We start from the raw sequence: 72,089 nt of genomic DNA, 5'->3' as shown, positions 1-72,089 counted from the left end.
TCATCGTGTCTGCAGCCAGCCGATCCGCTGTCTCCGTGCTTCTACAGCGTTCCTGCCTGTGTCAACTCGCCTGTCTGCATCGGATCAACGCTCTGCTGCTTTCATCTCAGCTAGACCGCCTCAACTCTCCCGTGTTCTCCAGGTGTCCAGTTCTATATACTACTGCTTCCTGAGTATTGTCTACATCCGTGCTGGTCTACCTACCGTGCCCTGCACCTACTTGGTTACCGCTTCCACCCTCCTGGCACTTCGCATCCTGCCGGCCTCCAGCCATTCAGGTATCCCTGCACCTCTCTCTGACAGCCTGCTCTCCTGAACCACGGTATGCATACTTCTCATTGACTGTGCTGGTGTATTGCATATCTTGCTGGACTGAGTTGTTCTCCTCCGGAGTTTCCTATCCACTGGGACTATTGCTATCATTTGACTGTGTTACCTCTTAGCCTGATAGTTCTAGTGACTTTGTATATTTGTGCAGTGCTGCTCAGTTATTGTTATTGTGTGCATATCATTGTGGGATCAAGTTCAGTGTGCCCGTGTATACTCTGCATTGCATTTATCTCCCCGTGCTCCTCCTCACTTATATATTTCAGTGGTACAACTTGCTAGAGGCAGACCACTGTTCCCTGTTTTCTGAGTCACCAGTTTCCAGTATCCTTTCACATAGCAGTGGTACAACTTGCTAACGCAGACCACTGACTCCCCGGATACCTTCACCTGGATTCCATTCCCTAACCCAGACAGCGGTACAACTTGCTATACGCAGACCGCTGACTCTCATCACCTCCTCGTTACTCCTGGACATTCCTCCTCACTATAGCAGTGGTACAACTTGCTATACGCAGACCACTGACTACCCTCACGTTTCCTTGTCCATCCAGTTCCTCGTGTACAGTTATCTACCTATTACCAGTGCTGCTAGTCATAGACTTTCCTCGAGCATTCTCTTATCACCTGCTGTCTCCTGTTCCGTGATCATCCCGCTACCAGAGTACCATATTACCAACTATACTGCTCTGGTAAGCCTATCATCTGGTGATACCTGGGTAAAGACTCCTAGTGCCCGTGACACTCCTAATGAAAGAAGTGACTCTGCAATTCCTGGTTACCAGTAAAGGCTCATTAGCTGTTTTCTGATAATACTCCTTTGAAGTGCTACTATTGTAAGGTACTTGTGTTGTACCATTATGTTTTATTCTGGTGGTTTTACTGTAATTTGTAAATGTTACGTAAAATAAAGTTGTAAGTTATATTTTTGTTGTTCGCTTAAGTGCATCAGAACCCGGAGAAATAGCATCCAGGATATTGCTGCCACTTCTGAGCTGGCATAATGGTGGTCCATATGTACACTTAGAGCTCTCCCCCTGAGAAAGATAGAGTGGAAAAATCCCATACCCCAGGTTATCATGACACTCACTTTCACACTTCAATTCTGCATGCTGAAAATGACAGCTATGGAGCACGGAATATGGTGAAAGAATATTATATAAATTGACCAGATATGATCCAGATAATGCAGAAAATGGTACAAACCGGGTATTGCAGACACTGAACAAGGATTTCTGAGAGAGGCTAAAAGCAGGTAAACAAGGAATACGGCTGGTGCAGGTGAACAGGCTGAGTAGAGAGAAACCAGGTACAAAGATGTCGGCAAGCAGGTAGTAGTAGTCCCAGGGAACAGGAGAAACAAGTCAGCACAACAATGTCAGGTACAGCAACAGGAACAATGACCAAAGGTAACTGAACTGGGAGAGGCAGGTATTAATAAGGAGACAAAAGGTTCAGATGATTAGCTAGTGCAGCAGATTAACTCCCAGTAGTGAGAAGAGACAGCAAGGCACAATAGCAGCACCTCTGGTGGATTAGAGGTACTGCAGGATAATTACAATAACCTAAAGTCCAATATAATCCCAGAGACAGGAGCTGCCAATGCAAAGCAGCATGCTGATGCAATGCTGCAGAGGAAACAAAGGCAGATCTTGATACATAATGCCCCCCTAACATCATGAGGACAATGGAAACTGGGCAATGTATTCCTCCACACCATAGTCTCTTCACTAAGAGGAAAACCTCAGAAAGGCGATTGTCACTAGTGAGAATAACCATCTACCCATGCATAAGACCTCACTATTATTGTCATTGTTTCTCTAGAAAGTTTGCAAATAACCATCTACCCATGCATAAGGCCTCACTATTATTGTCATTGTTTCTCTAGAAAGTTTGCAAATTATAGCCCTTCTCACCAAGTAGGTGTTATTGGAAATCAAGCGTGATGGTGATTTGTTGTTTTTTCATGAGCTAGAACTTGCCTCCACACCAGATTCTGAGGTCAGTGCTGCCAGAGACTCCTCCAGACATCCACAGTGATGTTGTGATGAGTGCATCTTCTACATGTTAGTGGACTGATTTTCACATGCTCAGATAAGAACAACTGTATAATTCTAAAGTAGGTGAAAGAAAAATAATTTTACTCCCCATCTGCCAACCACTTTAGTCCTGTCAAGAATCTCTGCACTGTATGTAAGGATCTGTTCTCTGTGGTTCTCCCTTCTTCATCAAACTGATGTTTATAGTTAAACGGATAAAAAACCCTGAGAAATGGAATTGATAAATCACCTTACCAGGTAATACTTTCTTCAATAATAATTATTAATATTCAGGTTTAACTATACAAGTATTTTTATTCTTATTTTCAGGTAGTAGTTATTACTTATAATTTCAAGTGACTGATAACAGATAAAGCAATAATCTTATGATATCAAAAATGTGCAATGTACATGCATCAGTTTATCATAACACGCATGCCATAGAATCAGAAATAAGTTCATTGTCCACAAAATCCATCACAAACTTTAAATATATAAATGAATAACATTGCACTTTTTTCCAAACTAAACTAAAAGGACTGCAAAACTTTATTTAAATGTTTGCTTTCATTCATTGAACCTTGAACTGTAAAGCACTTTAATATTCAAATAGTGGCTAAAAGCCATGAGGGCATTTTACAAATCTTGTACTTCAATATCTTTTTGAAGTACACAGGAATTTAATTTACAAAATGTTATTTAGTTTAAACACTTTGAGCCTGATTCATTAAGGAAAATGAGTTTTCTCCTGGACAAAACCATGAAACATGCAAGCAGTGCAAATTAGTTTATTATTTTGCTTATAAGTTAATTACTGGCTTTTTTTTTCATATTGCACAAATACATTATTTGTATACACACAATATGAGGTGATGTGGCGCTCCACTAAGTATGCAGCCCGTCACATGTGATAGAGAGTCCACCTCCCTCTAAATAAAATGTAATACTTAAATATAAAACACACGTACGTTTGGCGCAAAACTTCCCACACATGAACGATGTTCAATAAGTAAATAGGCTCCTATTATCCACGGATAATATATGAGATGCCTAATACCATATATACTTCTGTAAGCATAATACCTTTGGGGGAGATTGCGGTGTAAATCACACAGAGTGTTTACGATGTTATTTCCAAGTCTTATGCACAAAGTGGAGGAAAATAAAGAGTTTGTCTTCGCGACCTTTTTGGACTATCCTTATATGAACTTTTAACATATTGCACTATTATTGTCCCTGTATTTTGTGTTTCTATGAGTCTACTTTAGATCATCTAAACCTGTTTGCAAAGAAGGACTAGGTTTTTTACCTAGTGGGAGGAGCCTATTTACTTATTGAACATCGTTCATGTGTGGAAAGTTTTGCGCCAAACGTACAAATAAATTATTTGTACACTGAAATTTAAAGTTGATCTAGAACATTCCCCACCTCCACTATAAATCTGACCCCACAGTTTAAACTTAGCTCCCCCCTCCAATGCAACATGGTTTTGCCAAGGTGCAAAGTTACTTTTTTTTTTTGCTTTATTTTCCTTAATGAATTAAGCCAATTATATAAAGTAGAATATAACATTCAAAACAGAACATACAGTCTATATCACTTTGTTGGAAAACACATTTGCTATCTGCAAGTTAAAGAGCTTACAACAGATTAGATTTAATTGTTAGATTTTAAATTTTAATGTCACATAATGAAACCCACAGGGGCATTGATGGAGCAACACAGTAAATAGCTACAGTACACAAATTTGGGTGGTCCCCCTATCTCTACTTAATGCCCAGTCACTGAGCTATATTCTATATTTACTGTATAATATTGCTTTTATGTGGTTGCAGAATGCTTCAGTGATTCATTGTAATATCTCTGTAGTACCTAATAACCAATAATAATAAATAAATTCCATATTAAATGTATAGACAATGTGTATAAGTCTCTGCAACATTTATTTAAAATGTCCTGTGTCAGAACTCACTGATTATAAACATATTCTGCATGTTAACCCATACTTGCCTACATTTGGCAAGTCGTATCCAGGAGAGGGGTGTGTCTAGAGGGCGGGAAAGGGCGGAGTGTGACCAATCGCGTCATTTTGGCCCTGCCCCTTGCGACAAATATGCCAAATGACGCGATTTGCCGCAAATCGCGCCATTTTAGACCCGCGATTGCGGGATGTGGGAGATTTGCCGACCCAAATTTTGGGAGTCTCCCGGACATTCCGGGAGAGTTGGCAAGTATGTGTTAACCCCTTTACTAAACTGAGATGGAAACACTCAGATGACTTTTGAATTAACAGAATATGTATAAAAGAACAAAATGACAGCAACTGTAACCTTACTGTCAGTTTTTCGCCCTTTACCAAAGAGCACACATTGCTTAAAGAAATATTATCTGTTACACAGATAGAGGAAAATCATTTCATATTCACAAACAGTATTTATGATCTACAATACAATGTACATAAGCAGATTTAAGCAAATGATGGGTTTGGATGCAGGTGATATCGTTGGACCATGTCTGTATGAAATTTACATCTGTATTGTGTGTTGAAGTCGTATAATTGGATGAACGAAAGTATATTGGTTTAATATTGGTTTGCCGTGCGTATTTCGAAGCGTACGCCATGTGTTACGTGGCGTGGTGCGTTCGCACGGTAAAATACGCACGCACACACTCGCATTACAACAGTTAGTTATTTATATAATTTCATATTGGTTCTGTTACACTGTAATTCAGGAGCAGATAGTATTCGGTTTATTGTTAGTCTATATATATATATATATATATATATATATATATATATATATATATAGTGATTATATGTACATTGTAGTGTTATTAAAGGTTTAGGTAATAGGAAAGGTGTCATGCCTGATATCATATTGAAGCCCTAATCATCAGCAGCTGTCCAGTGCAGTCGGCGAAGAGATCGCACATTGCATACTTTAGTTATTGATATTAGAGAGTAAACCTTTGTATGATACTGGCTATGAAAAGGAGCAGACCCCCTGGACAGAAGACCCCCACCTTTGGATTCCTTAGATTGAATCAACCTATTACCTGTCTGGCCTGGACCCACCCAACGTCTAGACCTATAGAAACAATCTACGTCATCTCTATTGTTCACAATGAAACATTGACTGTATATATTAGCTGCATCCCCCACCAGGGTCTCAGTCTACTCTGACCAGTTATCTAACAGATACACTGTTCCATTGGGACCCATGGAAGCGCAGCGATTGCAGCGGTATGTATGTATGTAACTTTTGGTATTGGCTGTGCTGTACTGTATCATAATATAATAATGTATTGAATTGTTGACTATTTACATCTGCTAAAATAAACCACCATGTGCTTTGGACACACATACAATTGATTGGGCAATGCTTATTTTAAAACGATAGAATTACTTTAATAATTTGGGGGCTCTTGAGTTAGGAGTTACGTTACCGGCAGGTATGCAATGCTTACGATATTCGGTTCCTCAACAAAGGGTGGATTGACGGACGCGTCGCATAAAGCAGGAAAGAACGTAATGCGTCTAATACCTGTGGTTCACTGTGTGTTGCGAAACCGAATGTCCGTTGTTGCATAGACTGAAGGAACGCTAATTAGAATCTAGGGACAAGAAAGAAAAAAATGTTTCTTTTTATTGTCGTTTTAATGGTTTAAAGTGTATTGCATTGCTGTGCGTATGTGTACTTCCTGCTGTGCGTACGCAAACTTCCGGTAGATTTGCCACGTGGTTGAACAATTGTTTTGATAGTTATTATATGCATAGTATAATTACTTGTAAAAGCCTCTGAGACATTATTACGGTTGTTGGGAACTTTCAATTTTCTGCGCAGAAAAGGTGTATAGTGTGCGATTTTGTAACGTAGATACACTGTTTATTGTTGAGGTGCTCAGTTGCTGTCTGACGAGGCGGATTGCCCAACTGAAGGACGGTATACAGGGCAGGTATACCGAATGCGAAAACCGGGTTTTCGCAAAGCGCTACCAATAGATCGCAAGGTTTGCTAATAATTAGTATTGGTAGGCAGTGCGATCCGATCGCACCGTTAGTGCGAATTGGTGAAGCAGCTAGGAGGAATTATACTGGAAAGGCAGGTTGATTGTATTAACTTGCGCTCCCAGCGATAATAAACTCAGCAGATTTTTGTGGTTGAGCCAGGGTATCGAGGAGCTGATAGCCCTTGGGGCCCACAGTGATATTTCTGTATTAGGGAACCTCGCCAGGGGCGAGAAAAGCGAGTGAGCGCGGCTAAAGGAAATACGTTCACCGAGCATAATAGATCTCTAGCGGTGAGTATAGCAACAGAGTTGAAATTATTTAGTGGAAAGAACAGAGCATTGCGGTGTGTCTGTGTTTCACATTTGGCCGGAAGGAACAGAGCATTGCGGTGTGTCTGTGTTCCGGGTAGAAAGTATATTGTGCAACATGGGTGCTAGGCATACGCTAGAGATTGCCAATTTACTGCCTAAGGAAGGTCTTATTGAGTCAGCGAGATTTCTCATGTGTGCAAAATATGGTGCATACGCAACTGTGTATTGTGACACGTGGGTCGAAATGACCAAAGATTGTGATAGGCCTTTCCCAACAACAGGGAGTTTTAATGCAGAGGTGCTAAATACCGTAAAAGATAAAGTACGGTTGATTAAGTCAACGAAAGTGAGAAATGCACATAATCATTGTTTAAAATCGTGGCAAATGGAAGGTAACACGTGGCAGAGCAGCGAACGCACAGCGGAAGTGAGTGTAAGGAAAAACACGTGTTCAGCGGAAGTAAGCATACCGGAAACAAGCATTCCGGAAGTGTGCGTTGCAAAGCGTGGCGAACTGAGCGCAAACACGCCCCCGATAAATTCGGTTGGGGCGGGAAGTACAGCCAATACCAAAAATGTAAAAACTGTAACTAGTAAGTTGTATGTTGTTTTAAGTAACGTTAAAAGTAATGTTTCAGGACAAAGAAGAGGAACGGTCCCACCAGCAGGGGCAGCTGCTGAAAGTGGTGAGAATAATGAAAAGGTTAACACAGGGGGAGACATCCATTGTACTGCAGCAGCGATTTCAGCAACTAGTTTCAGTGATTTGGTAGACTTACATCCTGTCTGCACAGCAGCAGTTCCCAATGGGAAAGCAGACAGGAATAGTGATGTTCCCTTAAAACATGTAGCAAAGCATGATCCATGCACTAGGTCTGAAACATTTTCAATTTTGTCTGATTTCCCTGATCCTAGGAAAGATTTGACCAAATGTCAGCAGTTTATTAGATATTATGGTAATGTGTATGAGCCAACTAATAACGATTGGCGAGTATTATTGAAGACCTGTCTTCCTCAATACTGACATACAAAAGTTCATTAAGGATTGTATGTTGGAGGAGGATGAATCCTTAACCGAGGATGATAATCAGGACAATATTAGACATATAATCACACAGTTGGCCACATATTTCCCAGTGATAGTGGACTGGAGTAAAATTTTTAGTATCCAGCAAAAAGATAGTGAAAATGCAGCAGACTATTTTTGCAGAGCTTTGATAGCAATGGGCAAATATACTGGGGTACCAGACATAAAAGATAATCTATATTACAGAGAGGTTGCTGTTAAAGTTCTAATGGATGGCCTCAGGGAAAACTTGAAAAGAAGGGTGCAAACTTCATTACCATACTGGAAAGGAACCACTGTAAGTGCTCTCAGGGAGTCAGCTATAGAACATGATAAAAGTATAAACAAACAGAAAGAGACACTAAGTGATAGGGTAATGATGATAAGTATCCCAGCACTAGAGGGACTGCACACACGACCACCAGAATACAACCCACATAACAGGAAACCCAGAATAGTGAGATGTTACAATTGCAGAGAAGAAGGACACATTAGGAAATATTGTAAAAAGGAAGAGAAACAACACGAGTTGAGGAAGTGTTTTCAAGGCAATAAAATAGGACACCTAGCAAAACATTGTGCAGACATGACAGGGACGTGCTTCTACTGCCATAAGAAGGGACACATGAGTAGGAACTGTGTAGAGAGAAGAATGAATACCTGGGTTGGAAATCACATAGACATCCACAAAGGAGGCGTACACTTCTCTCAGAGGTTCCCCTTTAATTGATTGCACACTCTGTAACAACTAATATTCTGGGGGAGAAATATAGCCGACTCTAGAGTTAATCTGTGGTGAGCATTAAGGTGCAAAATGTAGAAAGAAACTTATTTTTTTTAAAAGTAATCTTTGTTGATTTTGTTTGTTCGTTTTATGTTGTCACATGTTTGTTTTCCTAAATCACTAGCCGACGGCAAAGAATAGAAATGTTTGTTTTGTTTGCTGTTTTAAGATAACTATCTTGTTTTTCTTTTCACAGACAAAGGGGACACAAAAGAAGTATAGACAAGTGTTTAAAAGGGGTGAGATAGAGAAATAGAAGAATTACTCTTGAAATACTAATTAACAATAGACAATTGGAACACTCTTTTGTTTTAGGCTGCAGTGACTCATGATAATTTGTTTGGCTGAGAATCATTATCCAACCATGAAGTATGTACATACTTTGCTCCAAAATATCGTTTTATGTATTTCAGAGAAAATATGAGTCACTAAGAGTACATTTTTACATTTCTCTATTATAAGTTAGAAAAGTCCGTTGAAAAGGTATGTAGTCAATGAGATACCGAGTTCTTAATGAACAAATGACGGACGACACTGGATTGCACTGTTAAGAACCCCTAGTCAAGTATGGGGAGGGGTCATAGTTAGCAAATAGCTAAGGGGAACAGTGGAATGAATACAGCCATTTCCCCATAGAGTCAGAGTCCAATCCAGCTGTCATTTTGTTGTAAAAATCTCCCTTTCTACATGTATGTTTGTATTCAAACCTTTGTATTCCCATCATTCATTGCTTTCCTATTTCTCATTCTTTACACAAACGCTAGTCTCTCTCTCTCTCTCTCTCTCTCTCCCTCTCTCTCTCTCTCTACTTCTCTCTCTCTCTCCCGCTCCCTCTCTCTCTCTCCCTCTCTCTCTCCCCCTCTCTCTCTCTCTACCTCTCTCTCTCCCGCTCCCTCTCTCTCTCTCCACCTCTCTCTCTCTCTCCACCTCTCTCTCTCCCGCCCCCTCTCTCTCTCTCTCTCTACCTCTCTCTCTTTCCCTCTCTCTCTCTCTCTCTCTCTCTCTGCTCTGGTAGAGATAAAATCAGACACAGTCTCAACAATGGGGCTAAAACATATTTTTATGTTTTTACATAAGACAAATTCAGAGATACACACACTAGATTGACATAAGTTACAGAAACAGTCAGGGGTTTTGTTTTCATGTGTATAGAAACTGCTGATTTTTTTAAGCAGAAAGGTTCTGTTGTGGAAATACGATTCATGTTTTATAGATTGCATATCTGTTTTGTTTTTTGTTTTTTTGTTTTGGTTCGTGCCTCCTGTACAAAAATGTGCCTTTTTATGGATGCACAAAGGGTGGAGACAGGAGATTGCTAGAGGATAGGCATACAGATATGCATCTCTGTGTAGAACATTGGAGTAGGATTTTTACCACAAGATACAACATAATGTGAAACCCTAGAAAATGTAGAATTTTCATGTTTATAATTTTCACTGTTAGACAGGCATGTACTGGATACTGTTATATTTGAAGAAAGTGTTATAGTAAGAGACCCCTTTGCCTTTTCCCACTTAGTCAAGTAGATGAATATGAGGTACTGAGAATGACATGTGAGTTGGCAGAGGGAAAATCGATTGATATACATTGGTCTTTAGCATTTTTCTAGTCGAGAGGGCGATGTTGAGGTGACTGAGAAATCGTTTTATAGCAATACCAGCACATGATTAGGACACTACATAGAGGACTTTATACAGGGACACAGTTACCAACGGAAGTAGCTGCTAGTAAGGTCCACACTTACACGCACAACCATACATGGCTGTCACACCAGGGAGAACATAGCTGTCAAATAGACAGCAGGGTTTTATGTGACAGCTAACAAATCTATGTTTTGTTTTGTTTTTCGTTGTATTGTTTTAGTTTTAAAAAGGTGAACACACACACACATGCACGCATACACATATTGGTTAATATAGGAAGATTTGTGTTACCCGAGGGATAAACTGTCTGGAAGGTGAAGAGATGTGGTGAGGAGTCTGGTGGACTCTGGAGAGATGGACAAGGTAGACCAATAGAGCCATCCCATATCCCTCCTGCTGATGGGTTTTCCTCCAGATAAAACAAATACACGTCATCCAATTACCACCATGCAGGATCCTCAAGTATACACAGGTGTACCAATGAAAAATGTCTGGGTAGAGGTGTATTGAAATGTGTCTAATTTATTACTGTATCATACTCAAAGCTTTTGTTATTCAATGTGATAGTCCTAGAGTTATAATAGATGATAGGGTATTCATGTTATTGATAATAGATGTATAATGTATGAGTAGTGGTAACAAATCACATACTTTCAATTAGCCATAAACCAGTGTGAACATAAAGTAGTGGTACTCGGTAGAATGAATTGAATAGAATAAGAGTTGGAACTTGATTGAAGTGCCACTAGTCCTTTCCCGCTACCAAGAGATCACCCCTGGGCAAACTCCTAACCTGTCAGTTTTTGAAATGTTCTTGACCCCTCGTGAGATGAGATTGTAACTGGGAGGCTAGGTTAGACCTTGAGAGAAGGTAAATAGCGAGACAGTAACCAAGAACGTCCAAAACACTGTTTCCTGAAAGGTCACACTAACTGTCAGGATGTTGGATCGGGAGAGTAAGTTGTGGAGCAGAAATTTCTTAAGCTTAGGTTATTTGCCAGACAGGTACCAGGTGTAGGCTACCAGCCTCACGGCTTTAAGGGTAGCAGAGACACACTGGTGCCCATACCACCCACTGCAGAGGGGCCAACACTCAGAGAAGGGTCCAAGTGCACTCATGAGTCTGTACTGGAAGGCCTCGAATGCAGTTAGTAGCACCTGAGCCAAAGGCTAAGACTGTTGTCTAGCATGAAGTTGTAGTTTTTCCTGTTTTGTGTTCTCTCATTTCATTTTCTTCTCATTGCGGTTAATTCTTTCGATTATTAGCAGGTGACAGAGACTGGTTCAGGTAGTGATAAGGAGGTATTGGGGAGGAGGAAGTTAGTAGCATAATCAGTCCAGTCAATTACTCTATTCAATTCAGGGGTAAAGGAAAATTTAGAACCCTTGGAGCTTGGAGAAAGTGCGAGGGGCTATTGTCTGAGTAGCATTACGTCCGTAAGTACGGCGACCCCATAGTTAAAAAAAGAGATACACCCAGCGATGCCAGTCCAGTAATATCCGGACTCGAGCAGGCATCCTTGAGAATGATTATCATTCTTGGGAGGGTAAGGTTTTAGACCAAACAAAGTGCTGGGCGTGCTCACTCGTGCCTCAGTGATTATATCAAGTAGAATTAGTTCTCTTTCCACTAAATATTCTTGAGGTACCCGAACTATGGGTGGGAGGTCACTAGGGGAAAAAGTAGGACACCTAGGTCCCTCAGACTGAAGTCTCCCAATGCTTTACAAGCCGATCACTGTTAAATCTGAGTATTGGGAGACTGGGAAGAACGAACAGACAATAGCCCGCCCACAAGTGTTGATGAAAAGAACTGGTGACATTATTAGATGTGTGTATATTAACGCAAGCTGAAGGAGATTGCATATGACATTATTGATAGACATAGGATGATGCTATTGATGAACATGAAGTGTTTAAATGTATTCTGAGCTTAAAGACATGCGTTGGACAGAAGAACCTGTTAAACTTGAAGAACTGTAGTAGAGAATTCTGTATAGCTGATACACGTTCTACTGTACCATATACCTTTCCAAATAATGTATTAAGTGTTTTATTGCACCCTTGAAGGGCATACAAAAAGTTATCTCCAAGCTCCAGAAGTGTACGGTTTATAGTAAAAGAAGAAGTCGTTTAGAGGATTAAGACTCTCTCTTATGATAACTTGTTTAGATCTACAAACAGTGTGGACATACACCAAAGGGGATTTGTATTACATAACAATGAAACGTGGTACTGAGATCCTGCTTATAACATCTTTAAGGTGATAGTTTATTGTACTATCAAAGGGTGGACTGTTGAAGTCGTATAATTGGATGAACGAAAGTATATTGGTTTAATATTGGTTTGCCGTGCGTATTTCGAAGCGTACGCCATGTGTTACGTGGCGTGGTGCGTTCGCACGGTAAAATACGCACGCACACACTCGCATTACAACAGTTAGTTATTTATATAATTTCATATTGGTTCTGTTACACTGTAATTCAGGAGCAGATAGTATTCGGTTTATTGTTAGTCTATATATATATATATATATATATATATATATATATATATATATATATATATATATATAGTGATTATATGTACATTGTAGTGTTATTAAAGGTTTAGGTAATAGGAAAGGTGTCATGCCTGATATCATATTGAAGCCCTAATCATCAGCAGCTGTCCAGTGCAGTCGGCGAAGAGATCGCACATTGCATACTTTAGTTATTGATATTAGAGAGTAAACCTTTGTATGATACTGGCTATGAAATGGAGCAGACCCCCTGGACAGAAGACCCCCACCTTTGGATTCCTTAGATTGAATCAACCTATTACCTGTCTGGCCTGGACCCACCCAACGTCTAGACCTATAGAAACAATCTACGTCATCTCTATTGTTCACAATGAAACATTGACTGTATATATTAGCTGCATCCCCCACCAGGGTCTCAGTCTACTCTGACCAGTTATCTAACAGATACACTGTTCCATTGGGACCCATGGAAGCGCAGCGATTGCAGCGGTATGTATGTATGTAACTTTTGGTATTGGCTGTGCTGTACTGTATCATAATATAATAATGTATTGAATTGTTGACTATTTACATCTGCTAAAATAAACCACCATGTGCTTTGGACACACATACAATTGATTGGGCAATGCTTATTTTAAAACGATAGAATTACTTTAATATGTGTTACATACCAGTTATATTTCTGCTGTTGTCTTTGCTGGTGATTCACCTATGTTATATGCATGCTAGAATCAGTGCTCCTCTCTATGCGTCCTCTTTTTAAGCTCTTGTGCCTGCTTGTGCAATACATGTGTACGTAAGTCAACTATCACAATGTGCATACATTTGTTAAATATTGCAGCTTTGTCTGAGATGTGATTTAAATATTTTTGTGAACTACCGTATTAAAGCATGTTTTAAAATCTAATGCCATTTTAATTGCTCAACTTCATATTTGTAATAAACAATTCAAGGAAGAAAAAAAAGAGACTTACATCTCTAAAAAGACATAAGTACAGTCATATTTTCTGTGGTTTTCTGCTATATTACGTACACTATCCTGTCAATAATTAATCACAAACAGAAACCTTCATTGTTCTATCAGAAAAACAGGGGTTACATATCAGTGACACATAGCATAGATGTTATTACTTGCCCAGCAAGCATTTAATAAATTGCAATAAGACCACTCCACAGAGCAAAAGCAGCCTTTAGTAGATATCCTTGATTGTTTCTAGATTTTCAGTGGGGTACTTAGATTTATGTAGCAGCAGATAGGTTTATACTTACAGAGGAACATTGGCAGGCAATGTCATAAAATGCTTCACACACAATAATTGCCATATAAAATAAGACAGTCATCACATTCTCATTATTAATTTAAGCTATAAATTAAGCTAAATCAAGTCTTTTTTTAGGAGAAAGATTATGTGATTGAAAGAGGTTGTATTTATTATTATCATTAATAATTTTTATTTATAGGGCGCCACAAGGTGTCCGTAGCGCCGTACAGGGACAAACAATATCACAGTACAAGGTGAGACAGCACGGTACAATTAACAATAAGCACAGTAACTCAGGAATCTCAAAGCACAGCTAGAGAGAGAGGCAGGGAGGGGGAAGTTAATCTGCATATGCTGGTAACCTGAGCCCAAGAGGGATGGCTCGGATGACAGGTTAAGAGCCACAGAGGGGCGCAGAGAAAAGCAAGAGGGGTCGAAATGCAGAAGGTCCTCGAGGAGGAGGACTGAGCAGCTGGAGAGCAGAGTTAGAAGTGGTGGAAACAGGAGGAGAGATGACTCTGCTCAAAGGAGAGTACAATCTAAGGGGAGAGGTGGAGAGACAGAGAGACACAAAGGTGAGAGGGAGAGAAAGGGGGTAACGGAGCCTGAATCAAGGAAGGGGGAAGAAGGGGGGAGAGGTAAACGACAAGGTGGGTAGTTAAGTGGGAAACTGGAAGGCTTTTAAGAAAAGGTGGGTTTTTAAAGCCAAGGGAGAAGTGTTGGATACGCACATGAGAAGAGGTAATCAGAGGGGAAGAGAGGAGATGGTCGTTGGCCGATCGCATAGGGTGGGATGGAGCGTGAATAGAGATTAGGTTGGAGATGTAGGGAGCAGTGGAGTTGGCGAGGGCCTTGTATGTGAGTGTGAGAAGCTTGAACAGGATTCTGTAGGGGAAGGGGAGCCAGTGAAGAGCTTGGTAGAGGGGGGAGACAGAAGAGGAGAGGCGAGAAAGAAAGATGAGCCTAGCGGCTGCGTTAAGTATAGACCGAAGGGGAGCGAGATGAGAGTGGGGGAGGCCAGTAAGGAGAAGGTTGCAGTAGTCCAAGCGGGAGATAATCAGAGAGTGGATAAGAAATTTGGTGGGATCTTGGGAGAGGAAGGGTCGAATGCGTGGATTTTGCGTAGCTGGAAGTGGCAGGATTTGGCAAGAGAGAGAATGTAAGGGGCAAAGTAGAGAGAGGAGTCGAAGATGACACCGAGGCAGCGAAGTTGGGGAACAGGGGAGAGGCGTTGTCAACAGTAATAGAGAGGTCCGAAGGGGAGGAGGTTTGAGAAGGAGGAAAGACAATGAGTTCGGCTTTAGCAAGATTGATTTTTAAGAAATCAAGAGGACATCCAGGAGGAGATGGCAGAGGCACAGGTGGACACCCTAGAGAGTAGGGAGTGAGAGAGATCAGGAGATAAGTAGAGTTGAGTGTCATCATCATGAAGGTGGTACTTGAGGCCGGAGGAGTTAATGAGTTCACCCAGGGAAGAGGTGTATAGTGAAAAGAGTAAGGGTCCAAGAACAGAGCCCTGTGGGACCCCAACTGGAAGTGTGGAAGGGGGGGACCCATAGGTGGTTACAGAGAAGGAATGGTTGGCAAGGTAAGAGGTGAACCAGGACAGGACGGAGCCGGAGAGGCCAATGGACTGGAGGGTGTGGAGCAGGGGGGGTGGCCAACGGTGTCAAAGGCTGCTGAGAGATCCAGGAGAATGAGAAGGGAGAAATGGGCCCTGGCTTTAGCAGAGGGGAGGTCGTTGATAACTTTAGACAGGGCAGTTGCAGTGGGGTAGAAGGGGGGAATGAAATGAGAGAGTGGACTTCTTCACTCGTGGTGGGGCAGAAGGAGTATAGGGGTTGGTGCCTAGGGAGACAGGAGGGTTGAGTGGGGGGGACAAGTGAGTGGAGGAGGAGATTTCAAGTTGGATGGCCTTGATTTTAGAGGAGAAAAAGGAGGCAAAGTCTGTGGCAGTTAATGAGGTAGGGAGGGGTATTTATAGGGTAGGTTTACACTTTCACTTTTCTAAATACTTTTCCATATCTCCACATATCAAGGAGCGCTTTAGCTTTGCGGAGGTGGCTTCAGAGAGCGGAGAATGGGTGTGGACCTTGAAGTGCACTGGGTGGAGTTTCAAGATGTAAAGATGCAAAAGCAAGGTGTTTTGTGGTGCACATTGGGTGCACTTGGTAAATTGCCTCATATGTATGCTACTTCACTGTACTTACGCAGAACAATCTTATAGCAATTCTTACTCATATGAAAATGTAAGCAGTAGCAATATGAACAAACAGATGATAATTATTGACAGATGTGTGATCCTTTTACATTTCAGATGACTACACCATTGTCACATATTATGTATATGTTGCATTGACTTACACTAGAAAACACTTTTATAATTTTCCCCTCCCTTTAGGCTGTAAGCTCTCACGAGAAGGGCCTTCCTCCCTCCCATCTCCCTACATATTCTTCGGCTCCATCCTCAATGTGTAATTTATGTTGGGAGATCTGACTTTGTTTATTGTATCCGACCTGCAGTTCCTCTGGCTTACCAGAAGTGCTGCTATTGTACTATTGCCTTTTTCCCTCTCTGGCAGGAGTTAACCTTCTTTTGTTAATTACTGCACCTGTGTCTGACTATATATGCCTGTTCCTCACAATGCTCCTTGCTGGTCATTGTTGTCTCCCTTGGATTTACTGCATACTGCTATCTGTTTCTGTGCATCCCAGTACCTGACTATTCACCTTTGCTCAGCTAAGTTCACCTGTACCTGCTGATTGTATTCACCTCTGTTTACCTGTTTCCAGCCACACCCGGATATCTGTTACTTATGCTTAGCTTACCAGGTCTGTGCCTTCCCTGCATATCTGGATTGAGCTATTGCTTTAATAAAACAGTTTATTTTCACCATACTCATGGCTCCATAGCTGTCATTCCAGTTATTAGGACATAAATATGAGATATAGATATAATTTTTTTCTTTCAAATTTAATTATTAAACACTGGACATGGAACATTACTCCACCATTGCCCAATTACAAACACCTCTACACTGCTTGCATATGAACTTGACCTTGGAGGTTTATTAAAAATGACATAGCCTAAAGTGAATGTAATCACCTATGTAACGATTATACTGACACATCACTATTACATAGCAGGTCTTGTATTTTGTACTTTGAAGGGTATTACAAGCAACATTACTATCTAGATTGACTTGATAGCTACATAGTCCACATGAAACTATAATCATATATATTTATATGTAATTATGAACTTATCCCTGAGTTGCCTGTAGAGTTAACTCCAGTGACATTGAAGCTGAGCAAAAGAGCGCTGCAAATACTGCTTTGCAGACTTATAGGCTGCATTACAAATGTACTGTGTGGCTGGATCCAAGAAATCATCCAAAAGTTTGGTCAGGACCTTCAGTTCCATCCTGGAGAAGCTAGCAGACTGCACTTTTGTAAGTGAATGAGGCTTTTCAACATTCTCTTCACTGAATGGCTCGATATATGTAGCAAAATAAGTCGCAGTTCCCTTTAAGTCATATCTAAAATAACGGATATACTTTAATTTATTACTGGAGTACGGATAAACTGAATGATGGGACATTAGAATGCCAGGACATATGATTCTGTAGGCACTATATAAAGAGGTGGACTGTGCCTTGTCATTTTGTTGTTTTCAGCATCCATTTTGGTCATTTGCTAGGTTTAGTTTTGTGACAATTTGAATTATGTCCCATTCTGAGGAAGAGACGTCTGATACCATTTAAGCATCTGCTAAGGATGGTCAACCAAACTTCAGCTGCAAAGAGGTTGAGGTGCTGGTGGAGCGAATGATGGAGAGGCTGCATCACACTAATCCCAAGCTATCTGCCCCTGCAAAGCACCACATTTGGGAGCATATGAAGGAGCAGGTCAATGCTATGGCTGCCATTTGAGGATCTGTCACTGAGGTCAAAATGGTATAACTGAACTGCAATGTTTTGCAGTATTTTCAAAATAGCCACCTTCTTTCAATATTGTCGAACACACAATTGTTGTAAAAGGCATGTGAATAACAAACCAAAACGCACAAAATACAAAAATTTGTATAATTCCATTGTAACGTTTTTTTCGATTTGTTTATGGGCAGTCTGTAATTATTGAGTGATCTTAAGGCCAAAAATAAATACATTTATATCTATATGTATGTCTGCACCAGTATTTAGCAAATATTTGTCACTATACATAGCAACATCCTTAACTTTGACATTTCACACAGGTGGCAAGACTTTAAACACTGGATTAAAGACAAATTTAAATATGCCAGGGGTACAGGTGGTGGACCTCAGCCCGCTGGAGTGCACAGATAGATACTGGCGAGAGAGTCCTCACCAAGCCCCACATCAATCCCCTTCAGGTAAATATATCATAATACCTGCTTTAACTATACAGTTTAGTTAAATGTGACTAAATAATTGGTAACACCCACAACAACAATATATATGTTGTTGTGGGTTGAAAAATCATCTCCACTTGCGTTTTTAAAAGGATCTGGACAAATTTTCAACACCATTCCACTAAAGCCTAACCTATGTATGTGATCCTTTTGGAAAATAACTAACTTTAATAGATGTACATGTTAAATTGTCATCAAGCCAGAGAAACCCCATATGTGCACATGGGAAAAACAGCACATATATTTCACATATGAAATTACTACTGTGTGTAATGAAGTTTACTAATAAACTAATCTAGATATATAATGCTAAAAGTTGGATGTTATGAACTGAAACATACAATTGTAATTTTTTGCCCATTATGTGAGCTGTACATGCCAAGGATCCCAGTAAGGGTGAATATGAACTCCCTGCCAAGTACAACTGTGACAGATGTGAAGAACAAGAGGCACCTAAGAAAGTAAAAGTACTGCAGCTGCATCTCATGGCAGAGAAAATCTGACACTACCGCAAAAAATATGCAGCAGATGAATGAGAACAGAACCAATGCACCAAAAATGGATGAAGTACGTCAGAGACTCACAAATATGTATGGAACATTTGGAAAATTGACTCATACAATCAAAAGTTATTTGGAGAAACAGAGTGGCACAACACCAGCCTCTGTGGCACCTGCTACACCTGATGCAGAGCCAGAGCTGTACCATCTGCTTCAGTGCCTGTTCCAACCCCTGCTCAGTGTCCCAGAGGCAGCTTCTGTCCACCAGCACTCAAAATATTGGGCCTGAGAGAATGCAAACCCAAATATTATATATATAGTAATGTATTTAGATTAAACATAAATCGGTTAAAGACATATGTGTGACAAACAATAGTTTTAAAGTTTGGTTTAAGTTACATGGTTTAAAATGTCTTTTCCCACAGCAGACTGCCAAGAGTGTGCATGAAATCAAAGCAACCAGAGCAGCTAATTGGAATTTTCTCTTCAAAGGAAAGTGGGTGCGTCACCTGCCCATCAAGCTAGGGCTGTGGGAGGAGTGTCATGTATAAAAATCTGTCTGTTTCACTAGTCAGGGTGAAGCTCGCTGGTCTTTGGACACCTAGTGGTTACAGGTGTGGAATCTGGTGTCAAAAACCTTTACCATCCTGACATTAAAATTAAGTAAAAAAGACAGAGTGTGTGTGTGTGTGTGTGTGTGTGTGTGTGTGTGTGTGTGTGTGTGTGTGTGTGTGTGTGTGTGTGTGTGTGTGTGTGTGTGTGTGTGTGTGTGTGTGTGTGTGTGTGTGTGTGTGTGTGTGTGTGTGTGTGTGTGTGTGTGTGTTTCAGCAGAAGCCTGCTTGTGCTAATATATACAATGTCCATTTCTATCATCACCAATAAAGATTGATGTAATTAATGTGATTCCTACACACTAGAGATTTAATAGCAAAATATAACAAAATACTATAAAGTATAAGAAGATATAACTGATAAATGACGTAGCACACTGAATCCAGTAATCAGCCATCAATCCTGAATTCTGTGTTAGCAAAGAGGCTGAGTGATACTGAAGCATCATTTTTCTACTTAGCTGCATTTCTAACTTATAGGTTTTATATTTTAATTTAAGTTTTTGACAGCATAAATCAATTTAGCCCTTACTTTTCTTTTATGTGAAAACTGATGCTATTTAATATATTTGCCAAACATGTGACTTTTTTAGGCAAGTACATTACACAAAATAGACCAATAAAATGCCTCAAGATCTATGAGCTCAGTTCATAGTGAAACCAGATGAGCCTTGTTCTATTTGACCAGCTAGTCAGACACACATGGGAAAAGTTCAACACAAGACTTCAAACCTCAAAAAATAATTAAAGATCGTTTTGAGTATTTAGCACTCCATCCATAGCAGCATTGTTATCCGTGTAAATGGTAGCTTTAACTATGCAATTAAAAGTATTCAATTTAAATGGATATTAAGGAAAAAATAATAATTATCAAAAAAGTAATTTACATGTGTTTGATCCCATGCAAAGGTCACTTGAAATGTGCCCCACTACAGCAGCCTTCTTTCCTTCTGCTATGTGCCTTTGAGATCCTGTACCAGGCTGTGCATGAGAAGCCATGATGGCAGCTCTTCTAGAGGTGCCCCATATGCCTAATGATGTTGTTGTAATTGTGCAGCAAATGCTATTTTCAGTGGGATGATATTATCTAAACCATACTTCAAAAACGTGCATTTGTTTTTTTCTGCTGTCTGTTTATTTCCTCAAGCTAAATGAATACCTTAATAGAGGTCATACAAGCAGTTCATATAAAAAAAAAAACAGGAATTGTTCAGATAATTAATGGGGATATCTAAACTAACAAGGATAATAATTTGATCTGTCCTTGCACCTGTGCATTCTCGTTTTCAGTGGAACCTTAGCACACAAAGTGCAAAACTACACATTACTTCTGTGCAAATAGTCAGTTCTATGCACATTGGATGTATGAACCTATGTGTGTTCTGACCACAAAAATGAGCGCAAGGATGCTAAATAAGATGTATATCTCTGCACTGCAACACTCTATCTTAAACTATGCTCTATCTGATTTATGCATATTATTCAAACATGTACACAGACATTAATACAGAAAAGATTTGATACAGAACAGACAAGTAGAGAAATCATCCCACATAATATACAGCAATGTCAACCTCATTAGGACTCATCAATGGCAGAGATGGATGGATGGATACTTTCAAGACATAGTGACTGATTAGACAGAGCAGTAAAATTGATTATGGTGGGTGAAAATATGACAACATTAATATATAAATACAGCAAATATTTTCTTCAGAAAAGGAGGCAAGTACAGCAAGCTACAAAAAGATGGTGCAATATTTTCATTTCAAACCAAAAGACAGTACAGCCCTGTTTGATTTGGTTTCAATTAGGAATTTATGAAGTAAATAACATTTTACCAACCGCAGAACATTTAAAAATGAAATACTGTACAAATATTGTAAACAGGCCATTTATGTTTTGTGCAATATAAAACAAAGTACAAACTAAAATCAGTGTGCGGTAAATAATGAAGTCTTTAAATCTAATTCCACTCAAAGCTGAAAATTCAAATTTAATTGTAATTGCAAAAAGTTATACATTATCACAGAATATTATTTACCTGGGTAAAATATGCCATGAATTCAATGGTTATCCATTGTCTGCTGTGTTGTCAAGGTACTGTCTTTGTACCTACTTTCTATATAGGAGTAAGAAGCGCATCATCAGACTGTGTATACTTAGGGGGCTTGATTCATCAAAGAACGCAAAGTGAAAGCAATTTGCTTTTAATAAGTTGAATGAAATTTGCATGCAGGTACACCCGTATTAAAGCAAATTTGAAAAAACGTTTCTTATTGAATACGGGTCTAAGTATAGTCTGCTTATACGGCACATGCTGTATGCAAACAAGACACACTGCAGGATATGCACAATGCATATGTTTATATAAAGTCCCATCATGCAAAGGTAACAAATAAATACATACGTGGTCAAAAGTTTTGAGAATGACACAAATATTATTTTTCACAAAGTCTGCTGCCTCAGTTTTTATGATGGCAATTTGCATATACTCCAGAATGTCATGAAGAGTGATCAGATGAATTGCAATTAATTTCAAAGTCCCCTTTGCCATGACAATGAACTTTATCCCCAAAATAACATTTCCACTGCATTTCAGCCCTGCCACAAAAGGACCAGCTAACATCAGGTCAGTGATCTTCTCATTAACACAGTTGAGAGCGTTGACGAGGACAAGGCTGAAGACAAGGCTGAAGATCACTCTGTAACGCTGATTGAATTAGAATAACAGACTGGAAGCTTTAAAAGGAGGGTGGTGCTGGAAAAACGCTTGTCCGTAGAAGGAAAGGTGAGCGCTACCATAAGTCCTGTGTCATGCCAACAGTAAAACATCCTGAGACCATTCATGTGTAGGGTTGTTTCTCAACCAAGGGAGTGGGCTCACTCACAAGTTTGGCTAAGAACACATCCATGAATAAAAAAATGGGGCCAAAACTTCCTCCAAGAGCAACTTCTCCCAAACATCCAAGAACAGTTTGGTGATGTGCAATGCCTTTTCAAGCATGATGGACCACTTTTTCATAAGGCAAAAGTGATAACTAAGTGGCTCAGGGATCAAAACACTGAAATGTTGGATCCATGGCCAGTAAACTCCCCAGAACTTAATCTCATTGAGAACTTGTGGTCAATCCTCAAGAGGCAGGTGAACAAACAAAAATCTACAAATTCTGACAAACTCCAAGCATTGATTAGGCAAGAATGGGCAGCCATCAGTCAGTAAGTGGTCCAGAAATTGATTGACAACATGCCAGGGCGTCTTCAAAAAGAAGTGTCAACACTGCAAATATTGACTCTGCATAAACTTAATTGGCAATAAAAGCCTTTGACACTTACAAAATGCTTGTAATTTTACTTCAGTATACCATAGCAACATCTGACAAAAAGGTCTAAAAACACTGAAGCAGCAAATTTTGTGAAAACCAATACTTGTGTCATTCTCAAAACTTTTAGCCATGGCTGTACTATTAACACTTGTTAATGTAATAAAAAATACTTTATAAAAAGTTTATTTTTTTTTTCTTTTTTTAATTTACCTGAAAAATATATTAGGATTTTGAATACTTACTGTACATAAATGTAATTTTTACAGTTGCACATCATTGCAAACAAATGTTCTAGCATGCATACACTACCATCATCACTATCAATCGGCACTTACACCTGCCCTGTAGCTAGTGCAAATGATATGCCTAAAATAACATAACTGAAAGAACCCCAAAGATTGAATTGGACAGATATGTGTGCACTCAGCCTTGGCACATCCATACTGGTCATTGACTATTTGCATACGCCCCCTTCCCTGTCCCAATCCACCCTTAAAATAATATGCTAACGGAAGTGTGCTTTGCGTTTGGAGATGAGTTAGATGCACTTGCGCTCAGTGGCGTATAGTCTGCTTTTGGGATTGTACAGAGCAATTTTGCACAAAAAAAAGCACGTAACAGCATTTAACTTCCTTAATGAATCAGGCCCAGAAGATTCTGCTGGATTAGGTGGTACACCAGACTATTGGTTAGTAATATCCTTTGATAATTTATATTTTATAGAACGGCGTCTCACTGATTCAGCTGGTTGCTATGTAACTAGCAACCAGCATCTCTTCAGTACTAGGTACAGCATCAGCCTTCCAATCATTGCTGCAATCATGCAACTAATCATCCAGCAAATACTTCCTGTTTGATTTGGTGTGACTTGTATCCCAACCTGTTCTGCTTTTAGTTTCTGACCCAGATTGTTTAAAGGAACTGTTGTCTTCTCCTGTGTAGTGACTTCACTTGTTTAACAGGTCAGCTCTCACATCTCTTCCTGCCCTAAGCTCTGGCTTTTTTAAAGAAACTGCTGACTCTCCTGCTCCAGACCTTAGCCTGTCCATTACTCTATATTAAACCCTGCCTGTCTGTCTGAGTTCTGCTATTTACATTCTGGTTGCTCCTTATCTACCACTGTGTTCTATCCACTCCACCTAGCAAGTGCTACATCTACAACTGCTACTACCCAAGTTTAAGTGCTGGGGTCAACCAAGTACTGTGGAACATAAGTTCCTGAGAAAGGGGGCTGCTAAAGGTGAACATCTCGCAAAGCAGTTCTAGCACTTGAGGATCTCACGCTACTCCGTCCTTAATAGTAATAAAATAAATGGCAATATCATTTTACTGTCCATTCATTCACCATCCACAGATATTACACTCTAGAAGTAATTTAAGTTAAAAATTAATAGCATATTCAGTATCCGAGCTACAGTGAACTATTGCAGTAAATAGGCTACTCATGGAGTAAGGCAATGCTTAGTATACAAATCTACTGCAATTCTAATCTTAATCACTGCTGGACCCTTCAGCTTTAGCATGTTTAGTTCTAACAACTATATGCACAAATTGTTGCTTAGCAATGTGAATCCCAAAGTTCTGCGCTTAGAAAATGTTTAGAAGCAAACATATTGTACTGTATATAGTATAACCAGTGTTATAGTATCTGAAATTAATAACTTGCTGGAAAATAAGGTAGTAGAGTGACTGATATGGTCAAACAATGCAGTAAGTAATACCTTCATGTTTACTTTTTGTGAATGCAGCAATGGATCATGGATGATGTCAATGAAAAAGATCATGCTGCTTGTTCTAAAGATTTTAGCTAGTTTTATTTTGTATGTATTTATATATTGAAAATGACCAACAGAATTACTCAAATTGATTTATATTTAGCGAGACTGCTATTGGCATCAACCCTGGAGCATATTAAACAACATGTGGCTAAATTAATTTCACAGCTCTTGATAGCAGTATCTCTACATCTCTGAAACAAATGAAAGCTCACCCAATTTCATGGTTGAAGGGAAACTTATTTTTATGTGCAATGTGGGACTGTTCTAGAATACAGTGATCTTTGACATTTTTTCATGTACCCGTCTGTGCAATAAGCCCCCACTGACTGAGTTACAATCATATTCTATATTTAGCTAGTTCTACCAGCCTTGTATCCTACTTATCTTACCACCATTTATCTTCTTCCCACCACACATCAGAAATATGACAAATACAATAGTTATAACAATGAACGGCTATTTTAATTTTAATTGTACATTTTATATTCAGTTTTAGGATGTGGGAGAGATGTAGATTTTTTTTTATAATTTTAATATGTCTCCATATTTGTTTCTCCATTTTGAAACAGTAGGTCTTGCCAAATATCACATGAACAGGTTTTATTTAACTTTTTACTTAATTTTCCTATTTAATATTTTTAGGTCCATATGTCAAGGTTTGCAACAGATTATATGTTCCATTCAATACATCATTTTCATAGGTGTGTGGATGTTGGCCCAAAAAATAATTTAGGGCTTTACATACATTATTCAAAAATTGACAAAGGATTTTATGTTCACTGCATTTGAAAATAATAACATTTATATGTGTCTACATTTGTGAAAAACAACATTTTACCTAAGGGGTAAATTCCCTCTTATCATTCATTATATCTCTGCATGACAAGAATTCAAAAAATTTTCTACATTGGAACATGTGTGTCTGCATTTGTGTCTATATTTTAAAAAAAAATGAAAGAAAGAAAAGAAACACACTCAAAGGGGTGGATTTATCAAACCTTCTTAAAAGGAAAAGTGGAGGTGTTGCCCATAGCAACCAATCAGATTATAGCTATCATTTAACAAGTACATTTTAGAAAATGATAGATAGAATCTGATTGTTATGGGCAACATCTACTTTTCTTTTTTAAATCTACCCCTATATATTTTTAATAAAAAGAGATATTTAAAGCACAAAATTGTGAAGCCATGTGTGCCAATGTTCAGTCAACTAGTGACCATCTTCAGGAAGGTCAAGAAAAAAAGAACACTTACACGCCGTTCACACTGCCTCAAAAGCCCAGGTTATTGTCGGGGCTTACCCCATTAACCCGGATCGAGGTTCAGTGTGAACGGGTCCAGAGGCATGTACCCGGTTTGGATGACCCAGGAATTAGACCCACATCTTTTGGAGGGTTATTCCTGGGTCTGACCTGGGTAGCCTCAAGTCTGAATGGTGAGACCCAGGTCTCACCAACACCTATTGAAAAGCAAAAAAACCCCAAACCATTTACTATAGTGTCCGCTTGTGTAGCATTCAGTTCCTGCTCTCTCCTGCGGATATTCCAGCATTCAGCTTCTGTTGCAGACAACTCATATATAATTGCAAAAATGTAAGCCTTCAGCTCCTGTGATTTATAGACTGTGCCTCTAAGAATTTTCCTACATTCAATTTCTGCTTTAGCTGCTACTCATGCAGCACTCGGTTCATGCTGTTTATTCAATGCATTATTTGTTTCCTATTGTTGCAAGTACTGCTGGCAAAATCTGCTGCTTATTGTGCCAGCTACTTATGCCATTATATTATTGATTTCATTGAACTCTACATTTGTTTCATGTAGTGCCCATGGACTATCTGTGCTATCTGTATTAACCATTGCCTGCTTCAAGTTATTTACCTGTGTGAGTATTGCTTTAAATAAAGAACTCAGTTTTATTTGTCATCATCTCTCTGTGGTTTGCATACTGGGAACCCTGTCAATCTGATGACAACTTGAAAGTCTCTTTACCTACTACAGCCTGACGCTGCCCTTCTTATCTCACTGGCCTGGAAAATGTATCATGTTCTATAACTATTTATTTAATTTACTTGCCGTAATCTCTTAATCATTTTTCTGAAATCCTACAATGTTTAACAAATTGCATCAATGCTAAGTTCCCTCGAGTTCTTGAAAAAAATCTGTTTGACTGACCTACACTCTCCACTCACTTTGCTGCAAAACCCTGTACTCTGAAATGCTAGATCCATATTCAACAAGCTCACACCAGCCCCCAACCTTTTTGTCTCACACTCCTTCTGTCTCTTAGCCCTTACTGAAACGTGAATCTCTCCTTCAGACTCCACCTTCCCCATCACACTCTCCAATAGTGGCCTCTTCTTCAACAACATGTTTTGTCCTGCTGACCCTCACAGTGGTGGTGCAGGAATCCTATAGTCTCCTGGCACTCACCAATGCTTTCCCTCCTTATAACTCTGACCTTGTCATGAAATACACCCAAACACATCTGTGATAACAACGTTGAATATGCAATTTTTATCCCCATGTCTCTCTTGAGTGTCTGCCTTAGCACACATTATGATTGTTTGCATTCAGTATGTGTGTTTTCATTCCCCATAGCATGTCTCAGCTCACCCCTATGCTGTGTGTGAATATCAGCCTTAAAATTGGTAATATTTGAGAGTGTGTTATGTTATCTTTTACACTGTAGGTAAGATATTCATGTTAGCTTAGGGCTTCCTATGGTTTACTTATGCCAAAGCAGTAAGTTTATGTGTATTCTAGATCTGCATAAACAATGCATCAATAATTATATTATAAAGTAGACTAGACTATTGTTTAATGGAAGCTATATTTGTTTACCTAAACCATAGGAGATTTGGAGATTTAGCTAGCGGTAGTGCCCCCCACCCCACCCCTCTGTTCCATATCTAGCCAGGCAAGTCTTATGTTTAAAGCACAATGGAGTGAATAGCCAACATAACCTAGCCAATCTATATAAATGCTGTAACCATTTATATAGATTGCAAATATTCTGCCCTGCTATTTACATTGCTATATAACCACATGTTACAGGCAAACAATAAGAGACTGTAAGATGATGCTTTTAGCTACATCAGTAGACAAACTAGATAAGGTTTAGGCGTGTATTCACATGGCAGACACGGTGGCTCTCTGTGCCTGATTTAGTCAACCTAATTAAGAAATGTGTATTGTATTTATATGTCATAAGATTCTAAGACCAAGAAGAATGCCAAATACATCCCTACAGCCTGAGGCTATTCTGTGAGTATAAGAAGAAGCAATATAGTGTTCAGGGGAGTTGTTCGTTCTTTGATTCCTGGAAGGTGCAGGTTGGCTGGTGTTGTGTTTCCTTTCTCTACAAGTAAACTATATATGCAGCTGAGAGAAATCCATGGGTTTTTGGATTCTGCAAGTCAGGACAGCCAGGTTACTGTAACTCCTTAAGCTAGTGGGTAAAAGGACAGATAATGTGTTAAACCTGCCTATCATTTATTTACTGTGTGTATATAATATTCTTGTTTTTATTACAATAAATGTATTATTGTACTTTCTTGCTCCATTTGCCTAAGTGCCTATAAGAACCCTAGAAGGTACTGAGTAGGCATCCTTGGCATAGTGAGGCACCTATAGGGGGCCATCCAGGGTTGAGTGGGTAGAATTGGGCCAGATAAACCCGGTATCCTCACAACATCCACTCCACTCTCCCACTGACCTTCAACTTTCATTTCCCTTTATTACTCTCTCTCACTCCCATTTCTAAGTCTTCTCGTGCACCGCTTTGGGGCTCCTTGCCTCATCCTACTAGACTATACCTAACCTACAATCCTTCAAATGATCCTTCAAACCTCACCTCTATAACTACTTGTCACATTTGCACCTCCTGTATCTCAATACCCCCTCCCTATAGAATGTAAGCTCTCAGATGCAAGCCCCTCTTTTCCTTAGGTCTCATGTCTGCTCTTGTCAGGGTTCCCTGTATGCAAACCATAGAGAGGTTTTGAGAATGAAAAAAGAGTTTTTTATTTAAAGCAAGTATCACACAGGTAAATAACTTGATGGTTAATACTGATAGCACAAGCCAATTAGCACAACAGTTAACAGAAGTAGTTCAAATGTAAGGTCCCTAAAGGAGATGTGCCTCACAGGGCGACTACCTCCTAATACCTCCGAATTTACCACGATCCGCGTGGATGACTGGATCCCACCTCGGTCCCGGTTTGGGTTTTCTCCGGACGCCCGCAAGTAACACCTAAGAGGGAAACACACAGTTAAACCGAGTCTACCAAGTAAGGGCTGTCCGAGACTACGGCAAGGGACGAGGACACGGTCAGTCCAAGCTCCTTGCCGCCTCCTCACTTTGTTCTTGCCAAGACGCGGGGGACTACAGGCACTGAAGGCCAAGACTAATCCGAGGACTAATCCCGCCTCAAGTGCCTCACACACCTGCCGGTGAGGGCCTAACCGAAAGGAGGAATCGAGCGTGATACTCACCGGGACACTCCCACTTCCGATCCGGTTCTCCTGCACCTTCCCGACTCCTGCGGATGACAAGACACACAGCCTCCCTCTACGCTCTCCGTGAACTAAGATGGCACCCACAAACTGGACTAACTACAACGGCGACCCGACCCTAACAACGTTCTAATGGTCGGCAACGCAACTAAGTCAAACACTAGGACTAACTAAATGTGGTGCACTAACGGAACTACTAGTTACACGCTACGGGGAACACCAGCCGGTGTTCACAGCCTAAACCGGAGGGCGGTTCCTAACCCCCTCACCCAGGTCGTACCAAGAAGCTGCCTTCTTGCTATGGAGTCACACACAGGCCCTAAGTACGGGTTCTTTAAGCCCGGCTGAGGCTCAGTAAAACAGCACACTAACCCGCGGGCCGACTGCCGCACGGAACAGCCGATCGAACTGAACCGCCCGACTGCCTGTACTCGGATATCTCACACGTGTCCCCACGTCCGGAACCACAGGTCCACCTGCACGGAACCGGCCTTGAGGACCCTTGATCAGAACCACGGCCGCCCCTGGAACTGCCTCAAGGTGTGCTGTACTGCCACCAACTCACTCAGCCACCCCTCTGGGTACCAGTGTGACCCCGGGGACCTAAGGGACAGGGAAACTACATGTGCTCTCCCCTGACTATGTGTATGCTGGTACTTACACTTGTCCCCCACAGCACGGGTTAGCACAGGAAAACCACAGGAAACAAGAGCCTACCTTTAATGGGGGCCTGACGTCTTGCCCCTGGACACAGTTAGAAAGCACACCAAAATACTGTAATGTAAACTACACTCGCCACACAGACAGAATAAATAGATACAGTATACAGTACCTTGCCCGCTACTTACCCGAACACACCGCTGCTAGCCAACCAGCAGGTTGCTACAGCACCACAGGAGCCTACGCTCGACCGTACCTCCTAACCACGTGTGCTCACCTCACACAGGACCGCGCCTACTCTCACGAGGCTCCCACGCCTCTACCTCACACCACCAGGGCCTTATGCCCTATACACCATGGGTCTCTGCCCAGCTACACACAGAGCCTTCTGCTCTGTTTCCTGGGCCTCAGCCCCCTCTCTACCTCAGGGCTCTGAGCCCACTCACTAGGGCCTTATGCCCTACTACCTAGGGGGTCCTAGCCCCTGCCTGAGGCCTGTGGCCTCTCTAACTAACTGAGGGCCTTGTGCCCGTAATAACCTACAGGCTACCAGCCTCTAACCAGGCCCTCTGGCCTTCCTATGGCCTCTAGGCCCCTAACTACCTAAGGGCCTTGTGCCCTTGTACACCTGGGGCTCTGAGTCCCCCTCTCTAACTAACAGGGGCTTGTCCCCTTTATATCAGTATACTAATGGCCTACTGGCCCACTACTTCGTTGGGGCCTAGTGCCCAGGTCCCTGGGCCTTGTGCCCCTACTTTAGAGTGCCAACGGGCCTTGTGCCCGACTTTATTATATGTACTGCGGGCGTGGGCCCGGGAGAGGAGTTGCCTGGCAAGGCCTTACCTGGGGCTGTCTTCGGGGAGCTTCTCCTGGACTCCTTCCCCGCCTGCCGCTGCTTCTCTGCTCTGCCGCCGGCTTCTGCTCTTGATCCCGCCGGTCTTCAGGCAGCAGAGACGCTCTTAGCCCTAACAAGGGCTCTCTGCCGCCACTGCTGGTCTCCGCTGTCTTCTGTTCTTGATCCCGCCGGTCTTCAGGCAGCAGAGGCGCTCTTAGCCCTAACCAGGGCTCTCTGCCGCCACTGCTGGTCTCCGCTGTCTTCTCTTCTGGTCTTGATCCCGCAGCTCTCCGCGACACGTCCTCTTCTGACTCTCTCCGCCGTCGAACTGACCATGGCGGCGCGCGCGCCGACTTAAATAGTCAGCGCCGCGCTAGCGTCATCACGTAGCGTCGACGCGACGCCACGTGATGACATGGCGGGCCCGGATTGGTCCGTCGCCATGTTTCTTTTTGAAATGGCCGGGAGGTGAGCCCTGATTGGCTCACCGTCCCGGCTGAACGGAGGGGACCGCCGCCCGAGGGATGACGACGGCCCCGGACAGGTAAGTCCTCTACATTTCCCCCGTTTTTAATGTCGGCAGTCCCTGCCGACAAAACCCTGGTCCACACGAAATCCGGGTCAGTATAACGTCCTCCAGGCTGGCCCAAGTTTGGCCGCTGCGATCTTCTGGGTTGAAGCGGCGGTGTCGGAAGGTCCAGGTCCACTGGAGTAGCATCTGGAGTAACAACGTCGTCGGCGGTCATTGGTGCCCACCAATCCACCCCCGTCTGGGCGGGTATAGGATCTGGCTCACTTCTCTCCTGGACGTCGGAAGGCAAATCCAGAAAACCACAGGGACGTAACATATTCCGATGTAGCACCCGCGGTCTTCCAGTCCCTTCCGCAGGAACCACCTCATACAAAGGAAGGTCAGGAGCCATGCGCCGTTGCACTACATGTGGCAACACTTCCCACCGATCGCTGAGTTTATTTCCCAACCTCTTAACTCTTACCAGTACCCGCTGACCCACTACGAAGGGGGAAGCCGTGCTGTTGGTTGGCCCGTGATGGACTTTGGACCGTAGCTGCCCCCTCACCACGTCCCCGGCAATCTTCAGCTTCCTCTTCTGCTCGGTCACCCAGCCGCTGGGAGTCCATCTGTCCGCTTCTTCGGGGACGGACAAGTCCAAATCACGCCACTCCCTTCCAGGCCGCCCAAACAAAAGGAAGTATGGGGTATAACCGGTGGTACTATGTACCCGGTTATTGTATACCCACACCAAGTCCTGCACGTACTCCGGCCAGCGGTTCTTTTGCCCAGCCTCCAGAGCCCTGAGCATTTGCAGCAAGGTCCGATTGAACCTTTCACAGGCGCCATTACCTTGAGGGTGATAAGGAGTGGTCCGGGACTTCTGTACCCCATAAGTGTCACACAGACCCTCCATGAGGCGTCCCTGAAAACAGGCTCCCTGATCCGAGTGAATCCGCTCCGGGCACCCATATCTCCGAATGAAGTGCTCCACAATGGCGCGCGTAGCTGCTTCCGCCGTCTGATTTCGTGTGGGCACAACGACGGTGAACTTTGTAAAGTGGTCGGTCATGACCAACGCGTAGCTATGACCACTACTTGACTCCCCAACCAGGACGTAATCAATCATAAGCAGCTCCAAGGGTCGCCCCGTCTGAATGGTTTGCACGGGCGCATGCTGCTCTCCAGCCTTACTTACCCCACATCGTGGACAGGCTCGGCAGACCTCTTCCGCCAACGCCTTGGCGCCAGGTACGCAGTACTGCCTGCGTAGCCATTGATGGGTCTTGGCCGCCCCGAGATGAGCGCCTTTTTCATGGGCTTCCAGTACCAAGTCCCGCGCCATGGACTCAGGCACCACCACCTGCCATACAGGACGGAGCTCTTGCTCCAGGTAGGCTCGGCGAACTAGCACCCCTTCCCTCACTGCCAGTTGATCCCATCTGTGCAATAGCCGTCGTCCGGCTATGGACAGTCGACGCCGTTCTTCACTAGAGGGCCAATGTCCCTGTTGCTTCCATCGGCGGACACACCGCAATGGAGCATCCTGAGCCTGCCGTTCGGCCCAATCTACGGTCGTCTTGGGCACACTCAGAGCACAAACAGGAGATGTCAACTGGGTCAGATCCGGGATCTCCTCCCCTTCTCTGTCCTCATCACTAGGCCCCTCCGGCCCTTGCAGGGGATAACGGGACAACGCATCCGCATTTCCATTAGCCTTTCCGGGTCGATACCGGATCTTATATCCGAACTTGGCCAACCGAGCCATCCAGCGCTGTTCCAGCGCCCCTAACTTGGCCGTGCCCAAGTAGGCCAAGGGATTGTGATCGGTCACTATGTCGAACTCAGCGCCGGTCAAGTATTCCGTGAACTTTTCGGTTACTGCCCAAACCACTGCTAACAACTCCAGCTTAAAGGCACTGTAATTATCGGGGTTTCTTTCTGAATCCCGCAGGCTCCGGCTTCCGTAGGCAATGACCCGTTCTTTGCCGTCTTGGACTTGTGCTAACACGGCCCCCAGGCCCTTGAGACTTCCATCAGTATACAGAACGAAGGGCTTTTCGAAGTCAGCGTACGCCAGCACTGGAGCCGTCGTCAGGTCTTCTTTGAGCGTCGTGAACGCCTTTTCCTGAGCGTCTCCCCAGGCTATGGCTTGATTCTTAGCCGTAGTGGCAACGCCCCTCAATAATTCGTGTAGCGGGCCAGCCACCTTCGCGAAGTCTTTGATGAATCTCCGATAGTAGCCCACTAACCCCAGAAATGCTCTCAGTTCCGTCACCGTTCGAGGGATCTTCCAGTCCAACACCGCAGAAACCTTATCCGGAGTGGGGCTCACCCCATCCCGGGACACAATATGTCCCAGGTATTCCAACCGAGATTTCAGAAGATGACACTTTCGCGGCTTCAACTTCAGGCCGAACTTCTCCAAGCGCTGTAGGACGACGTCGAGTCGATCCAGATGTTCCTTAACCGTGGGAGCGAAGATGATGATATCATCCAAATAGATCAGGAGAGCGTCGAAGTTCAGGTTTCCCAGACATCTCTCCATTAACCGTTGGAAGGTGGCGGGAGCATTAGTGAGCCCAAACGGCATCCTACAGAACTCAAACAGACCCATTGGTGTGATGAAGGCCGTCTTCTGCCGGTCCTCTGCCGCCACTGGTACTTGCCAGTATCCGCTGGCAAGATCCAGAGTGGAGAAATATCTCGCCTTTCCTAGCGCAGCTAGCGATTCCTCAATCCTGGGCAATGGATACGCGTCGCGGACAGTACAACTATTCAACCGCCGATAGTCCACACAGAACCTGATAGCGCCATCTTTCTTCCGTACTAAGACGATAGGAGCTGCCCACGGGCTCTTACTTTCGGTAATCACGTGGCTATCCAACATCTGCCTAATCATCAGCTTGACCTCTTGGTACAACTTGGGCGGGATTGGCCGATATCTCTCCCTAATGGGCAGACTGTCTCCGGTACGGATATTATGTTCCAGTTCCTCCGTGTACCCAAAATCCTCTTCACTTCGGGAGAACACTTTCTGTCTGGCCCACAATATCTGCTGTAAACGGGTAACATCTCGAGGCTCGATCCCTTCCAAGGAAACATCCATTTGTTCCAAAATGGTGTTGCCGTTCCACTCGTGGGACAGGCTATCGTCACCCTCCACCTGGACCGCCAGGCCCCCTTGTTGTCCTGACGCGGGTTTGAGAAGTATCTGCCGGTCATCTCCAATCTGTTCTGCTTCTACGGCGATAACTCGAGCGACAGTCGTACCAGGCCCCATCGTCTGAGTATGGTCCTGCACATTACATAACCGCACGGGTACCCTTCCTCGATGTACCCTGGCCAACGCACGGGCTACAAGAGGTCCTTCCGCCGTTCGTTCCGGACTGACCGGTTCCACCAACACCACTCTTCCCTCTAATCTCCGGTTTGTCCTCACTTCCATATATTGCAGCACCTCCTGACCAGGGGGTACTTCGACCGTCTGTCGATAGTTGGTCCGTAGGTAGCCAAGGAGCTCCAGTCCCGACTCAGTCGGTTCTTCATCACACCGTCGTACCATTCTCTGGAAAACCTGCTGCACGGGCCGGGGTACGTCCAACTCTCTCCAGTATCGAGCCCCTTTGGCGTGGAATAAGGCCTGATCCAAATTTTGTAGGGCGTTCATCCCCAGGATCACCGGGCCATGACGAAGCTCTTTTCCACCAACCACCAGAATGCCCTTCTTTCCCAAGGTCTGTCCGCATACTTCAATTTCCAACCAGACTACTCCCACGACAGGGATGGGCAAATTGTTGGCGGCGGTCAGCTTAATCCACGTTTGGGCCCGGCTCTTCTGCAGGTGAGCGTAGTTTTCCAGGAAACACCGCTCCGACATAGTGGTCACCTGAGACCCCGTATCCAGCAGACACTGTTGTGGTTTACCCCCTAACGTGGCTACTACGGTAGGGCACTCCCCCACCAAATCAGCAGAGTTGGTGAAGTTGGGGTTTGCCCCCATCTCCCCCGCGGGTGGCCCCTTCACCGCGAGGGACTCTAGTTTAACGGTGCCTGGTTTGGAGGTTCGGGACAGTTTCGGGCATAATGTCCCACGCGTTGGCATCTCCAGCAGCGAACGCCCGGTCTTGGGCCCTGCTGGGACCTGGGGGCGCTTCGCCGTTCCTCTATAGGTCCCCCTTCACTTCAGCGATCCCTCGGCCGACGGACTTCCTGCCGCAATTGGGCGACTTCTTCCTTCATGGCTAAGAGAGCTTCCTTTAGATCTTTCACACAACTCTCCAACGGTTGGGCCTCTGCTTCGGACGGGCTACTGGTGAGCAGGACTTGCTGGGGCGCTACCGCATAAGGCCCGTAGTGATCATCTCTGTCCCGGGACACAGCCTCCGCTTGTATTTCCTGGAACGCCAGGTGAGGTTGGTCCCGCACCTTGTCCAGTAGAATGTGCTGGAGTGGCACGTTCCAGAGCCCCAGGGCAAATTGGTCTCGCAGTAGCACATCCGAGTCTCCCATGGCGGCCGACCCCCGTGGGTCTCTCTGCCAGAGTTCTCCCGCCAATTCTAGGAGAGCGTTGCCAAACTGGGTTAGACTCTCGTCTTCTCTCTGCACACGCCCGAAGAACCTCTTCCTCAGAACTGCCGCAGAGGAGGTGTCACCGTACAATCCTCCCAAGATTTTGAAGATGGCGTCCAGGGTGTCCCTATCTGATTTGGGTCGAAGAAGAACCGTCTTCCTGGCATCCCCTTCCAGGGCGTTCAGAGCCAGCTCCACCTTCATGGCACCGGTGATATGATACAACCGGGCAGTGCCATGCAGCCGTTCCTGCCAGTCGGCGAAAGCAAGATTCTTTCCATCGAACTTCGGCAGGTGGGACAACGCGGCACCCACAGCCATCACATTAGGCGGGTTGCGCTCGGGGGAAGGCGTGGTTGGTCGTGAATCCGTCATCACGAACGCGGATCCTGCCGACTACGCCAAAATGTAAGGTCCCTAAAGGAGATGTGCCTCACAGGGCGACTACCTCCTAATACCTCCGAATTTACCACGATCCGCGTGGATGACTGGATCCCACCTCGGTCCCGGTTTGGGTTTTCTCCGGACGCCCGCAAGTAACACCTAAGAGGGAAACACACAGTTAAACCGAGTCTACCAAGTAAGGGCTGTCCGAGACTACGGCAAGGGACGAGGACACGGTCAGTCCAAGCTCCTTGCCGCCTCCTCACTTTGTTCTTGCCAAGACGCGGGGGACTACAGGCACTGAAGGCCAAGACTAATCCGAGGACTAATCCCGCCTCAAGTGCCTCACACACCTGCCGGTGAGGGCCTAACCGAAAGGAGGAATCGAGCGTGATACTCACCGGGACACTCCCACTTCCGATCCGGTTCTCCTGCACCTTCCCGACTCCTGCGGATGACAAGACACACAGCCTCCCTCTACGCTCTCCGTGAACTAAGATGGCACCCACAAACTGGACTAACTACAACGGCGACCCGACCCTAACAACGTTCTAATGGTCGGCAACGCAACTAAGTCAAACACTAGGACTAACTAAATGTGGTGCACTAACGGAACTACTAGTTACACGCTACGGGGAACACCAGCCGGTGTTCACAGCCTAAACCGGAGGGCGGTTCCTAACCCCCTCACCCAGGTCGTACCAAGAAGCTGCCTTCTTGCTATGGAGTCACACACAGGCCCTAAGTACGGGTTCTTTAAGCCCGGCTGAGGCTCAGTAAAACAGCACACTAACCCGCGGGCCGACTGCCGCACGGAACAGCCGATCGAACTGAACCGCCCGACTGCCTGTACTCGGATATCTCACACGTGTCCCCACGTCCGGAACCACAGGTCCACCTGCACGGAACCGGCCTTGAGGACCCTTGATCAGAACCACGGCCGCCCCTGGAACTGCCTCAAGGTGTGCTGTACTGCCACCAACTCACTCAGCCACCCCTCTGGGTACCAGTGTGACCCCGGGGACCTAAGGGACAGGGAAACTACATGTGCTCTCCCCTGACTATGTGTATGCTGGTACTTACACTTGTCCCCCACAGCACGGGTTAGCACAGGAAAACCACAGGAAACAAGAGCCTACCTTTAATGGGGGCCTGACGTCTTGCCCCTGGACACAGTTAGAAAGCACACCAAAATACTGTAATGTAAACTACACTCGCCACACAGACAGAATAAATAGATACAGTATACAGTACCTTGCCCGCTACTTACCCGAACACACCGCTGCTAGCCAACCAGCAGGTTGCTACAGCACCACAGGAGCCTACGCTCGACCGTACCTCCTAACCACGTGTGCTCACCTCACACAGGACCGCGCCTACTCTCACGAGGCTCCCACGCCTCTACCTCACACCACCAGGGCCTTATGCCCTATACACCATGGGTCTCTGCCCAGCTACACACAGAGCCTTCTGCTCTGTTTCCTGGGCCTCAGCCCCCTCTCTACCTCAGGGCTCTGAGCCCACTCACTAGGGCCTTATGCCCTACTACCTAGGGGGTCCTAGCCCCTGCCTGAGGCCTGTGGCCTCTCTAACTAACTGAGGGCCTTGTGCCCGTAATAACCTACAGGCTACCAGCCTCTAACCAGGCCCTCTGGCCTTCCTATGGCCTCTAGGCCCCTAACTACCTAAGGGCCTTGTGCCCTTGTACACCTGGGGCTCTGAGTCCCCCTCTCTAACTAACAGGGGCTTGTCCCCTTTATATCAGTATACTAATGGCCTACTGGCCCACTACTTCGTTGGGGCCTAGTGCCCAGGTCCCTGGGCCTTGTGCCCCTACTTTAGAGTGCCAACGGGCCTTGTGCCCGACTTTATTATATGTACTGCGGGCGTGGGCCCGGGAGAGGAGTTGCCTGGCAAGGCCTTACCTGGGGCTGTCTTCGGGGAGCTTCTCCTGGACTCCTTCCCCGCCTGCCGCTGCTTCTCTGCTCTGCCGCCGGCTTCTGCTCTTGATCCCGCCGGTCTTCAGGCAGCAGAGGCGCTCTTAGCCCTAACAAGGGCTCTCTGCCGCCACTGCTGGTCTCCGCTGTCTTCTGTTCTTGATCCCGCCGGTCTTCAGGCAGCAGAGGCGCTCTTAGCCCTAACCAGGGCTCTCTGCCGCCACTGCTGGTCTCCGCTGTCTTCTCTTCTGGTCTTGATCCCGCAGCTCTCCGCGACACGTCCTCTTCTGACTCTCTCCGCCGTCGAACTGACCATGGCGGCGCGCGCGCCGACTTAAATAGTCGGCGCCGCGCTAGCGTCATCACGTAGCGTCGACGCGACGCCACGTGATGACATGGCGGGCCCGGATTGGTCCGTCGCCATGTTTCTTTTTGAAATGGCCGGGAGGTGAGCCCTGATTGGCTCACCGTCCCGGCTGAACGGAGGGGACCGCCGCCCGAGGGATGACGACGGCCCCGGACAGGTAAGTCCTCTACACAAATATTAGGCAGCAGATATTGGCAGTAATAGTTGCAACAGTAGGTAACAGATAGTGCTGTAAGATTATTAGCCAAAGTAGACGCCGGATATAGGAAAATCCTCAGAGACACAGACCAGACGTGGTACTAGCGAGCTCCGGTTCCCAGTGCAGGAAAGCGGGGATGAGGGAACCAGGGTCCACAGCTCGCTAGTTCCCTGTGCATCAGGTCCCATTATCTCCATGGGCCCCGGTGCGCTGTACCTACTGCACCAATGGTAGTTCTGCCATTGGCACAGACTTTCAATGACAGAAGCTGAAGGCTTACATATGTGTTGTCTGCAACAATAGCTGGACGCTGGAAAACCTACAGAAGATAGCAGGAGACTCCACAGAAGGAGTACATAAGGGAATGGCCAAAAAACCAGAAGATCCATGAGTTGCAACAGTAGTTAACAAATACAGCACTGAATAAGTGGCAGGAACTGAGTGGTGCGCAAGTAGCAGCTATATTTGTCATATATGTAAGATGGCTGTCCAGGGCGGAATCTGTGGCGCTTTATAAATAAATGATAATGATGTCCCAAACCAACCTAATTCACTATTGTGACATTGCATGTCATAATGCTTGAAAACATGCATGGTTTAGCAGCAGGCGATGCAAATCTGTTTCCACACCTACACGCCGTTCACACTGCCTCAAAAGTCCAGGTTATTGTCGGGACTTACCCCATTAACCCGGATCGAGGCTCATTGTGAACGGATCCATAGGCATGTACCCGGTTTGGATGACCCAGGAATTAGACCCACGTCTTTTGGAGGGTTATTTCTGGGTCTGACCTGGGTAGCCTCCAGTCTGAATGGTGAGAGCCAGGTTTTTCAACCCGGGTCTTACCAACACCTAAAAGCAAAAAAAAACCAAACCATCACGCGAGGAGCCAATCAAAGCTCCTCTTGAGATGTTGCTAGGGAGAACACAGTCTACCTAGTAAATTTGCTGGGATTCCTGCACTGTCACCCGGCAATATCCTGGGTTCATAAACCCAGGAAATGGCCAGGGCTGCAGAGTGAAAGTGGTATAGCTCATACTTGCCATCTTCGGCAGTATGCTCTCTGGGAGAGGGCTCCCTGATAGTGGCGTGGCCGCCCGTTTCGTGTTGTGAGGCCCCACTCCCTGTCAAACTTTATTAATATCGGCCTCTCACAACAATCGGGGCGTGGTCAGGATGATGGATTTATTCCCGACCCCACCCACTTCACCAACGAAGAGGGCACAATACATGAGGTTTCCTTGCTCTCCCAGGAGTCTGGCAAAACTCCCACAAATTTGTAAGCCTTCCAGACATTCCAGGAGAGTAGGCAAAAATTCACTAGCTAATTGAAACATTGACACAATGCTTAACAATTTTGTGAATTAAATTTAAATTTTGATTAAAAACAGTCAAATGAGTGCTTCCAAATACTATGGATATATACATTTGATAGAGGGAACCCCCAAAGTGGCCCAAATAAGTTCATATTACCATTCTAAGATGATAAATGCTTTCACTTCACATCCCATTTCATTCAAATGTCTGTCTTCAATATGATGGTAGGAGTTTTCATACTATGTAATGGCTGCAATTTTTCCAGTTTAACAAAGGAATAATCAAGGTTTATTAAACTGCTTGTAGTAGAGTTTTCAGCTGAAGAGGTTGTTTACTATTATAAAGCAATCCTCTGCAGCATAGTAAATGAACACCAAACTGATTGTTGAGGACTAGTGGGCTTTTTACAAACTTTGAATAGCCTCATATATTTTGGATAGCTTTTAAAAAGTAAAGAAAACTATTTGACATTGTTTCATTAATGTTAAATGAATTGCCAATGTGTTTAATTTTATGGTGAGAGGTCCACTTTAAAATATGTAGTAGTGTAGTGTTGTGAATAATATGGTTCTAGATACAAAGCTCATGAAGGAAAATAAAAACAAATCTACAAACTCCAGCAAGTAGATTTCCATGGGATAGAATTACATATGTATAATTTGGTTACAATGACAACTAATGTTAAGCAGTATAAAAGTATCTGTGCCATTTGAACAGATGGATACAACTGCAGGCAAAATGCAGAATTAGAATATACATTTGTTTTCATTATGATGGGCGAACACAATAGCTACCCAGATCTGTGTATATGGAGCTATGCCACAGTATTGTTACTCTCATAATATTTTGATTATGAGACAAATGCTGTTTACATTTCTGTTAAATAAAGGGATTTGCACAGTTTTAATGGCACTGGAAACTTAATTTCTTCATTTCTTCATTAAGTGAAATTCTCAGTGAAATTCAAAGAAATAATGTAAATAATTTAACTTTTAGTCAATATCTAAATGAGTGGTTTCTACCATGTTGGCAAATCTAATAATGATTAAAGTTACTTGTCTCGCTGTAGACACTACACTAATAATACTAATAATAATGATTGTGTGAGCATGCACAAGACATGAACAGAATTCATCTCAATTAATGCAGGAAGCAAAATGGGTAGACTCACCCAGAATATTATTATTATTACTTCATACTAAAACACATTAACATTTATCTTGTTATGTAAACATTGACACAAAGTGTAATATAGTGTTATTAGTTATATAAAACTTTGTGTTATTCCTAATATAAAAATAGCAATCAGAAAACAATTCTGTTCCTTTGGTGGAACATGCAACTGGATGTACTAGGGAGACTGGCAGAAAAGAGCGATGCCTAAATCTCTCTGCTATAAGTAGACCCCAAATTTGAAGAACATCATTGTCAGTTCCCCTACAGAAATCGTCACATTTCCATGCAAATTTGCAATATCAGGAAATGTGGGAGCTGCCCTCATACCTTAACTACAGATAGAAACTCGTTCCCAACAGACAGCAACAAATGTTGTATACCTTACATTGTGCCCTAAATGTCCCACTGGGGGGCTCTATATGGGACAAACAGGACACAAACTGAAAAGAAGGATGAATATTCTTTGCCATCTAATAAACAAACAAAAATTGAAACACCTATTTTAAACCACTTTTGAGGTTCCAATCACAGTCTTGCGGACATGAAGTCCTAAAGGAGATCTTCATATGTCAGAGAGAGAGATCTGGGGAAAAAAAGGTTATGACAATAATTGACACACCATGAACAGGCTTCAATTTATCCTATGGATTTTTGCTGTTTTATACAGTTGACATGCTGGAATTTATTTTAAAGTGGTTCTTGAACTGATTCCTAGAATTGGCTCCAATTTTTTTTTTTTTAAATGAATATGTTTGCTTTGTATTTTCAAGAAGTTTAACATTTTTTACTATCCAAATCATTGGTGTACATAGTGCATGTTTATTCACTTTTATACAGATATCCAAATTATATTTAATTACAATAATAAAAAGAATTTTAGGAAGAATACATATATTCATCATCATTATTTGTCAGATGCAAGAGGGTTCAAAAATTCAAAGAAAACACACGCTTTGAATTCAACTGGTGTATTTTGAAGGTGGAGAAAACCTAATCCCCAGGTTTTACCCACAACAAATTGGCTCTAAAGTTTGATAAATTCTAGAAATTTAGAAAGACTAAAAAATTATAGCTAAATTCAAGCAATGTGTACAGATTTGAACATGTTAGACCTTTTTAGAGCACAGAGAATAAATATACTTTATGCACTATAAATGTACTAAAATATATAGCCACTTAAGCTTAAACAGAAAACATTTTATAACTTTTTTTTATCATTTTTGTTTTAAGTACAACCTGCGAACTTGAACTTTGAAATGTCGCTGCAGTAGAACCCAAATGGAACTGGATCAAAAATTGTGCTTGCATAACAACCAGTAAATATGATTGGATTTTGAACCATTTTGAATATTATAGTGGCCTCTATGATAATTTCATCATCATCATCATCATTTATTATATTTATATCATTATTTATATAGCTCCTCTAGTTCCGCAGTGCTGTATAGAGAACTCACTCACATCATATGATGAAAGGTGTCAGGCCACACATTTGCAGTCGGATTCTGTTGCAGATTTGTGGGGTATTGCAGTTACCCAGCAACATAATAGGAGCTCCAGTCTTCAGTGTCAATTTGTCGGTAGGCAGTCGAAAGGTGTTGCGTGAGTTGAGGAATTCCATGGGGTGGTTGACAGAGTCTTTATCCTTCATTGATATGTATATCCTCTCTTTTTGAGGAAATAAGGTAGTAAGTACTCGTTGTTGGCTGTGGCAGGGTTATTCTTTGGCATTCTTCACACAAGTTTTCCAACAACATCATTTTAATTGTTATAAATTACTAACTCATGTACAATGTATTGATCTTTTCTGACATCAAAGCCTCTTTGTAAACTATGTTATAGGTCCTTCAGGTAGAGGTCAGAAGGTGGAGATTCTTCTTATTGCTGATTCTCAAACAAGAGGCATTCAACTATCCATATGAGAAGCATGGATTCCTCAAGTTGGCCAACTTGAAGTACTGCTTGAGTCACACATTGCAGTATGTATTGGGTATGACTCGTGGATCCTCACTGTTCCTGAGCATATCTGTCCCAGGCAATGTACAACTGTGCGTGTGAGAAAAACAGGTTCTTCAAGTTGACAAGAATTGTCTGGTTGCTTGAACAATGGCACAGCTCACAAGCTTCTAATCATTTGTTTCACTGCATCATGTGTTTCCCACCTGAGTATAAAAAAGTGACTGCTGCGTGGTGCATCCTCCTGTAAAGAGGCTATCCTGTGACACATTTGCAGTGATGTTACAAGAGCTTGCCAGAGGATAATGTAGTCAAAGGCCAGGAAAAAGAAGTCCTGTATCATGGCTCTCCAGCCTGCTAGCAATAGTAGGTCCATATATACTACATCTAATAGAAGCAGCTCTATTAGATTCAGTTTGCACTAGATCTTATATTGCTGTCAAAAAGGGAGGCCCATCAGACAAACACAGGATCTTTCCAAGTTAAAAATAAAATAAGGCAAATATTTTTGTTATTTTTTTTAAAACAATACTTTAAGCAAATAAAATTATACTGGTTGCATTTAAAGCCTGCCGGTTTTTGAAGTTCTGCAGACAACAAGAGTTAAGTTTCAGAAGGTGGGAGCCTCATATAGAAAAGAATGGTTACCATATGCTCTTATTTTGTAGGAAAAAGCACATTTAAATAGCACAGTTTAACAAACACTGAACAGCATCTGGATCACGATCTGCCTCTGTGTTTAGTACATCATCTCCTCCTTGGATACTGCTTTGAATGTACGAGATCCTGCCTGCCTGGTCTTTATAGTCTGCCTTTTCCAGCAGACCAGTGCCAGTTCATCAATTGTCTGCTTTTCCTGGTCTCACTCTCAGGACACGTGTGGTCTGTACCTAACTGACTTCCTTATATCAGACTTTGTACTTTTTTCTGTCTTCGGCTTTATTAACTTTGCTTCCGCTTGCTCCTTGGTACTGTTGTGGATTTCCTTGTTTCTGACTCTGGCTTGCGGTGCATCCACCTGTGTACTCCTTCCATGAAGTCTCCTGCCATCACATGTGGTGTATCCATTTGCTATAGTGTCTACTTGTGCAGCATTCATTTTCTGTTCTCTCCTGCGGATATTCCAGCGTCCAGCTTCTGTTGCAGACAACTCATATGTAATTGCAAAAAATGTAAGCCTTCAGCTCCTGTGATTTATAGACTGTGCCTCTAATAATTTTCCTATATTCAGTTTCTGCTTTAGCTGCTACTCATGTAGCACTCGGTTCATGCTGTTTATTCAATGCATTATTTGTTTCCTATTGTTACAATTACTGCTGGCAAAATCTGCTGCTTATTGTGCCAGCTACTTATGCCATTATATTATTGATTTCATTGAACTCTACATCTGTTTCATGTAGTGCCCATGGACTTGTGCTATCTGTATTAACCATTGCCTGCCTCAAGTTATTTACCTGTGTGAGTAGTGCTTTAAATAAAGAACTCTGTTTTAATTGTCATCATCTCTCTGTGGTTTGCATACTGGGAACCCTGTCAATCTGATGACAACTTGAAAGACTCTTTACCTACTACAGCCTTACGCTGCCCTTCTTATCTCACTGGCCTGGAAAATGTATCATGTTCTAAAACTATCTATTTAATTCACTTGCCGTAATCTCTTAATCATTTTTCTGAAATCCTACAATGTTTAACAAATTGCATCAATGCTAAGTTCCCTCGAGTTCTTGAAAAAAATCTGTTTGACTGACCTACACTCTCCACTCACTTTGCTGCAAAACCCTGTACTCTGAAATGCTAGATCCATATTCAACAAACTCACACCAGCCCCCAACCTTTTTGTCTCACACTCCTTCTGTCTCTTAGCCCTTACTGAAACATGAATCTCCCCTTCAGACTCTACCATCCCCATTACACTCTCCAATAGTGGCCTCTTCTTCAACAACATGTTTTGTCCTGCTGACCCTCACAGTGGTGATGCAGGAATCCTATAGTCTCCTGGCACTCACCAATGCTTTCCCTCCTTATAACTCTGACCTTGTCATGAAATACACCCTAACACATCTGTGATAACAACGTTGAATATCCAATTTTTATCCCCATGTCTCTCTTGAGTGTCTGCCTTAGCACACATTATGATTGTTTGCATTCAGTATGTGTGTTTTCATTCCCCATAGCATGTCTCAGCTCACCCCTATGCTGTGTGTGAATATCAGCCTTAAAATTGGTAATATATGAGAGTATGTTATGTTATCTATTACACTGTAGGTAAGATATTCATGGTAGCTTAGGGCTTCCTATGGTTTACTTATGCCAAAGCAGTAAGTTTATGTGTATTCTAGATCTGCATAAACAATGCATCAATAATTATATTATAAAGTAGACTAGACTATTGTTTAATGAAAGCTATATTTGTTTACCTAAACCATAGGAGATTTGGAGATTTAGCTAGCGGTAGTGCCCCCCCCCCCACCCCCCACCCCTCTGTTCCATATCTAGTCAGGCAAGTCTTATGTTTAAAGCACAATGGAGTGAATAGCCAACATAACATAGCCAATCTATACAAATGCTGTAACCATTTATATAGATTGCAAATATTCTGCCCTGCTATTTACATTGCTATATAACCACATGTTACAGGCAAACAATAAGAGACTGTAAGATGATGCTTTTAGCTACATCGGTAGACAAACTAGATAAGGTTTAGGAGTGTATTCACATGGCAGACATGGTGGCTCTCTGTGCCTGATTTAGTCAACCTAATTAAGAAATGTGTATTGTATTTATATGTCATAAGATTCTAAGACACAGAAGAAAGCCAAATACATCCCTACAGCCTGAGGCTATTCTGTGAGTATAAGAAGAAGCAATATAGTGTTCAGGGGAGTTGTTCGTTCTTTGATTCCTGGAAGGTGCAGGTTGGCTAGTGTTGTGTTTCCTTTCTCTACAAGTAAACTATATATGCAGCTGAGAGAAATCACATTTGCACCTCCTGTATCTCAATACCCCCTCCCTATAGAATGTAAGCTCTCAGATGCAAGCCCCTCTCTTCCTTAGGTCTCATGTCTGCTCTTGTCAGGGTTCCCAGTATGCAAACCATGGAGAGGTTTTGAGAATGAATAAAAGAGTTTTTTATTTAAAGCAAGTATCACACAGGTAAATAACTTGATGGCTAATACTGATAGCACAAGTCCATTAGCACAACAGTTAACAGAAGTAGTTCAAATATTAGGCAGCATATATTGGCAGTAATAGTTGCAACAGTAGGTAACAGATAGTGCTGTAAGATTATTAGCCAAAGTAGACGCCGGATATAGGAAAATCCTCAGAGACACAGACCGGACGTGGTACTAGCGAGCTCCGGTTCCCAGTGCAGGGAAGCGGCGACGAGGGAACCAGGGTCCACAGCTCGCTAGTTTCCTGTGCATCAGGCCCCATTATCTCCATGGGCCCCGGTGCGCTGTACCTACTGCACCAATGGTAGTTCTGCCATTGGCACAGACTTTCAATGACAGAAGCTGAAGGCTTACATATGTGTTGTCTGCAACAATAGCTGGACGCTGGAAAACCTACAGGAGATAGCAGGAGACTCCACAGAAGGAGTACATAAGGGAATGGCCAGAAAGCCAGGCTCAGAAACCAGAAGATCCATGAGTTGCAACAGTAGTTAACAAATACAGTACTGAATAAGTGGCAGGAACTGAGTGGTGCGCAAGTAGCAGCTATATTTGTCATATATGTAAGATGGCTGTCCAGGGCGGAATCCGTGGCGCTTTATAAATAAATGATAATGATGTCCCAAACCAACCTAATTCACTATTGTGACATTGCATGTCATAATGCTTGAAAACATGCAGGGTTTAGCAGCAGGCGATGCAAATCTGTTTCCAGAATGGATGCTCTGAACCTTGGCTCCACTGATGTTGATTTTGTTTATTACTGATCTAACAGTGCAGCTCACCTGACCTTCCTCCCTTAAGAATGTCCACCTCTCCTATACTTTGAGCTGGATCGCCTAACCTTGTCGTTCACCTGTTCCCAGGCTATATGCAGGTTACTTGATACAACTTGTTACAATCCTGCACAGCTGAGAACAATAGAAGCCTGGTTAGAGACACTAAGGGCTAGATTTACTAAGCTGCGGGTTTCAAAAAGTGGGGATGTTGCCTATAGCAACCAATCAGATTCTAGCTGTCATTTTGCAGAAGGTACTAAATAAATGAAAGCTGGAATCTGATTGGTTGCTATAGGCAACTAGCCCTAAGTATCTGCTTGAATTGACGAAGACTTTCAAGGCTGATTTTGTTAAGTGCCTCCACACAGGGCCATTTAACCATTGTTCCATCGAAATTGAGCTACTGTATCTAGAAATGATAGTTTAAAAAATTTAACTTGCGAGAAAAAGTCCTACAGATTGTAAATGAACCCTTTCAGGTGGAGTCCTCATTAGATTTGCCTTTTAACTCTTTCTTTTCTGGATTGATCAGTTTAGGGGAACATTGGCTATAATGCTTTAAAATTTTAAATATAATAAATATATTTTGGTATCATTATACTCAAGTGAACTGACTGACAACATTTTATCTAATTTAATTGGTTTGCGCAAAACAGGTAAAAGTTGCAAAAAGCACAAGCTTGAAAACATTTATTACATAATCCTATTTTCTCCTATATAATTGTCTTAAAAATGGTATTTCTTCAAATATGTTGCCAAAAGCCCTTTCTTGTCTAAGAAAACATTATAATATTCACTTTAGTAAACCATAAAATAAAATGTTATTCCTGCCAAAAGTTGCACTCCAAACTTGGAAATTATTCTTTTCACAGGTTTGCTGCAACAATATTGTTTTCCTTCTGTTTGTTTATATGTAGGAAAAATGGTCTGAATTTAGTTTTATTAGCTGGTTGGGAAGTAAGTACAACAATGTACGAATTGCACAAAAAATATATAATTGTATCTTCCATTAAAGTTTGGATTATTTCACAATTGTTTAATATGATTTTCTTTATTTTAATGTGGCAATATAATAAATAAAATTGTTATATTAAGTCTAAAAAAGCTATGGAATGCCTAAAACACTGTCATATTATATAGACAGTTATCTAGTGAAAAATGCAGGCATATCACATATCTATATTAGAGACATATTTGTACACTATATTTTGAGATGGACTATAATACATCCATCTAAAAATATACAGTTGGAAACCTTTCCTTCTGCTATAGTTGTATTAACTACTGTAAGCAACAGGGTATAAGGATTCTAACTGTAATTTGAAAAATAATATGACTTTTAAAGTCATGCCTTCAGTAGTTGAGATTGTAAGTGCACGTCACACCCTGTGCTTTTTTTCTACAACTTTTAATACATTAATTAATATAAACATTGCAAGCCATATTGCATTGATAATCATTGAGCTGTTTTTATGTGACATTAACATTTAGATTACCCAGTTATGTTTTTTTATAGACAGATACAGTTGGTAATGGAAAAGGCATCATATGCAAATCATGGGCCCGATTCAGTAAGGAAAGTTAAGCAAACGTAAGCAAGTAAGACAAAACCATGTTGCATTTGAGGGGGGTAACTTTAAACTGTGATGGCAGATTTATATTTGGGGTAGGGCATGTCCTAGATCAACTTTAAATTTCAGTGTATAAATAAGCTATCAAGTATTTGTGTGCTACATGAACAAACAGCCAGTATTTTCTTATGTGCAAAGTAATAAACTCATTTGCACCCCTTGCATTGTAACATGGTTTTGTCCAGAAAACTTGAGTAAGAAAACTTACTCAAGTTTTGCTTAGCTTTCCTTAATGAATCAGGCCCCATTATACTAACTCAAGTAGAGAACATATTGTAATATTGTACTATTTTGTATTGTAGATGCTGGCAAATGGATCTGTCAGGAACAAAGATGTATTATATGCAGAAAATAAGACTACGCTTAGGGAGTTGGCCGGTTCCATTCTCTTCTATGTCATTTTGATGTTGTACTCAGTAGGCATGTAAAATGAGTCATGCACAGTACATAACACTACACTCGAGTAGATGAAACAAGACTTGTCTGGTTCCATTGAGTTATAGGTCAATAAGTTTTCAGATACAGTAGGTATGGAAATGCAATATAATTCTAAAATAACAGTACACTTAAGTTAAGAACAATCTGTAATATTTTATTATATTATTATGGATGTGCAAGCATTATTTTTATTATTATTATTAATTTTTATTTATAAGGCGCCACAAGGCATCCGCAGCGCCGTACAGGGACAAACAAATTACAATACAATGGGTGACAGCACAGTACAGTAAACAGTAAGCACAGTAACTCAGTAAGCTCAATGCACAGCTAGAGAGGGCGGGGAAGGGGGAGGGAGGATCCGCAAATGACGGGGTCCGAGAAGGAGGGCGCGGAAGACAGGGAGACCCCCAGGGGGGAGGAGGGAGCGACGGTGGACGTGGGGTGTAGGACCCTCGAGGAGGAGGGCTAAGTAGCTGGAGAGCAGAGTTAGAAGTGGTGGAAACAGGAGGAGAGATGGCCCTGCTCAGAGGAGCGTACAATCTAAGGGGAGGGGTGGACAGACAGAGAGAGACGCAGGGGAAAGGGGGAGAGTAGGGGGACGGAGGCAGAAGATAAGGTAGGAAGTTAAGTGGGAGACAGAAAGACTATACGAAAAAGGTGGGTTTTTAGGGCCTGTTTGAAACTGGACAGATTAGGGGAAGTTCTGATGGAGGGAGGGAGCTTGTTCCAGTGGAGGGGGGCAGCGTGGGCGAAGTCTTGGATACGCGCGTGGGAGGAGGTTATAAGGGGGGAAGAGAGGCAACGTCAGAGGCAGAATGGAGAGGGCGGGATGGAGCATGAATAGAGAGGAGGGTGGAGATGTAGGGCGCAGTGGAGTTGGCGAGGGCCTTGTAGGTGAGTGTGAGGAGCTTAAAGAGGATTCTGAAGGGGAATGGGAGCCAGTGAAGGGCTAGGTAGAGGGGGGAGACAGAAGAGGAGCGGCGAGAAAGAAAAATAAGCCTAGCGGCAGTGTTAAGAACAGATCGAAGGGGATCGAGATGAGAGTGGGGAAGGCCAGTGAGGAGGAGGTTGCAGTAGTCCAGGCGGGATGTGAAGATACCGGGTGTATCTGGCCCAATGCTACCCACTTCACGCTGGCTGGCCACCCACGGGTGCCTTCGTATGCCAGGGAAGTCTACCCAGCACCTTCTAGGATTCATATGATCACTCAGGCAAAATGCAGTTATAAACATACAACAGTATATTTATTGTCATACAAACAACACTAGTTTCTTATGTACACACAGTAAATAAATGCCAGGCAGGTTTACCACATCATCTGTCCCTTACCCCAATAACTTAAGGAGATATAGTCACCTGCTGTCCAGACTTCATGACCCATGGATCCCTCTCTGCTGCATATATAGACTCGAGTTAGAAACGACAATTCAAAACTCCATCTTGCACCTTCCTGAATGAAATCCAAGCATGAACACCCTTCCACCCTGGAGTTGTTCCTTATATATCACAGGTCTAATTTCCACAGTCTTTCCCCTCCCTGGGCAAACCCATGTGTCTATTCTACTTAACCATTGGTCAGTGCTGGACTAGGGGGGGGGGGAGTTGGACAGGGGAGTGAAGATGAGCTGTCCTTCCAGAGAACCTCACCTGTTAGATGGCCTCTCTCTGGACTAGCCTGGTGAGAACAATGGAAACTAATTCATTTTTCTACTCCAGCACTTGGCAACCTGATCCCTACACACAATCCCCCTGGCTTTGGCTTAAGGACAATGAATAGCAACCTTACTTCAAGTTATCAATATACAATAAACAATATACATATGTACACTGAACTACAATGTCCCCTTAGCCACATGTTATTGGACAATGCAGTTGTAGTCTAGTGAGCTGGGGAACAAACAGCATGGGCTATAAAAAGTACTATAATCCACATTATGTGAGAAATGAGACATGCTCACAGGGTTATCAAACTCATTTTGTCACATATACCTCCCCTACTTTTTTAGCCCTTGTTCCCCAGTGGCTCCCTTGCTCCAAGTAAACCTTTCTCCCCCAAGTCCAAAATCTCTGGCCTGCTGTGGTTTCTCCTGGGTCTGATGGCAAGGTAGACAGCAGTACACAGTTCCTCAATCTCCCACCAGGGTCCCATGGCTGCAGGCATATCTTCCCACCCAGCTGGAGTAGGGGTTTATGCTGCCCTGTGTCATAAGATGAGACAACAATAAAACTGGGCCACTCCTGTGCACACAACCATGGTAGGAGAGTTGTAGTCCAACATCCCTTGTGTGCCTTATCCACCCTTAATTGCCCAACTGCAAATAGTCCCTTGGCCTGTCCTCTGTTTCTGGAGACCATGCTCCCCTCCCCCACATATTCGAGTGAAAACTGCCAAGTGCCAGGCAAACTTTCTGGCTCCTTGTCCGTTTGTTTCTGGCAAAGATCCAATCCCCCCCCCCCCTAAACACTCAAGGGACAACTGCCAAGTGGCAGGCAAGTGTGGGGGCTCCATTAATTCTTTGCTTATGGGGAATCCTCTGTCCCCCTCCCAAACCACATGTGGGTGCCCCTGTAAGTATGTTGGTGTGCATCTGCCCTCCCCTGCTACCACATCCAACTGTTGCACTACTTCCCTCGCCTCTGGCGCATCGGGGTAGTGTGAATCCTCATTGGACACAGACTTGTCCTCCTGGTAGCAAAACAAAGTGGATGGTCCAGTGCAGGCCTCTGGTATTGGGTCTTGGATTCCCAGATTTGGAGCTGGAGTTTGATGGTTCAAAGCTTGTGGGGCTGGTGAATCTTGCTGTTCTGGAGCCCTCTCAGACACCCCCTCTGTCAATATCTCCTCATCTGCCAATTTTGGTAGCTCTTTTCCATCCAAGTCACCAAATGGGAGGATTTCTCCTAATCCTTTTTGAGTAGTCAGAGGTACAACATCCTCACCAAGCAGTTCTTCTCTAGTCTCCCCCAAGATAGTAGCTTGGGCAACTGTGTATAATCCACTGGGATGGACCTCCCCTGATTAACAGACTGAGCAGCCATTTTTTTAGAGTGTGACAAAAGATATTGCAATTGGCATTTTTCAGTATTTACTCGATAACACTGATCCTGCCACATTTCAGTGTCCGTAAGTCCTTGTCGCCATACCTCATCCTCTGCTTCTTCAAAACTCTGTTGCAGACATTGCATTTGTTCCCAGAGAGGTATGTGGGGACCCAAAGTGAGCATCCATTTCCTATAGACACTGAAGGCATTGATGGGATTCTCCTGATTTTTTAAAAGATGTTTGAGGATATCCCTGTGCGTGCAGTACAGGTAAGGTACACCCCGGATCTGGCATTCCACTATCAGCTCCTCCATACTCATTGTCTCTAGTGGATCTGTAGAATCTGCTAATGGGACAGATTCTATTAGTACATTTGCAGGGGATTCATCAGGCATGTCACTGTGCTGTAATAGTCCATTTCCATCTGGTTTGTACTGCTAAATATTGTTGTATCTGGATTCTCCCTTGGCCAGATTCTGCATAGTACTAATAACTTCATGTGTAAAATCATCCCATTCTGGTTAATTCTGAAAATTACAGGCACGTGCCTCCTCTTTCAACATTAGGAACACATCCAACAGGTTCTCCAATTTCTCCTGTAGACTGGCTCCTTCCCACATAATAATCTTTGGGCACTCCTCATCCCAATAATCCAAAATGTGCTGCATTGTGGTGGGGGGGGTGCAACACATCCATATCCCCATCCTGCAGACACTCCCACAGTCCTTCATCCCAGTACACCTTTCTCCTGGGTGTACTAGACTGCTTCATCCCTTCCTTTGGGAACTTTTTCAACACTGGGCTGTGATCTGCTCTCTTGTTCCTAGAGCTCACACCCATTTTACTTCCAGGGATCACCTCACTGTGATTTCCTCTCTTTGAGACACAGTTACATCTTCCGCTCTCCTCTGGCGGGGTGCGCTTCCCCTTATCAAATCGGCACTTAGGCGGCATCTTCCCTCGCCTAAAGCCCACAACGCTTTTCGTGACACTTTCTACCTTAAAGTCTTTAGGAGTAAGTTCAGGATAATGTGGTAACTGGTTTCTAGTGCTAATTGCTTTGCAGAGCCCTGGAATGTATCACAATACAGTTCCCCTGCAGCTCTACCCAGAGAGAACCTGGGACTGAGTGACCCCACTGCTTGCCATCAAAAATGTGAAGATTCCGGGTGTATCTGGCCCAATGCTACCCACTTCATGCTGGCTGGCCACCAACGGGTGCCTTCCTATGCCAGGGAAGTATACCCAGCACCTTCTAGGATTCGTATGGTCACTCAGGCAAAATGCAGTTATAAACATACAACAGTATATTTATTGTCATACAAACAACACTAGAATCTTATGTACACACAGTAAATAAATGCCAGGCAGGTTTACCACATCATCTGTCCCTTACCCCAATAACTTAAGGAGATATAGTCACCTGCTGTCCAGACTTCATGACCCATGGATCCCTCTCTGCTGCATATATAGACTCGAGTTAGAAAACGACAATTCAAAACTCCATCTTGCACCTTCCTGAATGCAATCCAAGCATGAACACCCGTCCCCCCTGGAGTTGTTCCTTATATATCACAGGTCTAATTTCCACAGTCTTTCCCCTCCCTGGGCAAACCCCTGTGTCTATTCTACTTAACCATTGGTCAGTGCTGGACTAGGGGTGAAGGGAGTTAGACAGGGGAGTGAAGATGAGCTGTCCTTCCAGAGAACCTCACCTGTTAGATGGCCTCTCTCTGGACTAGCCTGGTGAGAACAATGGAAACTAATTCATTTTTCTACTCCAGCACTTGGCAACCTTATCCCTACCCACAATCCCCCTGGCTTCGGCTTAAGGACAATGAATAGCAACCTTACTTCAAGTTATCAATATACAATAAACAATATACATATGTACACTGAACTGCAATGTCCCCTTAGCCACATGTTATTGGACAATGCAGTTGTAGTCTGGTGAGCTGGGGAACAAATAGCATAGGCTATAAAAAGTACTATAATCCACATTATGTGAGAAATGAGACATGCTCACAGGGTTATGAAACTCATTTCGTCACACGGGAGATGATCAGAGAGTGGATAAGGCATTCAGTGGCATCTTGGGAGAGGAAGGGCCGGATGTGAGCGATGTTACGCAGCTGGAAGCGGCAGGATTTAGCAAGAGAGAGGATGTGGGGGCCAAAGGAGAGAGAGGAGTCGAGGATGACACCAAGGCAGCGAAGTTGGGGGACAGGGGAGATAGAGGTGTTGTCGACAGTGATGGAGAGGTCAGAAGGGGATGAGGTATGAGAGGGAGAAAAAACTATGAGCTCTGTTTTGGCAAGGTTAAGTTTGAGGAATCGAGAGGACATCCAGGAGGAGATGGCAGAGAGGCAGGCGGACACCCTAGAGAGGAGGGAGGGAGAGAGATCAGGAGAGGAGAGGTATAGTTGAGTGTCGTCAGCGTAAAGGTGGTAGCTGAAGCCGAAGGAGCTGATGAGTTCACCCAGGGAGGAGGTGTATAGAGAGAAGAGTAAGGGTCCCAGAACAGAGCCCTAAGGGACCCCGACTGGAAGGGTGGACTGGGGGGAGAGAGACCCAGAGGTGGTGACAGAGAAGGATCGGTGAGTAAGGTAAGAGGTGAACCAGGACAGGACTGGGCCGGAGAGGCCGAAAGACTGGAGGGTGTGAAAGAGGAGGGGGTGGTCAACGGTGTCGAAGGCTGCAGAGAGGTCAAGAAGGATGAGAAGGGAGAAGTGGCCCCTGGCTTTAGCAGAGAGGAGGTCATTGGTGACTTTAGCCAGGGCAGTTTCAGTGGAGTGGAGGGGGCGGAAACCAGACTGGAGAGGATCAAGGAGGGAGTATTCAGAAAGGTAGGAGGTGAGACAGCTGCAGATGAGCCTCTCGAGAATTATGGAGGCAAAGGGGAGAAGAGATATGGGGCGATAGTTCGAGAGAGAAGTGGGGTCGAGATTAGGTTTCTTAAGAATGGGGGATACGAGAGCATGTTTGAAGGAGGAGGGAAGGATGCCAGTGGAGAGGGAGAGATTAAAGAGGTGAGTGAGGTGGGAGCAGGTGGTGGGGGAAAGGGAGCGCAGAAGGTGGGAGGGGATGGGATCCAGGGGACAGGTAGTGGGGGGAGGATGAAATGAGACAGTGGACTTCCTCGCCGGTGGTGGGGTGGAAGAAGTGGAGGGGAAGGTGGTTGGGGGGGAGGACGGAAGAGTGGGAGGGGTGGAAGAGAGAGTGGAGGAGGAGATTTCAAGTCGGATGGCCTTGATTTTAGAGGAGAAGAAGGAGGCAAAATCGGAGGCAGTCATGGAGGAGGGAGGGGGGGGAGGGGAGGGGGCCAGGAGAGTGCTGAAGGTGGCAAAGAGGCGGCGGGGGTTAGAGGACTGGGAAGAGATGAGGGATTTAAAGAAAGATTGTTTAGCGAGTGAGAGGGCAGAGCTGTTGGATGAAAGGATGAATTTAAAGTGGAGGAAGTCAGCCAGGGAGCGGTATTTTCTCCAGTGACGTTCGGCGGTCGGGAGCATTTTTGGAGGAAGCGGGTAAATTTGGATTGCCAGGGTTGGGTTTTGGAGCAGCGGGGGTGGATGGAGTGGACAGGGGCGACCGAGTCCAGAGCGGAGGTGAGGGTGTGATTGTAGAGGGAGACCACCTGGTTGGGGCAGGCCTGGGAGGAAAGGGGAGAAAGAAGGGTATCGAGAGAGGAGGACAGAGAGGCAGGGTCAAGAGTGTCGAGGTTGCATATGGACAGAGTAGGTTTGGGCAGGGAGAGGGGAGCAGGAGAAGAGGAGAGAGAAAAGGAGAGGAGATTGAGGTCGGATAGAGGAAAGGGAGTGATGGAGAAGTCGGAGAGACTACATTGGTAGGAGAAGACAAGATCAAGGGAGTGATCAAGGCAGTGGGTAGAGGAGGAGGTCCATTGGGTAAGACCAAGGGAGGAAGAGAGGGTGAGCAGTTTGCTGGAAGCAGGGTAGGTGGGGTTGTCGATGGGGATGTTAAAGTCACCGAGAATGATCGAGGGGAGATCGGAGGAGAGGTGGTGAGGAAGCCAGCTAGCAAAGTTGTCAAGGAAGAGAGAGGTGGGGCCAGGGGGGCGGTAGATGACAGTGACGCGGAGGTGGATGGGGTAGAAGAAGCGGATGGAGTGAGCTTCAAAGGAGGAGAAGGAGAGAGAGGGTTCAGGGGGAATGACACGAAAAGTACAGGTGGAGGAGAGGAGGAGGCCAACTCCACCGCCTGGGCGGGCACCAGGCCTGTCGGAGTGGGTGAAGGAGAGGCCACCATAGGAGAGGGCAGTGGGGGAAGTAGTATCAGAATCGGAGAGGCAGGTTTCAGTAACGACAAGAAGGTTAAAGGAGTTGGATAGAAAGAGGTCGTGGATAGCAGTCAGCTTGTTGCGGACGGATCTGGCATTCCAGAGGGCACAGAGAGAGGGGGGAAATGGGGATAAGGTTAGCAAGATGAGCAGCGCGCGTGGGAGGGCGGGGAGGAACGGGAGAGGTAGGGTGGGGGGAGAGTATGGGTATGGAGTGAGAGCGGGGAGGCATAGTAGGGAGAGAGAGTAACAGAACAGAGAGATAGTGGGGACAGTGAAAAACAGGTAAGAACAATGGCAGGAAGACAATGAAAAGGTGGAAGACAATAACGAATTAGGGCATGGAGGGCATGGAACAACAGTACAGTGAGATAATAAGGACAATGAAAACAGGTAAGAATGATAGCAGAACAGTAAGATAATAAGGACAGCGGATAACAGGTAAGAATAAGCAGGGAGACAATAGCAAGATGGAGGACAATAACCAATTAGGGCGTGGAAGGCAAGAAATAATAGATGGAGAGGTAATAAGGACAATGAAAATAGGCAAGAATAATAACAGGTAAAAGTAGTTGCTGGTAAATATAAAATCAGGAAAAACAAGATAAAGGCATATAAATAGTAGAATAATAACAGGTAAAAAGTAGTTACTTGTAAATGTACAATCAGGAAAAAACAAAATAATGGCATATAAAATAATGTTTTATATGCAGTTGTTGCAGTTAAGCCAGGGATTCAGCAGGAGAAGGGTTAATTGACAAGCCGGGTTGGTACACAGTAGATCAGTTGGTGCAGATAAGCCAGAGATTCAGCAGGAGAAGGGTTAACTGACAATCCGGGTCGGAACACAGTGGATCAGCTGGTTTGGATGAGCCAGGTAATAAGCAGGAGAAGGGTTAACTGACAAGCCGAGTCGGTACACAGTAGATCAGTTGATGCATATAAGCCAGGGATTCAGCAGGAGAAGGTTTAATTGACAAGCCGGGTCGGTACACAGTAGATCAGTTGGTGCAGATAAGCCAGGGATTCAGCAGGAGAAGGGTTAACTGACAAGCCGGGTCGGTGCACAGTAGTTCACTTGATGCAGATAAGCCAGGGATTCAGCAGGAGAGGGTTAATTGACAAGCCCGGTCGATACACAGTAGATCAGTTGGTGCAGATAAGCCAGGGATTCAGCAGGAGAAGGGTTAACTGACAAGTTGGGTCGGTACACAGAAGTTCACTTGATGCAGATAAGCCAGGGATTCAGCAGGAGAGGGGTTAACTGACAAGTCGGGTCGGTACACAGTAGATCAGTTAATGCAGATAAGCCAGGGATTCAGCAGGAGAAGGATTAATTGACAAGCCGGGTCGGTACACAGTAGATCAGTTGATGCAGATAAGCCATGGATTCAGCAGGAGAAGGGTTAACTGACAAGCCGGGTCGGTAAACAGTAGATCAGTTGATGCAGATAAGCCAGGGATTCAGCAGGAGAGGGGTTAACTGACAAGTCGGGTCGGTACACAGCAGATCAGTTGATGCACATAAACCATGGATTCAGCAGGGGAAGGGTTAAATGACAAGCCGGGTCGGTACACAGTAGATCAGTTGGTGCAGATAAGCCAGAGATTCAGCAGGAGAAGGGTTAACTGACAATCCGGGTCGGAACACAGTAAATCAGCTGGTTTGGATGAGCCAGGTAATAAGCAGGAGAAGGGTTAACTGACAAGTCGGGTCGGTACACAGTAGATCAGTTGATGCAGATAAGCCAGGGATTCAGCAGGAGAAGGGTTAATTGACAAGCCGGGTCGGTACACAGTAGATCAGTTGATGCATATAAGCCATGGATTCAGCAGGAGAAGGGTTAATTGACAAGCCAGGTCGGTACACAGTAGATCAATTGGTGCAGATAAGCCAGGTAATAAGCAGGAGAAGGGTTAACTGACAAGCCGGGTCGGTACACAGTAGATCAGTTGGTGCAGATAAGCCAGGGATTCAGCAGGAGAAGAGTTAACTGACAAGCCAGGTCGGTACACAGTAGATCAGTTAATGCAGATAAGCCAGGGATTCAGCAGGAGAAGGGTTAATTGACAAGCCGGGTGGGTACACAGTAGATCAGTTGGTGCAGATAAGCCAGGGATTCAGCAGGAGAAGGGCTATCTGACAAGCCGGGTCAGTACACAGTAGTTCACTTGATGCAGATAAGCCAGGGATTCAGCAGGAGAGGGGTTAACTGACAAGTCAGGTCGGTACACAGTAGATCAGTTAATGCAGATAAGTCAGGGATTCAGCAGGAGAAGGGTTAATTGACAAGCCGGGTCGGTACACAGTAGATCAGTTGATGCAGATAAGCCAGGGATTCAGCTGGAGAAGGGATAATTGACAAGCCGGGTCGGTACACAGTAGATTAGTTGGTGCAGATAAGCCAGGGATTCAGCAGGAAAAGGGTTAATTGACAGGCCGGGTCGGTACACAGTAGATCAATTGGTGCAGATAAGCCAGGGATTCAGCAGGAGAAGGGTTAACTGCCAAGCCAGGTCGGTACACAGTAGATCAGTTGGTGCAGATAAGCCAGGGATTCAGCAGGAGAAGGGTTACCTGACAAGCCAGGTGGGTACACAGTAGATCAGTTGATGCAGATAAGCCAGGGATTCAGCAGGAGAAGGGTTACCTGACAAGCCAGGTGGGTACACAGTAGATCAGTTGATGCAGATAAGCCAGGGATTCAGCAGGAGAAGGGTTAATTGACAAGCCGGGTCGGTACACAGTAGATCAGTTAATGCAGATAAGCCAGGGATTCAGCAGGAGAAGGGTTAATTGACAAGCCGGGTCGGTACACAGTAGATCAGTTGGTGCAGATAAGCCAGGGATTCAGCAGGAGAAGGGTTAATTGACAAGCCGGGTCGCTACACAGTAGATCAGATGGTGCAGATAAGCCAGGGATTCAGCAGGAGAAGGGTTAACTGACAAGCCGGGTCGGTACACAGCAGATCAGTTGATGCAGATAAGCCAGGGATTCAGCAGGAGAAGGGTTAATTGACAAGCCTGGTCGGTACACAGTAGATCAGTTGGTGCAGATAAGCCAGGGATTCAGCAGGAGAATTATTAACTGACAAGCCGGGTCGGTACACAGTAGTTCACATACATCATAGTTGGAGTATAACCACACATGACGCTAGGGTTATGGTTCTATAAGTAGCAATTGCGTTACTTTGATGTGGCATTTCATTGTCCTTTGGACTACTTTGGGATGAAGATTCTCTATGGAATATTTCAGGAACAACTTTCCCTTTGGATGTAACAGTTTAATAAAGTGGTAAATGAAGGGTGGGGTGAATCTTTAAAAAATAAATAAAATACTGCAGCATTTTGGTGGGCATGATTCCACTGGAGTATTCTGCCCTGTGCTGAAAGGAATGAAGCTGGTTTCACATTATTACATAGGGACTCCCAGATGCGGGTCTTCCTGTCATCTTGTTACCATCCCAGCCTAGCCAACCACACACAAATTTGTCCCCTGCTTTAGTAGTTACCAGCCCAGGTTTACAACACTGGTGCTCGTTATTCATATACTGTATATACAAGGATTGTTAATATGTTTTATTACTGTTATTATTATTTATTGCTTTATTTAGTATAATAATTATTCTGTTAACATTACAGTGCTTTTGCACCGAAATTTCTTTTACAATAACTGACATTTGGAGATGGCGTTTATAGCAAAAATAGCTCTTGAACTAACAATGGATCTCATACTGTTTGAACTATATAAAATGTGTTCATTAAATTTATTTTGGTCCTGTAAGCTTTGTTACTATATTGTTTCCCCCTTGTGATTTGTATGCCGTATGTTTTATTTGCATAACAGCATGTTCTAATATATAATGAAGTGGATCAGTTTCATGTTGGTACTTTCCTACAGATGACAAGATTAAGATTTTCTTCTGTTTAGATTTTACTTGTCATTTTCAAGGTTACTCAATTTGATACCCTAGGCTACAGTATTGTTCTATATGCTATCAAGCCTGAAAGATTTGATAGTCATTAATCTCTGAGATGCCTATCTATCTATGCTTCCCTAGAATTTTGCAAATCATAAAGACAGTTGTCTGTGCTTGTACTTAACACTGCATATCTGTGTGTATCTAGCAAAATGAAAACATGAGCCATTATTTCATATATTGATCAAAACATTTAAGCCTGCGTCCCAGTGTTAAGGGTAGCTCATTGTATGCAGGCCATACACTAACATATGTGCTTCAAACAACAATAAAATGCAGTTAAAATCAGATGCATTCTCCTCCTAGGTATAGTGCCTACATATATCAAGGGCTTGCATGTAAGCTACACCCAAAGAGTACTTAAATAGGCCTCATAGACAGCTGCCAAGACAACAATAGGCAATATTTTGACACAAAACCAGATAAAAAATAAACCAGATTTAGATCTAAACTCCTATAGCTGGGAGATGAGTGCATCTGATTTAACTGCATTTAATGGTGTTTTAAGCATATATGTAAACTGTACCAAGACATGATCACTGGTACAATTTATGCCGTAAATTTTTCCTATAATATTTTTGAGTGTTCGCAGGCAAATCGAGAGAGTTGGGAAAGTTTTACAGCTTAAGTTTGATTTATGGTTAAGACTTGGGCTTTGACCTGGGCTTTTACTTAGTTGGTAAGGTCGACACTTGTATAGGTTTACATTTAGAATGTGTTTATTGTGGGGGCTGCTGTTTAAGGGTACCCTTAAGTCTTTCTTTAAGTTCTGGCTTTGTTTTTTGTTTTGTTTATTTTTTTTGATCCATGAAATTTGAGGATTACCCTGAACATATAATTTTACAGGGAAACTCACCTGTTTTAAAAAGTAGTCTCCTATCTTCCTAACACTTCAAGGGCTTTAGTTAGATATTGCAAATCATATACATATAGATATTTTAAGACCTAGTATATAGTTTCTCTAATCCAGGCTTCATTACTGGGAATTCTAAATTCGGCTTATATCCTGGTGGCAGCGGACAATGTCCATCTTTGAAACAACTCTCAATCAGGCCTTTATACTTTTTATCATACTTAAATCTATATTTTGTTAAATAGACTAATGTAAAAAAAATAGCTGCTAAGAAAATTACAGTTGGTTCAGCTGAGTTTTCCTACCAAGTACAATGATGACAGTATCTTCAAACTATTGTTTACATCTCTATCAGTGTATTACAGCTCAAGCAGCAAGACACTAAAATTAGCATTGCCTTACCCTCAGCATTGCAATTGCTTCCATATCAATCATACTATGATTTATTAATGATGGGTATGGAAGAATTGTGGTCTAATCATTTATTGTTATACATTTATTTCGCTAAAATTTAATGACATTGCAAAATGTTTAATTAAGCTGAATTGACTATACCTATTTTAATACAGTTTATTTTGTAATACCTTGAAAATATGTTTGGCAAATGTGAAGAAAAATCCCCTCAAAACTATTTATTGCAGAAAGAGGACACATAAATGCTTGGGGCTTTTGGGGGAAGCTGGAGGTGTCTGACAGGTATCGATTTCAGTTCTTTTAGGAGCATGTCCAAAAATGTCGCTGGAAGACTGGAGAAAGACAGTAAACCTATATATATTTATATATATATATATATATATATATATATATATATATATATATATATATATATATATATATGTATATATGATGTCAACTCATATATCTAGTTTTCTTAAGTCAATGCTGGCATCTTCCTGCAATGCCACTAAAACAGGTGATTAAAAATTGAAATGTTTTGGCATACATTTTATGTAATTTTTATATTTAGTTTGAATGTTTGAGTTTTAGCAATGTTGTTTTTATTACTACCACTCTGAATGCACTGTGCAAACTACATTTATAAATAATATATATGTTTAAGCAACCTAATATGTTCTAAAGTAGAAAAATGGCATCTCAGCACAATGGCAAATATTTACACTAAGAATAAATGAACAGCACCTATCTCTGCTAGTTCTACTACATATGTTCATTTTAAAGTTGCTGGAAAGTAATACAATTGTGTGATCAAAAAGAATGAAAAAAGAATTGCAAAGGTACTGCATGTCCCTTCATTTGACAACAATCTCCTGTATTCTGCACATCTGAGCTATAGGGTAGAGTGACAAGACCAAAGCCATTTCTCACAAAAAAGAACACTGGAGCCTGTCAAAATTTATTTTAAACAAATGCAATCCCCCCAAGCCATGTCTATTGGTCAGATGAGATCAAGGGTGAACTTTTTGGCTTTAATGTTTGGCGAAAAGAAAACATTGCTCTTTAGAGCACCATACCTATTGTCAAGCTTGGTTGTGGTAGCATAATATATTAGGGTTTCTTCTCAGCTGAAACAGGAGTTTAAGTAAGGAAATAGCGCAAAGTTAATTACTGAAGCTATTTTGACAAGAGCCCTGCTGAAAATAAAGAGAAATTTCACCCTCCAACATGATAAGTATTCAAGCCACACAAATTGTCCCAAAACTTTGTGCTACCACTAAATGACGCCACAAATTCAGATGTTCAGAATTTTTTTTAACAATATTTACTAAAATAGAAACACACAGGTTTCAAATAATAAAGTGAAACCCCAATGGCCATAGAGCTGTGGTGTTGAAATAGGATAAATACTCTAACATCAACTAAAAGTAGTCCTTGATATTGAGAGCGGTAGTTCAAAAACACCAAGTAGCAATAATGGTGACAAGTCTCTGAGATATTGCATAGGACACATGCAAAAGTTTCTGTGGTATAGAGAATCTGTGAAGTACAGATTAGCACATAGGTAGCAATAACACCAGGCCCCAGGATTGCACAAGGTTAGTAAGATAGCTGGAGCACATATTTTCACAGTGTTAGTGAGGACTCTGAAAAACAGAAATGTAGTGAAGCACCAATCTGCTCAATGACAGCGAGGTCTCCAAGGAGCAGGATTGACTAAATCACAGAGTTTATAAGTGTCCTGCAGTACACAGGGGTTGTACTGCTGAAAAAAAGGGTGAAGCAAAGACTGAAACAAGAAGAAGCCTTTAGGAAATCCGAAAACTGGCAGTTTCATCAATCCACCCTTTAATAAAATAGACCTAAGTCCTGACACAAGTCAACCAAGAAATGGCTTCAGAAAAGAAAGATCTAAGTCTTGCAATAGCCCAGTCTGAGTTACTTTGATATGACATTTCAATCCCATTGAAAACATGTGGAATGACCTAGCTAGGGATGTGCACAGGAGATCCTCTTCCAATTTATTGGCCCTTGAATTACATTTCAGACGAGAGTGATATAAAATTGCAATATCCAGATGTGTGAAATTGATAGATATGTATTCAAAAAGACTCACTGCTACAATAAATGCAAAAGGTGCTTCTACAACGTTTTATGCACACTTATGCAAACAGGGTTGTAGTTTGTTTGTTTTTTCACTAAAAATGGTATCTTTATTCTTACATGAATTCTGTTGGTTGCAATGTCTCATTAGATCTGGAAAAATACTGTCATGGTTTATCTTGAATGTAGGCTTTACATAACAAAAACCTGCAATTGCAATTAGGTGTGTAGACTTTGGGGATTTATTGTTTGGATTACTCTATTTCCTACATTATCAGTTTCTAAGGTTTACTGTGCTTTTCTTTTGCAAGCACTACAATGGGTTATGGCCATTCAGGAAAGATGTTTACAGAAGACTTCAAGAGTTTAATCTCAATATAAGTCATATACATTAATTTAGTGGTACACATGCACTTTGCACAACTATATGCACTAATTGCACTTTACTTATTTTACAACTCTTCACTTCTACTTCCTTTTTTTGACATTAAAAGCCACTTCATATTTCCCTATTTAAAAGTGCTCACTCTGCAGCATCATACCTTTATATGGTTATGGGACTCCTTTTAATACCTTTACACTGTAATTTAAAGAAGGGTGGGTATACCCCAGGGGCAGGCTGGACTGGAGGGCAGGGGGTCATCTGCCCCCTTGGGCGGTCCCATAGTGGGCTACCTTGGGCTGGATCACTTGGCCACCTGCATTTTTGTCCCTTTAAAATGTTACTAATAGGCTGCTGAGTTGAGTCCTGCGCCCTGAGTTAAATTTGCCAGCCCTCCCCTGGAGAACTCTACATGTTATTGACAGTATTTCAACAGTTGAATGAGAGTTGAAAATAAATCATGCAATAAGTTGTCTGCTGTTCCCATTTGAGAGATACACAGTTCATGTTACTTTCCTGTATCATTGATTTGATTTGCTCTCAGCTTTTAACTAACACAACTTCATGTTTTTTTAGGAGAAAGCATTTAATTTCTGATATTCAATTTTACTTTGACCCGAAATGTTAGTTGTTACACATATATTAATTAACCTTGCTGTATTATTAGCATTGCAATTAAATCTACATGTTATTTTTAATTTGAGCATGATTGTAATGATTAAGCAACAAAATGATATACAGTCTCTGGGGAAAACTACAAACTAATAGACTGCTTTTCAAAATAACAAAATGTTTGAGCTTTTGGCTGAAGTAAATATTCTTCCACATATCAATATTTCTAATTGAAGTTTAACCACCCTATATATTTGTGCTAAATTTGCATTGCAAACCTCAATTTATGTATGGAAACTGTGCCTCTGTCATTTATACCCAGTGTTGAGGTTTAGGCGGCTTACAATGCAGAATGGTGGTGATAATATAAGAAAACACTTTGAATTGTGCAATCTTAACAGACAAATCAGTTGGGAAACAATTACAGCTGTGGCCTTGCTAGTATCAGTGAAAAAATGGAAATTCAACTCGTGACTGTTCAAGGGAGTAAGAAAACTAATGATATCCAAATAAGGACTGGGGGCATTGTTGAATATGTTATGCTGTAGCTAACAGCAATGTATGTTATATTCTTAAAAGCTTGGGAGGAATAATAAATGTAGTGATGCAATAAGTTCTATAAAAAAGGTGATTCAAATAAATGACCTCAGCTCAGAATCTTTAAAGGATATACTTTTGTGTGTCTTGATTACTGGGCTCCCAGTTAACTGGTTTATAATAAATCACAGACAACCTGAAGGACGTTGATAATTGAAAGAAGAAGTACCTTAACACCCAGTATAAGCAGTTATAAGTTCACTACAAGCCAGTATCTTCACAGAGGCAATTCATGGCTGAATTCTCATGAGTATTTGCTCAGATGACAAAATGATTACCTCCACTGTGTGTAGATGACAAGTGAAATCTAAAAGTACTAACTATATAAATATCTATAACTCAGGGGTGCACTTAGCGGGGTATTCTAGTTAAAAAGAAACCCTCTTTCTCTCATAATGGAACATTCCAGTTAATGTATACATTAAACAGTCTATAACACATTGTCTGCTGCATGGGAAACATTTCCATGAGCATCTGCCTATGTTTTGTTGAGCATTGGCCTCATCAAGATGGCTACAATCTCTTTTATATCTAGTATATTATTTTTACAGTTTTAGATCTAATGCTCTAGTGCATGGTTGTCCAACCCGCGGCCCGCATGCGGCCCAGCAGGCCTGTAAATGTGGCCCAGAAGGAGTTTTGGTTGTGACAAGGGGGCAGCACTGTTAATGGAAAAAAAAATCCTGCAAAAAAAAGAAAAGAAAATACTTACCTTGCGGTCACGCGGTCACGTCAGCTGGTACTCCGGCTCCCTACCTTGTCTCCTCCTCCGTGCGGTGCTCGCAGTGAATGTCGGGCGTGATGTCATCACGCCCAACATCCATTGCGGAGCGCAGCACAGAGGAGTCACCCGCGCGAGAAGAACAATCAGCAGCACAGAATTGGAGAAAAGAAGAGAAGAGGACAGGAGAACAAGCCGACTAAAAGGTAAGTTAAGGGGGATTTTCTTTATTATTTCAAGGGATGCTGACCAGTGAATAAAAGTCACCTGGTCCTGGAGCATCATGGACCTTATCTCCCTGCTACATACTTCTACTTGTAATACTAATGGGGCATTATATATTATTCTCTTTGGCCCATTATAAGTTGTTATCCCTTAACTAACATAGTGGTGTAATTAGCAAAACAGGTCACAATTTGGGGTCACAGTGATGTATATGTCAGGTACCGCAGGCCTGGTCAGGGCACCCTGATATACAATGCCTGGCTTAAATGCACTTTATTGACATTGCATCGAAACAATACCAAAAGTGATTATATTATAATAACTAGAAAGGATTTTTTGAACAGGGTGATTGAAAGGTAAGTATAGGGGGATGTTAACTATGTTTTCTATGGTTTTTTGGATGATCAGCTACCGTTATTGTTAGTGTATCCTATGGGCGGCCCAAACAAACTTGTCGTCTTCCAATGGGGCCCAAGGAAACTAAAAGGTTTGACACCCCTGCTCTAGTGTTTGTTTGACATATAGAAAATACAGAAAGTACATGACCTGTGCTCATTTGCTATATCCGGATGTGCAGTACTGGGTAAGTAACTAGGGGCCTGATTCATTAAGGATCTTAACTTGAGAAACTTCTTATTTCAGTCTCCTGGACAAAAACAGGTTACAATGCAAGAGGTGCAAATTAGTATTCTGTTTTGCACATAAGTTAAATACTGACTGTTTTTTCATGTAGCACACAAATACTTGATAGCTTATTTGTACACTGAAATTTAAAGTTGATATTTGTGTGCTACATGAAAAAACAGACACTATTTAACTTATGTGCAAAACAGAATACTAATTTGCACCCCTTGCATTGTAACATGGTTTTGTCCAGGAGACTGAAATAAGAAGTTTCTCAAGTTAAGATCCTTAATCAAGCCCTATAACACTAATTTTAATTGGGTGTGAGAGGAGATTAATTTTAGTTTTATAGAGTTGTATTCATTTGATTATTTATTATTATTATTATTAATATTTATTTATAAGGCGCCACAAGGCATCCGCAGCGCCGTACAGAGACAAACAAAATTACAATACAATGGGAGACAGCACAGTACAGTAAACACAGCAACTCAGTAAGCTCAATGCACAGCTAGAGAGGGCAGGGAAGGGGGAGGGAGGATCCACAAATGACGGGGCCCAAGAAGGAGGGCGCGGAAGACAGGGAGACCCCCAGGGGGGAGGAGGGAGCGAGAGTGGACGTGGGGTGGAGGACCCTCGAGGAGGAGGGCTAAGTAGCTGGAGAGCAGAGTTAGAAGTGGTGGAAACAGGAGGAGAGATGGCCCTGCTCAGAGGAGCGTACAATCTAAGGGGAGGGGTGGACAGACAGAGAGACGCAGGGGAGAGAGGGAGAGTAGGGGGACAGAGGCAGAAGATAAGGTAGGAAGTTAAGTGGGAGACAGAAAGGCTGTTCATATTTATGTAAAGCAGTGTTCACGATATGCAGAGCTTACTTTATGCCTCAGACTAACAAGCTCCCTAGTGTTCACCAAAATCCATCGTAAGGCGGGATGGACTTAACTGCCGAGAGCTCATAGGTAGCGGTCCACTAGCCTGCCCCAAGATGTAGCACCAGCGGAGGAGAATGCAAGTAGTAGTAGTAGGAGGTGGAATAGAATACTCTTAGTCAGACAAGCCAGATCTGGTACACTATCGGTAGGCAAGGTACAGAATTAGCAGGCGGTTTAAGAGTGGGGGGTTATCCAGGTTCGGTACATGATCGGGCGGCAAAGAGCAAAATCAGAAGGTGGAGTACAAGGTCTGGATAGCCGGGTCTGGTACACAAGGAGTCTTCAACAGGAAGTCAACAACCCGGGTCGGTACACAAAACGCAGGAGAACAAGAATGGTCAAACAGGCAGCACTGGTACACAGGTGTCAGGCAAGGAACCAAGTAGCACAAGGAATCCACAAAGAGAATGGAGCCATTCTCTGACACTAGCTGAGTGTCACAGTGAAGTTTAAATACCCTAGCAGGTTTCAGGTTTGTGACCGACAGCAGAGAGACCGGAGCTGGAGCGTGGAGCGGTAAGTCTGTAACATGTACATATGGTCATTACACAATACCACTTCTCTTTATGCCAGGTTTATGCTGTACATATGGACACTGCATAGGAACACTTCTTTTTATGTCATTCTCAAACTGTACATTTAGGAAACTTTCCACTGCAAGTGGCGCAGACGTCTCTCAGTAGCTACTTTTGCATCAGTTATTATTAGATTACGTCTTACACTCTGTGACTTAACCAAACTTATTTACAGTCAAGCAATTTCACTATAAAAAAGTGTCTGTTGCCGGCTTATTGCAGCAAGTTTGTTAGTTTGGTTATAATTTTTTGCTGTGTTCCAAAATCAAAATTTGGAAATCCCCCTCTAGAAATCTTGTGTCTGTCCCTGTAACCAGAGAAATGTCATCACTGAGGCCAGGAGCACCGATGCAATTTAAGATGAAACCAAGTAAAAAAAAAAGAAGAGGAGCATTTTGAGGTTTGAGATGAGGTTACTTGTGAGATTAGTTGGAGCTGTATGGAGATTAAGATTTTGGGAGCCTTAATATAAATTGTAGAATTTTTGCAGGAGGAAATTCAGTTAGAAGGGGTTATAAATGCTGGAAGGGGATAGGTTGTCAGTTGTGTGTCAATTGAGGCCTGGGTGGTACTTTAATTAGGTTGGAGAATCAGTAATTGATCATATGTATTGTCAATAATACAATTTTAATAGCAATCTGTAACAGGTGCTAATGTTTTGACATAAATATTTAAAATTGTATCATTCCAAGGAGCAGTTATAATACATAATACTGATTCATGATTGTATTATACTCTCAGGGCCAGGTTCGTCTCTGGAGCCTACAGGCATAAAGCCCCACCACACTCCCTCAAACATTTACAAACATACTTCAAGGTAGAATGTGTTAAAGATAAGAAAGTTCAGCAAAGACAGACAGACATTAATCACTCATCATTGCTTTTTCAATTCTAATTTAAAGTTCAACCCAGTTAAGGCAATGAAGAAAATACATCCAGCCATCTAAACAACTATACGGTACTGTGCTGATTAAATTCTATTCAATCTAATATTTACACTGTAGTAAAGGCTCTGAATTTTCCTTTTTAAATATTTTACAGAAAATAAACTGTTCTTGTATCTCAATGCAGTGCTCAATGCAGGTTTTTATTTTGCTGATATTTTTGAAAAGGATGGAATTGTATGCCTCACTGCATTTTGGTAGTGCAGAAACTATTATTTAATAAGCCATATAAGTGCCCACATTATACCAGCACACAGTGATCCCATAGTATGCCAGCCTACACTAGCCCAGACATTATACTAGCACCCAGTACTCCCACATATTATGCCAGTCTACACTACCCAGACATTATACAAGTCCACAGAACTCCAAGCATACCAGCCTCCAGCCCCACAGTCCAACAATTGTACCAGCATCTATTGTCCACACATTATTCTAGCCACCAGTGCCGCATATTATACCAGCAGTCAGTGCCATATTTATGCTACAGTTAGTGCCCCCACACTATAGCAGCATTCAGTGCTCCCACATTTTAAACGATCTTCTATAGCTAGTGATAAGACTTATTTGGATGTAGAAATAACTGATTGTCCAGATCAAAATAATAGCTAAAAGAAAAACAAGCAGCCATCTTATACAGAGAATGTATGCATCTCAGACAGCTTCAATCCAAAAGCATATATGTGGTTACAATAAACAGGTTTTTATGCATTTTCAGTTATTCAGCTTATGCATAATGTAGTAATATTCATTCATGCCCATTCCGAGAACCTCTAAGGACGTGATCACTTAAAGAAGACGTTCTTTATTTTCATTAGTTGGCTTGATTGTAGAGGGACTTACAGTGTTATCCTATTTTTCCACAAAGTCCTTTATTCCAGGAATATTTGGTCCACACTCTAACACTTATTATCATAAGCTATTGCTAGAAAAACAGTTTTGCTTAAGCTCTTCGTAAAAATAGAAGGTCTCCTTAAGCAAGCCAGCATCCGGCTGGACACAGGATGCCAATATAGGGAAACTGTATGTTACTTTCAATATATGTTTGTTACATGACTAAAATATTTATAGCTTTTCATTTCTTAATTAAAAAAAGTTTGATTAGATACAAATGCCAGACAAATTTAAAGGGGCAGATTGAATTTCCTGCGTTGTTCTATAGAACAACTCGGGGCGCTGATTATTACCGTTACTATGGTAATTTTAACACCGACTTTTGCTCACGGCTCACAGAGCTGCGCGCAAACATCAACGTTGAAATTACTGTAGTAATAATGCGCAACTATTACCGTAGTAACAGTTAGAACAACGCTGGGAATTGAATCTGGTCCAAAGTATAGTATATTTTCTGTCACACTAGAGAGTCCTAGAGACCAGGAATTCCAGGTAATAGGTCTTGTATCATTTAATGTTTGTTTATGAAATTGGTACATTTTTACAACTGTGTAGTAGCTGCTTCCATCGTCTGCTTTCAATGTTTCTATCTATTAACTCCAACAAACATCCAGTAAGCAACAGACATTGGAGGACAACTAGAATATTAAAAAAATAACCTTATTGATTTATGTCCCACACACATTCTGCTATCCAAGAAAGGATTTTACATGGAGATATGTTTTAACTGATTTTAAGTACTAATGTTTGTGCATTATCTGTGTTCTTTTTAATAATGACAGGCACCTAACACTTTTTACAATAATCACAGAGAAGCCTTGTTCAACCTCTGTTCTATTTGAGTGCCACAATGTGAAGCTCTTCTATACTTGAACTTTGGTGTGCACCTTTTGTATATACCTTTTTTATTGTGTGTAATTAGGATCTTGTGGTATCCTCTGTACATAGTGGCAGCAACTGAGGGGGAGCGCTGTGAAGGTGTTTTTCTTTGTTTCTCTTCAATTCTTGTCCACTGTGATAGACATAATCATCCTTCATTTCTCCCTAGGGCATTATGCACGTTATATCATACTCCATTGTCCCATATTCACTCCAGTCCGTTTAGTGTATACCTCACAACAGTCCTAATTTTGACAGATTTCCCACAAGTTACTCTGCCAATGTGGTAAATGGCCTCTTCGTAATGTGTGTATTGATTTTTGTGGAACGGGTGTGATTTGGAATCATCAGAGCAGGTGGATTGGGTGGATAGTGGGAGGATCATATTTGTGCCCAATTTTGCTTTTTAAAATGTTGGAAGGTATTAGTGTATGTAGAGGTCTCATTCACAACAATTTCATACCCTCCATTTTAAAAATGAAAAATATATAAGCATCACAACTATAAAAGCCTGAACACAGATAGTGACCCTTTTTGTCACTATCCATCATAGTAGATTACATAAATGGATAGGTAGATAGATAGATAGTCCTAATCGGGGTGAATTTCTAAGATGAAACTGAGCCACGTCTGAAAAACTTGTCTCCCAATGCTCTATTGTGCATTTTTGTTAACTTGAAGCTAGGATCCAATTTGTCAACCCTGCATAACGCTTGTCATAAAACACCCATGGTCCAGTGCTATGAGAACCCTATAGTGCATTGGAAATGCTTTAACCAAAATGACTGATGTGAAATTAGTCATTTTATACTCCTTTTGTGCACTAAATCAGAATATGTTTTATTATTTATTATACAATAGTTAACATACATATCATGACTTAGAAAATCTTTGCAATTGACAGTAATAGACAGATTAGCAGATAAGATACAAAAAAGAACACTGAAAAGGGTAGGAGACAGAAGTGA

Source organism: Mixophyes fleayi, chromosome 4 (assembly GCF_038048845.1).
Source record: "Mixophyes fleayi isolate aMixFle1 chromosome 4, aMixFle1.hap1, whole genome shotgun sequence".
Taxonomy (NCBI): domain Eukaryota; kingdom Metazoa; phylum Chordata; class Amphibia; order Anura; family Limnodynastidae; genus Mixophyes; species Mixophyes fleayi.
Note: the sequence above shows the minus strand (reverse complement) of the source record.